This window comes from Corylus avellana, chromosome 10, assembly GCF_965113065.1.
Source record: "Corylus avellana chromosome 10, dhCorAvel1.hap1.2, whole genome shotgun sequence".
In the NCBI taxonomy this organism is placed as follows: Eukaryota; Viridiplantae; Streptophyta; class Magnoliopsida; order Fagales; family Betulaceae; genus Corylus; species Corylus avellana.
Genome location: NC_142499.1, coordinates 4,849,070 through 4,907,371, shown reverse-complemented (window position 1 = coordinate 4,907,371; position 58,302 = coordinate 4,849,070). Strand labels below are relative to the sequence as shown.

The 58,302-nt window shown below is 34.9% G+C and overlaps 6 protein-coding genes across 9 annotated transcripts; 3 read left to right on the top strand and 3 right to left on the bottom strand.

Moving 5' to 3' along the window:
• Window positions 1-13,089: 13,089 nt before the first annotated feature.
• TGA10 (bZIP transcription factor family protein) lies at window positions 13,090-18,418 on the top strand. 3 transcript variants are annotated; one of them, XM_059607065.2, is made up of 11 exons: window positions 13,090-13,495; window positions 13,644-13,741; window positions 14,188-14,264; window positions 14,357-14,464; window positions 14,583-14,651; window positions 14,774-14,833; window positions 14,919-14,996; window positions 15,082-15,154; window positions 15,279-15,550; window positions 16,032-16,271; window positions 18,120-18,418. In XM_059607065.2, the coding sequence occupies exons 1-11, from the start codon at window positions 13,314-13,316 to the stop codon at window positions 18,267-18,269; spliced, it is 1,407 nt and encodes a 468-aa protein (XP_059463048.2). In that variant the 5' UTR covers window positions 13,090-13,313; the 3' UTR covers window positions 18,270-18,418. The 3 variants fall into 3 exon arrangements, with proteins under 3 accessions (XP_059463048.2, XP_059463047.2, XP_088367027.1); XM_059607064.2 differs by having other exon boundaries at window positions 13,641-13,741; XM_088510901.1 differs by having other exon boundaries at window positions 13,490-13,549.
• Window positions 18,419-21,591: 3,173 nt separating this feature from the next.
• LOC132192095 (large ribosomal subunit protein eL6) lies at window positions 21,592-23,668 on the top strand. The gene is made up of 4 exons (XM_059607306.2): window positions 21,592-21,929; window positions 22,028-22,134; window positions 22,835-23,016; window positions 23,284-23,668. The coding sequence occupies exons 1-4, from the start codon at window positions 21,670-21,672 to the stop codon at window positions 23,437-23,439; spliced, it is 705 nt and encodes a 234-aa protein (XP_059463289.2). The 5' UTR covers window positions 21,592-21,669; the 3' UTR covers window positions 23,440-23,668.
• A 281-nt stretch (window positions 23,669-23,949) lies between these two features.
• Window positions 23,950-27,646, bottom strand: FTIP1 (C2 calcium/lipid-binding plant phosphoribosyltransferase family protein). The gene is made up of 2 exons (XM_059572447.2): window positions 26,975-27,646; window positions 23,950-26,697 (listed from the first exon to the last, which is right to left on the bottom strand). Exon 2 carries the CDS (start codon window positions 26,475-26,477, stop codon window positions 24,087-24,089), a length of 2,391 nt encoding a protein of 796 aa, XP_059428430.2. The 5' UTR covers window positions 26,478-26,697; window positions 26,975-27,646; the 3' UTR covers window positions 23,950-24,086.
• A 5,948-nt stretch (window positions 27,647-33,594) lies between these two features.
• LOC132162514 (polygalacturonase inhibitor) lies at window positions 33,595-35,016 on the top strand. Its single transcript, XM_059572746.2, has one exon. It carries the CDS (start codon window positions 33,775-33,777, stop codon window positions 34,852-34,854), a length of 1,080 nt encoding a protein of 359 aa, XP_059428729.2. The 5' UTR covers window positions 33,595-33,774; the 3' UTR covers window positions 34,855-35,016.
• A 718-nt stretch (window positions 35,017-35,734) lies between these two features.
• On the bottom strand, window positions 35,735-41,138 carry LOC132161709 (alpha/beta hydrolase family protein). 2 transcript variants are annotated; one of them, XM_059571885.2, is made up of 5 exons: window positions 39,320-41,138; window positions 37,825-37,909; window positions 37,542-37,711; window positions 37,127-37,305; window positions 35,735-36,160 (listed from the first exon to the last, which is right to left on the bottom strand). In XM_059571885.2, the coding sequence occupies exons 1-5, from the start codon at window positions 39,693-39,695 to the stop codon at window positions 35,984-35,986; spliced, it is 987 nt and encodes a 328-aa protein (XP_059427868.2). In that variant the 5' UTR covers window positions 39,696-41,138; the 3' UTR covers window positions 35,735-35,983. The 2 variants fall into 2 exon arrangements, with proteins under 2 accessions (XP_059427868.2, XP_059427867.2); XM_059571884.2 differs by having other exon boundaries at window positions 37,031-37,305; window positions 39,320-40,860.
• A 7,332-nt stretch (window positions 41,139-48,470) lies between these two features.
• Window positions 48,471-51,048, bottom strand: LOC132162051 (uncharacterized). Its single transcript, XM_059572299.2, has 2 exons — window positions 49,880-51,048; window positions 48,471-49,090 (listed from the first exon to the last, which is right to left on the bottom strand). Exons 1-2 carry the CDS (start codon window positions 50,944-50,946, stop codon window positions 49,081-49,083), a joined length of 1,077 nt encoding a protein of 358 aa, XP_059428282.2. The 5' UTR covers window positions 50,947-51,048; the 3' UTR covers window positions 48,471-49,080.
• Between the last annotated feature and the right edge of the window lie 7,254 nt (window positions 51,049-58,302).

Here is a 58,302-nt window from a genome sequence, read left to right as displayed (position 1 = left end):
TCTCGAAGTCTGATAAGGACTATCAAGAGTAGTTGTTGAGTTGAATTTGTCTTTTATTTCTATTGTTATTGTAATCTTTTATTTCAAGAGTTAATAAAATCACCCCAGCCATTATTTTTCACACATGGAGTCAACCTACATCACCAAATTTTATGAAAATAATAATAATTAGTAACGGTTAAAAAACAGACACAAAAGAGAAAACTATATATGAGCAATTTGATTATGTAGCTTTATATAATTCAAACACTTTGAACGGAATTTTGAATTTCGTAACATTCTTTTATATAATTCGAATATGAATCTCAATTGAGAATGGGCCGTTGAAGCCGTGTTGGGCTCCCAGTTTTGGTGAATTGAAGGGTCCAGTGGTCATGTATTGGACCATCCAAGAAAGATATTGGTGCCCATCATGATCTGGTCCAGATATGGCAAATAAAGAAAACCCAGAAAACCCATAAATTATTTTTTTTTATAGAATTCTCTTATTGACAATGTGATGTCGTATTTATCAAAGGGATAGAACCATATGTCACACGTGTCTTAACAAAATAACTTTCACACCTTCCCTCCCATAAGGAAAATTTTGCAATATTTGTTTTTTTTTTTTTATAAGAAAAACAAATTTCCCTGCAATTTACCTCATAAGTGTGTTCATACATCTATGATCTATCCCTTTATCATCTCTTCCAAACGCTTAAGAGCATTTCTAGAAATAGAGACTATTTTAGCTGCTCAAGATACATATAATTTTTATTATTTTTTTCAATTTTAACTATTAGTTGTTCAATATAAATTCTAATAGACTATTTTTTCAAATTCTGTATTTTGTTTAAATATTATTTTTGAATGTATTTTTTATTGTGAAAGTTGATGGAGAGGGAAAGAGAAGCGGGAGAAGATAATAAAAAAAAATACGTTCACTATAGCAAAATGAATGAAGAATACTCTATTTTAAAGTATCTGCTGGAAAAGTAAAATGACTCGTAATAATTATATTTTATGACTCATATAAAGAGTTTGTTGGATATATGATATAATAAAGTAAAATCAGAACTTTGTCCTATTTTTATTTCTTTGTCCTCTTCTTATGGCAGTCAATACTTTATTATTTGGTAGGACGAGAAGGTGGAATAGGTTTGAACACATGCATCATGGTTTATACACAGAAGATGAATTGATTTGTTGCACTAAATATAGTAGAATTCAGACAGTAGAATGACTAAGAATTCCATACAAGTGTGAAACATTGGAATTTTATCAGTAAATTTTGTTCAAGTCATGATTTGTGAGGAAGAGGACTTGTGTCTGTTGAATGCTGTGCCAAAGCCAAGTCAAAGGAGGCCCAACTTATCAAAACCCCTTGGCTCATTGTGTACCTGCTGCCTCTTAGCTTATCCAAATATTTAAAAGCCTTATACTTCGCTGCATTTCGTGATATATAATTCTTTGTTTTACTTTCATTTATCATTTTTAAGATGCTTTTGAAGATTTAAGTCACCGATTTATAGAATCGTAGAAGTATTTTTTTAGTACATCTTGTTCATAATATAAAAAAATTAAAAAAAAAAAAATATATATATATATATATATATATATATATATATATATATATATATATATATTTCAAACAAAAAAAACCCCACTAAAACCCATTAAAAAACGTGAAGAATTTGAATAGGAAAAAAAAAAAAAAAACGTGCCAAGAATTTTAGAGACTTGAACCGAAATCGCATTCCACAAAGTGAAAGGGATTAATGGGTAAAAGAGAACCTTACATTTGATATGGCATACCGTGGGGAAATTGCAATTTGCAGTTGATGATCTTTGAACAGAACAGGTTCAAAAGTAATTAAAGAGAACTATTTGGACACGATTTGTATAGTGGAAATCTAGAAGGGAGCTCTAATTAAAAGGCCAAGCCAAGGGCAGCCGTCTAGATCGGGGCCAGGAGGCCGGTGGGCGGCGGGTTATCTGAATTTAGTGCCCAGAGGAAAAAAAGACACGGGCGGTGGCGGTCAAGCTTCAAACAGAAAAAGAAAGCCCCATTCAATTCATTGCGCGCGGTTGACGGCAGAAACAGAAACAGCAGGAAAACAGCTCCCCCAACCGGATTACGATTTACTATATATTGGGAAACTGGAAAAGAGGGCTCATGGGTCCCGCTTGGAAATTTGGACCCTGTTGATAAGGGTGGAATTATTAAGGCCCATATTGGCCCCCATCCGATTCAATTGAAAGATTGCAAAAGAAATGCCAAATATAGCAAATTCTGCTCTCTCTTTTTCTCCACGATTAATATCCAACTAAAAAAAATACACATTTCCCTCTCTCTTGAGGTTCATCGCCTAACTTTTCCCCATCTCATGACTTTCCATCCTTTGATCATTCTCTTCAAGTAAGGCCCATTATCTTATTCCCTAAGCTCTAAAGGTGCTATTTCGTTTAGTATAACAAGATTTGCCTTTTTGTAGTAAGAAAGATAAACAAGGTAACATAGGTCTTAGAATTATTCTAAGGGCTTATCATTTTTAACATGACTTACAAATTCGATACGAACTCAACATAAAATTAGTGGGTTTAGATTTTTGAACTGTTTAATCAACTGGGTCAAGTTAATGTTAACCTATATAGTTTTATAATCATGCATTAATGCGATTTGAATTCGACACAATATTTAGGGTTGACAATTTTTAATATGACTCGTGAATTTGACATAAACCCAATATGAAATTAGTAAGTTAAAGTTGAGAAGTTTGACCTGTTTAATTAAGTGGGTCGAGTTGGAGTTTACTTATATAGTCTTATATCCTAATTCAAATTCATAAGAAGTCTAGAGGATTGCATAATAATGAGTACAGGATTTCCACAATATTAATAATAGTTGTGATTGATGGCTTAATTCACTCTATAATCAAGTTAATATAATAAAAACGTAGCCTTATAGAGCACTTCTTAGTGGTGGACATAGACCATTAAGGACAAACCATCCCAAATTCTTTTGTCTCTCTTTACTTCTGCTTTGTTCCTTTTTTTTTTAATATATATTTTTACTTGGTATTGGAGCCAAGTCAACCCATATTGATAATAGTTGCCTTGTGATAATTAGTTCACCTACAACACCATAAATAGGATCTCTTGTAACACACTATAATCAAGTTAGTACAATAAACATGTAGCCATATAGGGCATGCACTTTTTAATCTCTAAAGTCGTACTACCCCCAACTTAATTTGTCTTAATTTTTTTTTTGTTTATTTTCATTGTAACGTATAACAGTTTATTAAATAATATTACTCCCACTCTCATACGGTGATTGTGGGATAGTTATCCCAGTAAGAAAATTCACTAACTTATTGGGAGCAAGAATCATCAACATGCCCTGGGGCCTCTCTACTTAAACAAACAAATTAATATGTTAATTATGAATTAACTAGATATAGAGTGTCATTAAGTTATATGTGATTCTTTGAAGACTAGTGTGAGTATCAATAATTATATAGAAAGACTAGGAAGTGGCTGTCCTCTGTTGGCGGAGTTCTCATTATTTCATATGTCAACTTTATGCAAACCTGAGAAACGTGCTTTAAGAAATAAGATTTTGTTGCAAATTCCACCAACAATCTGACCGGTGTGGGAGAGTGGTAACACCTTTTGGTGCAATGCATGATGTCTTCCTCGTTGCCTTACCCTCAACTTAATCAGAACAGTCTTCAAGCCTGCAAGAAGATTCATATAATTAACATAGATAAACAGAAATTAATAATGATTGCTTAGTTGACCAACTGCTCAATTCAAAAGTCAACCAAAAAATTAACAAGACTAATAATAGAAAACATCATTCAAGAAGGTCGATTCATTGAATCGGATCAAATTGGTGCTCAATCACTATCATTATAAGTAGAAGAGTATTATAAGGTGTGATTAAAACTATTGATAATTTGTTTCTTCTTCTTCTTCTTCAAAGTCTTTAGTATAAAGAAAATAAAAACTAGAAAGAAAAAAAAAAAAAAAAAAAGAAGAAAATTCCCAATATATATCTTCTGTGGATGATCATGGGTTTGAACAAGGCAACCAGCAACGTTAAAGTTAGATTTCCAAATTCATAATTGACTACCCTGGTGGACTTCTTAAATTTTGTAGATAATTTTCCCGAGAAAATTAAACGAAATGCAGCCACACCTTAAAATAGGCTATAATATTAAGTAGTTGGAGGTCGGTACCCAATAACTACATATAGATTCAATATGCAGATAAAATATTACTCAATGATATCTATTAAATATGCTAAATCTAATTAAACAGGAACTTGAACAATATATTATTATATGATAATAAAAAAAATAATTCCATAACTTAATCAAACGTACACACACATATATATATATGTCACAATGTCAACTTTGGAGATCGTATTGAAAGATAAAGGGATACATTAAAAAAAAAAAAAAAAAAAAAAAAAAAAAAAAAAAGGCTTAAAATGGAGAGTCAATGGCATACGTGTAATGTCAAATGATGTTTTAAATCATGGCACACAAATTACAAGCTTACACGGTGAGCAAATTACGGTTTTATTGTTTCATTTGGAATTAATGTCGTTTTCAGGTTGGAAATGTCGACTCAGCCAATCGGAGTTGGTGGAAAACCTAGCTACTTGAATGGCCTTGAGCAGACCTATTAATAATCTAATTATAAAATTAGTTTACTTTGTGCTAATGTGATCTGATATACCTAATCCAAATTATTTGTTTTTTCATACATATAAAATGTCTCATTGAAATTTAAGTGGAAGGGCTGAAGCTGAATTTGGAAAAATTTTAAACGGTATAATAAATAAAAAGGTGAAGCTGCTTGCACATCCTTTTTTTGTTAGAATATATATGATCATTTTCTGTTAATGCCAAAAATTAATCAATGATTACACATACATAGTTCTCGATCTGAGATTTCTACAAGACAACTGAATGTCCGAATAGCGCTGCGAAATGGGGAGGGGGCTGTGACGCCACCTCCGATACATAAGTCAGTAAAAATATGGGTTGAGAATGAAAGAGATAGATGGAGATTATGGCATGAGTGTATACCCAGGTCTAACCTCCTACTGACCTTATTGGCTAAGTACCGTTTTGATAGCGTGAATGCTTTTATTAGGCAATTACCAATTTACCATCAATTAGCTATTGATTTGGCCTTTGATCGCGCGAGAGATTATGGTCCCCCTTCTTTTAGTGAGTTGTATGTCTTTTCTAAGTAGGTGCACTTGTTGCTTTCTATAGAGAATAGTTGCTTAATATGAAATTTCCCTCAGGAACGTGTGCTTCACACAAGGTTGGGTTTTGGTGGACTAGCTGGTCCTTTGGGGTTGTGTTTAGTCTGGTTGTCCACTGGGTTGGTGAGAGTGTAGGCTTTCACAACAATTTCCATTTCACTTTAAATTTGAGATAATCATATCATGATTAAGACTTTATTTTATTGCATTTAACGATATATACATGATGACAAATGGTGGAAATATATGTTGTCACGTTATTTAACAATGTTACGCTTCATTTATTTGTAACTTCAAAGTAATTACCATATTTGCATTTTAGTTTTTCATACTCTCAAGGTTCTAATTAAATCAATCGATTTGTTTATGAATAGCTCGAACTCGACTCTAATAAGCTCGACTCTCCTTCTCTTACTCTCTCTACATGTTTAATTTAAGTGACTCGACCAAAAACTTCCACTGAAACAGATGAAAATATTAAAATTGTGTCAACATGCTTCAAGTTTGTGGAAACAAAGAATTAATTAATGTACATCACGCAAGTGTTTATCTATGCGTCAAGTGTTGGTTATGATATGAAATGTGAGAGTAGACGAAAGTGACCCGAGTAGGGTTCAGATTGAAAAGGGGAGGGGGGTTGGATCTTGCTAGTAAATTAGTAATTACATATAGTGACTTAAGGATAAGTTTGTCAACTTTGTTGACATTTACTATATAGGTTTTGGATAACCAAAAAGGCCGTGGAAATGGTCCAACCCCTAAACAGAAATTTAATATATATACTTCTACAAAAATAAATAAAAATAAAAATTTAGTTTGTGTTTTTTTTCTTCCCTTGCTATATTAATAATTAAACCAGAAAACTTCTTTGATAATGAGATCCATATAAGCAACCATGCTACTAATGATGATCAAATAATAATGGTTGGCCAACTAATACTTTATATAAATATATAGGCCTATTTGAATACGTATACAAACACGGGCATATATGTCGTTAGGTACACACTAGGGCATGAGTTTGAATCCCACAATATTAAAAATCTTTATGTCTGATTAGTGTAAATCATTTTGGTTTTTGGTGGGGTTGTGCCAAGCTATAGCCCAGTTGGACTTGAGAGAGCACATGCGGTTTTCACCATCTAGACTCCTCTTATGCGGTTCAAAGTGGGTAGGTACTACTATGATCACGACCAAGTAGAATAGTTACAATTGATTTCCCTCACCTGCCTTTTTAAATTTGAAAAAAGAAAATGTGTATGTGGTTGACATATATTTGCCTCATAGAAAAAGACAAATCAAAACTTCTATCATCTATTTGCCTAGGACCATATGATATTATGTCTTTTTGGGTTGAAATTGCACTCTGAATTATTTTAAAGCTATTGGTTATTGTACTTTTCTTAAAAAATTTAAATTTCAGTTGCATTTGTTAGTCTAAATTAAATTAAGATCATTTTCTTCTATTGTTCCCTCGATTCCGTATTCAATTTTGCTTATTTATTGAAGTGGTGTAGGTTCACGCCTAATCCACCATCAATATCTCAACAATATTGATTTTCTTAAAAAGGAAAAAAAATTCATTGAACGAAACTTAATTGTTTAGTGATATACCATATATACTTAGGTAATTAAGGATCTGTTTGAAATTGCGGTTTTAATAAGTGTGATTTTAAAAATAGCATTTTTAAAAATAACGTTTTTGAAATCGCTATTTTTTAAAATTGTAAAGGCGTTTGGTAAAACATGTTAAAAAATACTTTTTTATTAGATATTTGTTATGTGAATTCGTGATTTTGGTTTAAATTTGCACTTTTTCAAATAAGCACACCTTAACCAGCTTATTGAAATCGCAGATTTTTTTCTTATTTTAAATTATGTGCTTTTTAAATCGCAAAGTCAAACACCTAACGTTTTGCGATATCTTTTAAAAACACAGATTATTCTTGAGAAATCACAATCCCAAACGCACCCAAAATCCATTTAAGGGGTACTTGAATTTGATGTCATCTATCAATTAGGTCTATCATCCAACTTTTCTTCCAAATTTTAATAGTAGATCATTTGACCTATTATACATGCCATGTTAATTAAGCTATGTTAAATTTCAATTATATTTTTAAAAGTTATATACACCCAAAAAACAAAAAGAAAACAAAAAATACATGCCAAAAAATTAAAAACAGGAGTTGGGGTGATTTGACCGCTCCAAAAGAAGTCGTAGGAGTGTTGGATACTCCTTTAGCCACCATGCATAGCCTATTTTGAAGGTAGTCGAACTTTCTCAAAATAAAGAAGTGGTCTAACCACCCCTAAAAGGCCGTCAATCAATCTTCATTTAGATTTTACATGGCTTAATTGACATGATATACACACTTAATCTTTATGTATATTGGCTTGACGTGTAAAATAAGCCACCTACCAATTATTTGTCGTTAAAATTTGGATAGGAAGTTGAACAGTGGACCCAGCCGTAGACGTCATCAAATTCAAACTCAAGTCCTTTTTTTTTTTTTAAAAAAAAAAAAAGGCCCTGATTTTGGCAAAAGGCCCATCGTGTTGCTTTTGTGGCTGATGATGATCTTTGTCTAACATTGATCTCTATTTTCACCCTCCACCCCCAAAAGAAGATAAATTAATAAATACACAAATAATAAAATAACGCATGCAATGCAATTGCATGAATGGTGTTTTTTCCTCTCATCGCAAGTACGTACGTAACTCCCTTCATCCCCCACACATGCCTTGCAATGGCCATGGCAGAGACAAATTCCTTTAAGAGTGACCAAACTAATCCAACGTGGCAATATGCTCTTGCTCAAAATTATTTTGATTATGCCGTTTGTAGACTCTCATATGACTATCATACAACTATTATGATGTGATAGTAAAAATAAACATTTGGATATGTACTGCCACGTCATTATAATTGTATGATAGTTATACGAGAATCTACTCAGTATCATTTATCCTCCTGCTTAATAGTGTTTAAGAAATTCTTATATTTAACTTTAGAAATGGATCGATCTTTTAAGCCATATGTTTAGCATTTGATTTTCATTTCATTTAAATTAGTATGGGCTTTCCCTGTCATTAATCTTTTATTTTATTTTATTTTTTTGGATTTTCAAAATCAATTGTAATACCTATATATATGCTCATTAATTCGTTAGAATTAGCCAAAAGCCAGATCTCCACCAATTGGTTCAAGGCCCTAATATATATATACTTGTTTAAGATTCCAGATTTACCCCCAAGATTTTCAAATTTGGTACGCTTACCACCCATTAGACTATGATGTGGGCTTTGACGACATCTAATATATATCTCCCTTTTAGGTTTGCTGTACTTTAATTAAGTTAAATAAACAAAAAGTGAAATAAATAAATAAAGGGTTGCAAGTTTTCCTCCAAAGTATTTAAAGGCTCGACGATGATGAAGGGCCAAGAAGTACAAGTGTTAGATAAATGTCATAATTATTTGCTTGAGTGTATAAAATATATGATGAAAAACTCGCCATAGTGATTATGAACCTCATGACCAATAATAATTAGTCTTGAATGGGAAGTTTTTTCAACTTCTACATCAAAGTTACGTAAGACATTTTATTCAAAGAAAACTTATGAAAATCATTATTCTCACTGCCTAAAAATTATGGAAGGTTCAATAAAATTGTTTATTTTCAGTATAAAACCATGAAAAAACCCGCCATATTGAATACGAACCTCATGACCAATAAATACACTTCGAATTGAAACTTGAAAGTTATTCAACTTCGCATCAAACAAAATAGTTTTGACTACTAAATTTTACAGATTTATTGGTGTATATACCGCCACATAATGAACATATTACCACATTATTTAAAATTTTTAAATGATATGGCACAATATACATACATTATCTAATGCAACAATATAAAATAGAAAATGTGTCAAATAATTTATACAACCATCTGGGTTCTTGGAACAAAAGCCAAGAAAATTGGTCACCAATTAGGGCACTATATTAATCAATGCAACAAGCCCTCGCTGGAGTGAGAACCATAGTAGCAAAGAGGCACTGTAAGAGGCCAGATTAAAGCCACCAGCAGGAGGCGCCAACTAGGTGTACGAAAGACACCACAAAAAAAGTCTCATCAACTATAACAAACCAAATAAGCATAGAAAGATTGAAACCCACCAAAAAAAAAATAAAATGGAAAAACAATAAAATAAACTCAAAAAACGATGATGGGGAGGCAAAAGAAAAGCAGAAGCAAAGCACAGAACAATGTAAGAACCACACGTGTGGTAAGCGTGAGATCCACTCGCGTGCGCATAGGGACTAGACGACAAGGCGTGATGGTCATGTGGTGGCTAGGAAGGCAACCTCCCCATTTGACTTAAATCATAAGTAATGAGATTGAAAAGGAAAGAAGAATTAAATTCAAGGAAAACTAGGCATAAACCAATTATCTTTTCATCCTTCTATAATACTAAAACCTAATGTTACCTAAGTTAATTGCCTTTATACCTATTAATAATGCATCAAATACATACTCAAAAAATAAATAAATAATTTCTTTTTATGGCCAATAATAATTAAATTTCACTCTTTATATATGAAGCATTGGGAGGTGCTATGTGGTTTTTTTTTTTTTTTTTTTTTTCTTTTCTTTTCTTTTATATCACTTTCTTTGCAGTTAGCAGACAGTCCTTATTTTGGGAGTGGTTGAAAACCCGGGAGTAAAAAATCGCGGGAAAGGTGGGGGCCGGTCTCGGTGGGCCCCACTCTGACCAGACTTTTGAGGTCCCAGCCTCTCAGCCGTCTGATTCATTTTCACTTTAGCCCGATCATTTGGGTCCCACACCTCAACACCCAAAACCAAAACAGAACACTGCCATGACACGTGTTCAATGGTCAACGGTCCTACATGCAAGCCATGGTGACAGCTGCCTCTGGTAATTATTACTCAGCTATATGTGAAAACAAAGGGTCAGCATATGACAATACTACCCCTGACGATTCTGTAACGTACGGCTGTTGAAACTTGCAAGCCCAAATGCTTTCGCTTCCGGAAAGGAGTGCTTATTTAGAGCATTTTCTTCTGGTTATTTATAGTCCTTTTTTTTTTTTTTTTGGCATTAGTTTTCCTTTCGAATTCTCAGAAGTTATAATCATTTTATTACTATGGTATTGCTTTATGAGTTATATATATATATATATATTTCTTCCTTGCTATATGATTTAATATATTTCCAAATTCCATGAATTTTTAGATTGTATATGCAAACATATATAGTTTAAGATTCTATTTTCTTTATTAATTTTATTTTTAGTTTATCATTTGTGTGTGTTGAAAAGGAAGATCTACTCTCTTTTTTTTGGAGCTCAATAGTCGATCAATACTTGAACTCGAAACAAATTATACACTCAGAACAATCCGTACGTACACTGTAAAATCTGAGGGATATTACTCAAAATTTAAGTATTTAAATTGCAACTTTCGTTTGAGAAATTGATATTTAAAATTAATATGTTTTAAAGTTTTTCTGTAAAATTTGTTTGTAAGCCGAACACTCCCCCTATACACAATGAAGCATTAGACTCTTCTTTAAACTAAAGGATGATCATGAGGATTCAGATTCGTTCTATGTGAGGGAATATACATGAGGTGAGTGGGAGAAAATTATCTTATTTTAGAGCTTATTAATTTTAAATGGTGAGTGCTAGGCTTACAATCAAATTTTACAAAAAAACTTTTACAAACTAATGTAGCACAACATGATTAGGTTTTTTAAAATTTGAACTTATCTTATATCCAATCATGTTGTGCTACATCAATTTGTAAAAGTTTTTATGTAAAATTTGTTTGTAAGCCATGCATTTCTCTTATGCATATATATGAGCCCTCAATACCCACCCCCACAAATATGCGGTAAAATATATTTAATTAATTAGTGTTAATTAATCTCATGTGTTGGCTGGAAATTTATTCAATATGAAAATTTTTAAGAGGATTTTTATATATAATACACACACACACACACACACACATATATATATATATATATATATATATATATATATATATATATATATATATATAGTGAGTGACACTGAGCAAGTGGTTATTCATTGGTTAAAGCTGATATTTGCCCCTAGCTTTCCTTACAAGGTTAAAAATGGAGGTGGTGGTATTTCCTCAAAGATTTGGCTCTTCTAGCATCGGATGTATTTTTGTTACCTTCACAGTACTCATTATTACCATTTTGGGGCATAAGAAGAATCATCACAATTGTGAATTGTATCTTGATTTTACTTTATATATATGAGTCTTTCATGATCTTCCAACATTCTATGATGATTTAATTTCACAAAATAGAAATGTTGGACCGTCTTCAACTCTTTTATAATTTGTTGACACATGTTACCACATGATTGAAAAGCATTATTGTTATTAACGTGCGATGAATAATAAAAGAGAGAGTAAGAGAAAATTGAGACACTGATTTACATTATTCGGCAATGTGCCTACGTCTATAGGAGAGTACGATTATATTTTATTATTAATAATTTAGGGTTACAACATAATATACTTATAGGAAAACTCTAATTGTATTAACGTATTTTAGAAAAACCCAAAATACCATGTACTGTACAACCTATTTATCCCCACATACATCCAACTACTTAGCCAACCATACTAGTATTCAAGTATATACTAATTACTCTTTATACCTAATAAAATATAAGTCACTTGATCCAACAATTATTATTTATTTTATTTTATTTTTGTGATTGACTCTGCTTCATTTATATAGAGACACTGTAAAAGAAATGTAGGTGTATATTCTTCTGAACAGATATGGAGGACTCCTGCCATATCCTGTTAATTAGTTTGGGAGTGGTAGTTTTTCGGTGTTAGGTAATTGTCTTAAATGTCTATCACAAAATTGATGAACTCTTCATGCAAGAAATAATAATAATAATAATAATAAAATTTCACTTGAACCCTATAAAACTTTGATCATTTTTGTCATTACTTCCTTAAAGTTTAAAAGTTTTTAATTTAGTGCATTGAATTTTTAATTTTTTGCAATGTCATCTTTTTGTTACATTTTTCCGTTAAATCATGTTAAAATTTACAAAATATTAATATTTTTTTTATAAAAAAATTGCAAAGATTTTGATGGGTTTATTTTTGCATATTTCGTTAAATCTTAATAAACGTATGAATCTTTACAATTTTTTTTAAAAAAAATGAAAGTATTTTGGTAATTTTGATACTTCTCCACTAAAAATAAAAAATTGACACACTAAATTGAAAATTTTTGAACTTTATAAATGATGTAGAAGTGAAGCAACCTTAACAAGGACCGAAAGAAAAAAGAAAATGAAGAAGAAAAAACGGCTAAGTGATTATGATCTTTGATCATGACAAGAGCCGCCTCACCCGCTACGTGTAAGTTTGCATGAAAATGTCAATAGTAAACTCAAAAACCACTAAGGGGTTTTCCGTCATTTCAGATGCTTAGAATAAGAGGGTTGGACAAGGAAAAGCCTTCGGCGGTTTCCATATACCACCCAAGATGGTTTCCCTCAATTAAAAAAAAAAAAACAAAACAAAACAAAAAAAAAAAAAGGCTGTTTCACACAGGTCTTCTGTAGTTTCTATCAAAAGAGAGAGAGAGAGAGAGAAAGTTGAACAGGATATCTTATTCTCAAGAACCGCTTTATCTGAAAATTTGGTTTCAGAAAGTCGTCTGCTTCTGAGGGAGAGAGAGATAAAGGGGCAGAACTAGGGAAAGCTAATCAAAGTTGTTTGTTTGGATTCAATTCAATTCTTTCTTTCTTTTCCTCTCTCCCTCCCTCTCTCTCTCTCTCTCTCCATCTTCCCAGCAAGAAGCTCCCTCCATTAATCATAACCGACTCTCTCTTTCTCTCTCAAATGTTTGGAGGAAAACCTGGAGGCGGTTTTTCCATTGATGGGGTTTTCAACAACTCTTGAAGTAGGAGAAAGGAAGAGCAAAAATCCAAGCTTTTAGAGGCTGCAGCTTTCATGGCTTCTAATATTAAGGGCACCAGCCAGCCAACCCGAGTACAACAACAACAACAACAGCATCATAATCATCATCATCATCAACAGCAGCAGCAGCATCAAATACAAGATAATCATCATCATCAGATTCCTTATGCAATGATGCAATCATCTTCATCGTCCTCCATTCCTGGAAACTTCATGTAATTTTTACCATCTTAATTCATTTCTGTCATCGCACCGCCTATGTAGACCAGGTCCTGCTTAGTGCACATGTCTTTTTTAACTCTTTGATTTTTTTTTTTTTAATTTACCTTTTTTTTTTTTCGTGTTAATTTTTGGTGTCAGCAGAAGCAAAGATACTGGAGCTTATGATTTGGGAGAACTAGATCAAGCCCTTTTTCTCTACCTCGATGGACAAGACCCCTCCACTGTCCAAGACCAAAGGCGTGAGCTTTCTCTCTCTTCCCCGTCAAATTATTTTGTGTTTTCTGGTGGGGAGATTCTTTTAGGTAAAAGCTGTTTGGGTCACAGGAAAAGCATGTCCAGAGATTGAAATCTCCTCTGGAGTACTTTCTTTGACCGAATCCTTGCAGAAAGAAACATGGAAGAAATATTTTCATTTTTCAAGGAAAATCTCTCTCTCTCTCCTCCCTCTGCTTGTCTGTGTTTCTTGTCGTATGGAGCTTGGACCATGACTTGTAACCAACCCACTGATCATGTATTCCTTGCAAATCCCACATGTACTGAAAAAGGCGTACGAATTGTGGGTTTGGTTTTTTCTTCCCTCCTTTTCTGTTTGGACCGCAGAAAGCCACAAATGCATGACGATCCCCAAACACTTGCTCCTCCCTCTGAAGATAATTAATTGTTGTCAGAAAACTTGTTTATGCAGAGAATCAAGGAATGAGGCCTCCAACTCTCAACATTTTTCCCTCTCAGCCTATGCACGTAGACCCATCATCAACAAAAGTATATTAATTTCTGCTTACTTTTTACTACTTATTGACGTTGATTAACCAATTTTTTCTTTTTAAAAAATGGGTTTGTTTTGTATTTGGTAGGCTTCTCCAGCAACTAGTGGTTCCAAGAGACCATCAGAGCCGTCTATGGAGTTGGCCAACGCACGCAACGATGTTCCCTCGGGGCCTGAACCCGCCAAATCGATCAAGGTATAATAATAATAATAATAAGTAAATTAAACCAAAAATAAATATAATTGACAACTGAGATTCTCTCAACTGTATGTCTTTGTTTTTTAAATGCTGTTTCTTTTTAATGTTGTGGCAGCGTGAAGGAAACCGCAAGGGTCCAACATCAAGCTCAGAGCAGGAGGGTCCCAAAACACCAGATCCTAAGGTTTCGATCTTTGCTTCCTTAATCTGATTCATTCTAGTAATTTATTTATTAATTCCAAGTACTCTAGTTTTGTTTCTCCGACAAACGTGAACGTGTGTTATATGATTATCTTTGCTAAGCAGACACTCAGAAGACTTGCTCAAAATCGAGAGGCAGCCAGGAAAAGCAGGCTCAGAAAAAAGGTAATAAATCCGCATAATTAAATATATAACTTCATCTCCATTTCATTGCTAAAAGTGTTCTAAACCAATTTCTGTTGCATAACAGGCATATGTTCAGCAGTTGGAAACAAGTAGAATTAAGCTTACGCAGCTGGAACAAGAGCTACAAAGAGCTAGATCTCAAGTAAGTATTTTTAATTAATTAATGCCAAATCATATATTATATACCATGTAATACTCATAAAGAATTTGGTTTGATTTTCTTTTAGGGCATATTTTTTGGTGGAAATCTTATAGGAGGAGACCAGGGACTTCCGGTTCCCGTGAGCAACATTAGCACAGGTTCATCCAACAAACAAAAATCATTTTGGCTTTTGATTTTACTTTTTCTTTTAGTTGACCACTTTAAAGTTGTTCATTTTGTTCTAATTAATGGTTGAACCGGTTTTTTTCTTTTTTGTCTTAGATGCTGCTGTCTTCGACATAGAGTATGCGAGATGGCTCGAGGAACATCATCGAATCACGTGCGAGCTCCGAGCCGCGGTGCAAGAGCATTTGCCAGAGAACGAACTACGGCTCTTTGTCGACAACTTCTTAGCCCACTTTGACGAGGCAATGAACCTCAAAAGCTTGGTCGCCAAGAGTGATGTGTTCCATATTGTTTCCGGCATGTGGAAGACTCCGGCCGAACGATGCTTCATGTGGATTGGAGGATTCCGGCCATCTGAGCTCATCAAGGTACCCCACGTGTTCAAAATAATAGTACTAACAACTTCTTTCTCTCTCAGCTCCCTCAAGTTTCTTCATATTCGCAAAATTTGTGTAGAAAAACTCCCTAAGCATGAATTATTAGGTACACTGAAAAGGGAATGGTTTTTTTACGATAAATGAAATATCCAACTTGTCGGTGGCAGTTGCAATGAAGATATCGAATAATGACTAAAAACAATTAATGACGAAAGGTGTTGTGACAGTTTCTATTATCGGGTCGTGTTAGATGTCATTTCAATAAAGCGATTTATGTTATTACAATTTCTGGATCGAGACAGAAATAGAAAGAGAGCTGTCCGGCTCTCTCCTCTTCACTATTTCTTTCTCATTCATGGAAACAAAGGTCCCGAAGCCATGCTCATCCCTCCCTTTGGTTTCTAGTAAATAAATAAAAAAAGACTCCCATGTTAAAATATGTTGATTTTGCTGTGTTTTGATTGTGTGCTAGATTTTGTTGAACCAAATTGAGCCATTAACGGAGCAGCAAATAGTGGGTATATGTACGTTACAACAATCTACACAGGAGGCTGAAGAGGCTCTCTCCCAAGGGCTCGAAGCTCTCAACCATTCTCTTATAGATACTATAACCGCCGATTCATTGAGCTGTCCTCCTAACATGGCTAACTACATGGGGCAGATGGCCATCGCGATGAACAAGTTGTCCACCGTTGAAGGCTTTGTTAGACAGGTTCGTACGTACGTTTATCATCATTAATAATTCCTAGTTGATATATATATATATTCTCTTTCTTGATGTTGATGAGGGTTGATTGGAAATCAAATCTATCAAAATTGCTACTAATATGACTCACATTTTCGTGTAAATAGCTGAACAATTCAAAATTTATTTATACGGACCAAATTGTTTACAATTCGGCTAGCTAATTGCTTATCCTATAGGGTTTAATAAGTGTCTAACTCATTGTGGTCCCCCACTATGATCTTCTGACAAAACGTGGGGACATATGAGGAACAAGAATCTGTTCCTTGTTTGGCTGGAAAACCTACCCCCAACATATGAACTACTCCATGTCTCACTCCCATGAGGTGGCTGGTGGTTACAATACGGAATCTAAAAAGACATCTACCTCTCGTGAAAATGTTTTGGCAATTAACTTTCTTGAAAGGGACTTTAGAGCATTTTACCCTCATCATCTCACTAGATCCAATATATCTCCTTCAATAGATCGTGCGCTCTAGAAAGCACATGATCCAAAAACTTCTATTATTATTACCTAATTCAAACCAACCCATCTCTCTAATACTTTCTTTGTGTTTTTACACATGTTTTCTTTCAAATATGCTCTCTGAATTCTGACACTTGGAACAGAAGATAGGATTCTTTTTGAGCGGCACCCAGAAAACTAAAGACACACCAACATGTTTGAGGAAACATGGCTTTGTCATTGTATTCATAAAAGCTACTCGCACTTAAGACTAGTCACAAATCCATTAGCTAGAAGGAGTGTCACTACGTGGTGATGGTTTACAACCATTAACTACACGTGGCATTTCTGGATAAAACCTGGCCCCAGCTCATATATATATATATATATATATATATACATATATGTATCTGAAACAGATCTGGGCAGCCCCATCTCTGAGTGATGTAATGGTCGTAACCGTTTGACTTAACGGCACCACGTAGACCCTTCACCCATAACTCCTTTTGACTAATGACCATTCTTGTGATTGTGAATATATATGCTTTCATAGAAGTAATTAACACCAATACCACATTGTTTTGTGATATTATTATTAGGGCCCACAAGCTTAGAATTAATGCACCCACAACCTTTTGAAAATTAAGGCCCTAGTTAGGAAAAAAATGACATGAGATTGGATCAATTACTTGGTTGTTTGCCAGAAATCAACATATATATTAGAAGGTGGAGGGTTTAAGCTTAAGCATGGTCTTGACCAATCAAACCCTAGGAAGTGATGGTAAATTCGTCATCGCAATGATTATTAGCAAATCAACCACCTAGGCTGGACCTATTTTTAGTCGTAGGTTGACCACTTAATATATGCTACGAGTTGACTTACAGTGCTAATTTTTACCCTTTTCCTGTCCAGCTGCCTTGTCATCATCATTATTGTTACCATTTCATGAAAATTAATTTGACCTGCTCACAATCAATAAATATCCTTCCTAATTAATTAAGCTGCATGCATTACGTCATTAATTACCCAAAAAAAATTAAAAAAAACAAGTGTATATATATATATATATATATATATATATATTCACCAACTAGATTTCCATGTCCACATTTGATCATGTTTTCAATATTTTTATTCTTTAGCGAATTTGACAAGCAAACTGCTCGTGGGGTAAAGTCAAATTCGTGTCTCAGTAAAACACTCTATAAATTTATTGTTGAATAAATTAACAAAATAATAGTCGTTAAACTCTTTATTATTTTCTTATAGTCAAGTTTAGATAGAAGACTTTTTTTTTCCTGTTTTGATTATGCTATTGATCTATGCAATTAATATTTATTAACAAATAAATAAATAAATAAACTTACAGGCAGATAATCTGAGGCACCAGACGATTCACCGGCTGCATCAGATCCTGACAACCCGGCAAGCGGCAAGGTGTTTTCTGGCAATTTCAGAGTACTTCCATCGGCTCCGAGCTCTGAGCTCTCTGTGGCTAGCACGCCCTCGACAGGAATGATAAAAGAACCCTAGAAGACCCCCACCCACATCTTTAAATCTCTTTCCCTTGATATACTATTAATGTACTTCTTTGAAATCCATTTTCTCATCATTTCTATAGAGATGTATAGAACTATAGATAGACAAATTTAAATCTGAAGCAGTAGAATTCTCTCTCTCTCTCTCTTTCTCTCTCTCTCTCTCTCTTGCTGATCTCTTTCTTCTTGGGTAACGAATTTTGGAGAAGAAATGGTGTCCACAGTCCGCAGCCATTATTGACTGAAAACTAGAGGAGCGGAGGAAGAAGAAAAAGAGAAGAAGAGGGCTTGATTTGGTGTTTACTTATGATAAAAGTTGGTTAGAGTAAGACAAGGAATTGTTTAGCTTTAGACGAAAACTGAAGCTGGGTGTTGACGGATTAAACTGAAACGTCCCATTTGGTCTCGGGATTGCTGCAGCCCTGCATGCATTCTCAATAGGCTTTCATCTTGGGCTTTACCCTCGGCCCATTTGTTTAACCCCTCAGATAATGGCCCTTGCTAGTTGAGTTGTCCAAAAACTAAGCAGTTTGTGGTCAACAAAAAACCTAAAAAAAAGATTCTCTAGAAAAGTCTTTTTTTTTTTTTTAATAAAAAAAATGACCCGAGATATCGCCAATATATTTGTCAAGACAAATGCCAGAGAGCCAAAGAGAATTGTTCAAAAAAAATTTCAAATTGACGTGAAAGAATTTTAAAATAAAAATTCAAGGGGTCAACTAGAATTCTGTCTCGTTAGTTTAGAAAAAATTCTTAACAATTCTTTTAAGCTCTCTAGCACTTCTTCGCATCAAAACACTTTTTTAAACAAAAATAAAAATAAATAAGCCTTTGAAACACACATTAACAAATGGAGAAGTGGTAGAGAGCCAAATAAATGAACTCAGAAAAAAATTTAAACTAACGTGGCAAGAGTTTTTAAATTAAAAAAATATAATTTTTTCTCCATTGTCTATCACTTACAATCTGCCATGTCAGTTTAAAAAATTTTCTGAGTTCATTTGTTTGATTTCCTACCACTTTCCTTTAATGTGATATAAAGGTGAAATGAACTTATGCTTTGAGTTATTTTGTTAATATTTTAATTTGTGAACATAAAAGAGACAAAAACAAATTCGTTAAAAAAAAAAATTACTGCATCTTTATGGAATTGAGTTTTATTGCGGAAGAATCAAAATCACTAAAAACAAGGTTTTGACGGCAGTAGAATTTTGTTTTGGTGTTGTAAAAAAAAAAAAAACAAAAAAAAAGTTACATAAGATTTTTTTGTAATTTTTCAACTATTCAAATTTAATAATTTTTTTTGATAAAAGAGAAAGATAGTAAAATAAAATCTGAATTATTAAAAAATTAAAAGAGATCTCCTGTAACCTTTTGAGTGTTAGATGAGTTAAAAAGCAATATGAACATGAGCTTGGACCGGATCTTGTTGACACTAACCCCTTTATTATGGTCAAGACCCAAGCTCAATGACTATATACGTGCGGCTTTTGAAAATGGGTACACAGCTCCACATCGAGTTGTTTGCCCTATGACAAAGGCTAGCTAATAGCCTAATTAGACTCAAAGATCATTATCACCAAGCAATTATTTGTTGGTCCTATAAATTCAATCTCTAAAAAGTATTATACATCTCTTTTAACACGTGAAAATATATTTTATTTTTTATTAATGCTATTTAAAAGATATATAAGAAACACATGGTAAAAAAAAAATTTAAAAAAAAAACGCGTGTTTTTTACATGTTAAATGATACATTTCACTTTTAGAGATTAAATTTGAAAAACTTTTTTACACCCCAAGTTGTAAAAATTTTATTTCCAATATATATATTGTTAGGTTAAAAATCTATTACGTGCAAACCCAACTGCTCTTCACCTACAAAACCAAAAAGAGTCGTCAATAAGGTTTCGATCATTTGATGTCTAAGTCATTATTTTGAGTATGGGAAAGAAAGAGAATGGAGAAGAGAGAGAGGGCTCTCCTTTAGAGGGAGGTCACGCTATTTTCTTTTTCTTCTCTTTTTTTTTAAAAAAATCAAAGCGAGAAAAAGGAAAAAAGGGAAATTTGATAGACATACGTGAGGGGAGAAAGAGGAGATATATAAGGTCTCTCTTGGGACCTTTTTTTGGGCTACAACATAAATAGGCCCTATTTTGGGCTTTTCTCATGCCTTGGTAGCATCAAATAACATCTATTTACTAATATAATCAAGCCAATTTGGGTATTAAAAAAGTTCAAACTTTATTTATTTTATTTTATTTCGAATGTGAGTTGTGTTCGGACTCGTCACTTAACTTTATCATTAAGCTTAATTTATTTATTTATTGAACAAGTTTCAACTTTTTCATGAGTGGCATGGCCGTTAAATTCATTTTAATTATTAATTAGCTATAGTTAAGACTATATCATTTAATTTAAGGGTTAAATACCTCAAATTCCTCTAGGGTTTACTAATTTTATTTTTTTTTCCCTGAGGTTTCATTTTTATCACAGTACTCTCCTGGGGTTTGATAAAGGACCAATTTAGTCCATTCGTTAGTTGACCGTTAAGACTAACACGTGGACCAATCGAATGTTGACACGTGACACCTATTTAATTTTTTTTTTTTAAAAAAAAAAAATGGAAAAAACTGGGGGTGGCCGAGCCACCCCTTGGCCATTTGGAGGTGGCTCGGCCACCCCCTGAGCACCAGGGGGTGGCTCGGCCGGTGGTTGGGGGTGGTTTCGGCCACCCCCAAATGGCCAAGGGGGTGGCTGAGCCACCCCCAGTTTTTTCCTTCTTTTTTTTTTTAATACATTTTTTTTATTAAAAAAAAAATTAAATAAGTGCCACATGTCAACATCCGATTGGTCTACGTGTCAGTTTTAACGGTCAACTAACAGATGAACTAAATTGGTCCTTTATCAAACTCCAAGAGGGTCCTGTGATAAAAATGAAACCTTAGGAAGGAAAAAATAAAGTTAGTAATCCCTATGGGGGTTTAAGGTATTTAACCCTTAATTTAATTAAATACACTAGTTTTTATTTAAGCATTTATAAAAATTATCTTTCGCAATTCTTCTACATGCGAGGATATGTTATATCTTATTAAATGAACTATTTATATTATAAATACTGTTTGACCTTATAACAAATAAATATTTATGGTATAAAAATAAACTTATACCTGGGAAAAAACATTAAAAAAATTCAGTTATTTTTTCAACATAAATAAATAAAAATAAAAAAGGAAAGAGGAAAAATGGAGGAGGAACGTAGGAAATTATTATTATTATTATTATTATTATATGGTGGCTAGGGCTTATCCCCCCTTCTTCTCTTTGCGCCTTCGTTTTCTATTCCCTTGTGAAGAGCATAAGCCCTAGCTTCCAAGTCCAATGGCGCCGAAGGTGGGAGGCGGGAGAATGAGCCGCAACCCAGATCTCGTTCGCGGTGTCGGTAAGTACTCCCGATCCAAGATGTACCACAAGCGTGGCCTCTGGGCTATAAAGGCCAAGAACGGAGGCGTCTTCCCCCGCCATGACCCCCAGCCGGCGGCTGCCAACCCGGTACCTGAGAAGTCGCCCAAGTTCTATCCAGCTGACGACGTAAAGAAGCCGCTCGTCAACAAGCGCAAGCCCAAGCCCACCAAGCTCAGGTTCGGCTTTTCTGCTACTCATGCTCTCCGTTGTTTCCCGTAGAATATTAAAAAACATTTCTTTTTTACTGTTGTTTTTTGTTTTGGGAATGTGTTAGGACGAGTATTACTCCAGGGACGGTGTTGATATTGTTGACTGGGAGGTTCATGGGGAAGAGAGTAGTTTTTCTCAAACAACTTTCATCTGGGTTGCTTCTCGTTACTGGTAAGTTTATTTTACTGTTGTTGATTTTTTGAACTTATTCGAATTGTTGTTGCTGTTTTAATGGTTTTTGGGTGGAATAGAAGCAATGTAGGGGATATTACTTGACTCTTGTACTTTTGTTATGTTATTTTTTGTCAAAGAACAAGAAAAGGAAAAAAAAAAAAACTGCATAGTTGTGATTTGTTTCCATGCTCCACGACCCAATCTATAGGAATAATAGATGCTTTGGTTTATAGTGTGTGATGCCATAGCATGTTATTGGGCTTGTCATTAATATTAAAATTGAGCTCAATAATTGTGGAAATGTCTAATCTACCAGCTGAACTACACGAAATATAAGTGAACTTTTCATTCGACACTGTTACCCTTTATATTTGAAGTTATAAGGAGGAACACACAGGAAATGGTTTGCACAAATCTTTGTGTAGTTTTCTGTTAACCGTGATAATCTCTTTCTCTGAAAAAACAATTTTCAGTTGCCCCAAACACGGTAAAATGAAAAGTATTTAGTTTTGGGAAATATACAAATGGAGCCCGAGTGTGGTTTATTTTCTAAGAAATATGTAGTTTCATTAGTTTTCTGTTGTTTCCTATGCATGTTCTGTTTTTGTGGCACGCTTCTCTCCCTTTAGGTGAAAAACTTAAAAACTGAGAAGAAATAAGCTTTCTATGCAATCTTGCTGAATTTATGCTATAACAGGGCCATTCAAGATCAATGGTGTTCCCTTAAGACGAGTGAACCAATCTTATGTTATTGCAACTGCCACCAAGGTTGACGTTTCTGGGGTCAATTTAGAAAAGTTTGATGATGATTACTTCGCAAAGGAAGCAGACAAGAAGAATAAGAAAGGAGAGGGAGAGTTCTTTGAGGCTGAGAAAGAGGTTTGTTAAAGCCTTTTGTTTTTGATATTATCATGCTACTTGTTCTTCTATTCATGCTATTTGTTCTTTTTCTATGATAAATATAGCCATCCCCTGATGACCTGATGCATTTGCTCCAGTTGGTCTGTTTGTTCTGCATGCATATGATCGTTAATAATGGAAAAAAGAAGAAGATACTTTTAAGGATAGGAGAAGTGTCATGCCATGTGATTTATGCTTTCTCGAATAATTTTAATTACTAATTGGGTTTTCCTTAACAAATTGAAGGAAAAGAAGGTACTCCCGCAAGAGAAGAAAGTTGGTCAAAAGCTTGTTGATACCCTATTGATAAATGCCATTGAGGGAGTCCCAGACTTGCAGAGCTATCTGGCTTCAAGATTTTCTCTCAAGTCAGGCATGAAGCCTCATGAGCTAGTGTTTTAGGGGAAGTATCTCAGTTCTTGTCATGAGAATTGTCTATTCTCGAGTTTTTTTTTTTTTTTTGGACTATTCTGGAGTTTGTCGAGTATATTATAAGTTGCCATATTTTCAAATTTTATAGCAGAACCAAAATTTTGTATTGACAAATTTTGCCTTATGTGAGAATTTCATTTTGCCAATTCGATTGTCTTCTAATACCAATAATCAATATATTGCCCTGCTTCTTTTGCTACTTCTGCTATACATAATACAATGATATGATTGCTCTGTTGTTTATGAGTTTTGGGTTCTTGGGGATTTTTCTCCTGCTCTGTATCCAGTCGGACATGGATCATGTTGAACCTGTTACGTCCTTGAAAACTGTTTGGTTTGCTGTCCGTTGTTTGTGAGTTTCTGGGTTTGCCTGTGTTGCAGTATTAGTGGTTGTTTTACTTGTAAATATTAAAGGACTAAGGAAAGAAATCAACAAAACTTTATTAACCAAATGGTAATTTTCTAGACATTCGAGTCCCAAACAACGCAGGAATTTAAAAACTGAAAATACAAGCCGTGTTGATTCCAATGGAAAAAAAAAAAACAAAGAAACAGCAAAGAAACAGAATAATATGATTGGATAGTGGAATGTCATGCTTGTGTTATCTCCTTTCATCTCAAAGCATGCTATCAGCGCGAGATGGCAGTCTTCTGAAGAAATTGCTGGGCACTGAGGGTAGCTTGCTTCGGAATTTGGGATGCCTTAGCCAAAACATGCCTGCAAGGAAAGCAATTATCCTAAAGGGTGTCACGTAGAGAACCACAGCAGCATTAAGGCAGAAAATAAGGAAGAGACTGGTTGCTCTTGGGTCTCTCCAGCTGAGCAGAGCCTGAAATCTCTCTCCCTGTGTTGCAATATCTCCCACCACTGTCTGAATTCTTCCGGCTACACTTCTAAGCCGGTCATACCTCATACGCACGACATCTTGAGCCTTAGTTGTAGGAAAGGTGTCAAACTCTTCATCCATCTCGTCTTGGTGAACTGCTTCCGCCCATGAAAGTTTAGTATCCATGTGAGGAGGATGCCTTGACCGGAACCGGAAATTCCATATCCCGATGAGAAACATGTATAGGAAGGCTGTTGGAAGGATCAATTCTGGGTAGCAGATCAATATGGAAAACAGGACATGAACTAGTACTGAAGTAACCGGGTTCTTCCAATGACAAACCTCACCAAGCCACCTGCTCATAGAGATTACACCTGAAAACAGTGATACAATTCTGAAGAAGTTAGCTTTGCTTCTTCTCATGCTCCACATGTGGGAATCCACATCCAGCATATACTCGACAACCTCTTTCCTCAATGGTGGCTCGGCTCGGCCTAGCCTTACTGCTACAATGTTCATCGCCTGATACCTCAAACTATCTAACTGGTTTACAGTGAAGGGTTGTAGATAATGCATTTTTGGAAGCAATGGGTGTCCGTAGAGGTAAATTATATGTGCTAAAGAGAGACAAGTGAATCGAACTGCTAATTGGAGTTCACCCATCTTTTTCAATCCAGAAGATTGCAGAACTAGAAGTGGATAAGAGTTTGTATAAATTCGATCCATTTCTAGGGTCGATAGCCGGATTCTTACCTTCCCGATTCTCGAGTCGTTTCGAGCTCCGCTGCCGGCACCTGGTTTCTCATGTCCACCCAAATGGCAGTTGTCAAAAACTCCCAAGGTGATCACAGTGCAAGGATCATAGACCTCCCATGTATATTGCTCATTCCATTTCGGGCTGAGGCTGTCGATGATTGTTCTGGTTCGCACCCACTTCTGCCCATACTTGGCTACACAATAAGCGTCTGTGGTTCCCCTGCCGTCCTTCGTCTTCATTGGGAGAAGCCCTTGAGCACTCAAAATTCCCACTTCAAGAATGCCAATTGGATTCTTCCATAGCTGCCGAGCAGTGGGCCGTACATCGCTTACATACATTGTAGATTCATCCAGTACATGGTAAGCACCTTCAAGAGATACTCTGAGGTGAACCCTGCTTGAAAACTTATGCTCGTGCCTCTTGTCTCCCTCCAAAGCACCGAAGCCAAATTTTTCAAGGTTGAACCAGCGGGAATGAACTGGCCTGTGATCCAACCGCCTCTCAAAAATGTTGAGGGGCAGAAATATCTTTCCCATTATTTCATCTTTTGCAGAGGTTACTTTATTTTCAACTGTAAGCTCCAGCTGCTCCTCGAAAGGTTCGGCGGCTACAAAGATTAAATCTTCGTTCCAGAGCGGGTTGGTGGTTCGCGTTGGGCATAGCTTTGTTTTCAGCATTTGATTTCCAACACGAGCCTTCACAAAAGCTTGCGGCGGTTGGCTTCTGTCATCTGGCTCAACATCCTGAGCTTCAATCACATTAACTCTGAGATACCAGAGTTTTGGTGAAACATAAACCTTGGATCGGATACTGAAAACTCCCTCCCCATGAACTGAAGCTGCATCTGAATGCCAGGCCTCCGGGAAAGCTTCATCTGCTTGTGTTCCCATCCAAACAGCAAGCATAATCTCTCCTTTCACCTTGGCTTTCCCCTGCCGGTCCTCTAGTCTATACCACTGAGGTGCCAAAGGGCTGTCTGGGGGAACCCTTGTTGGAACTTCATTCATGTCGAAGTTCACCTTCCCTAAAATATCATCTCTTCCGACCATCTCTCTTTCTCTGACAATAACTTCAAGATTTGATGACTGAATCTTGTCTTTTGAGAAGGCGAAAACCTGTCTCCATTCAGGGTTTGTTTTCTTCTCGAAGTGCTGAGTTTTTCCCTTATAATTCCCCATCTTCACTTCAACATATGGGTCACAGTTTCCCGTTACAGGGTTGGTGGGAAGATCTTTGGCTTTCTCAACTCGAACATATAGGTAAAACATCTGTTGGACTAGATCATAAGTGCTCGTAGCCCTTTCGCTGCTAATCCAACCTCCTCCACCGCGTAGTCCTCCATGTGGCCACCGCTCCCCTAGCTGGGGTTTCATGTCCTTCAGTTTATAGTCCTCTTGGGGCTTAGGAACAGCTGGTGAACTCATTGCTGCAAGGTTGATGAGTGCTCCTCTTTAGTCTCCGCCCTGAAACTCCCTTTTTCCTGCAAAATCAGCTTTTGAAGTGTAATTGCTCCTCTTATGATCTTCTTCTTGTCTTTTTAGCAGGAGTGTCACAGCTGGTTGGCCGCTTCCGGTACCCTCGAATTTCCAGCTATATGAATTGTGCTAGTTCAGATATGTTTCACTGCTCTAGTAGCTGTGATACCTGAAGTAGAAATATGAACATGAATACATGATATCAATAGCAGTCATTGAAAGATATATAGTTGCAGAAAATAGAATAGAGATATTTGTTCAAACTCTTCTTTGAGAGACTCTAAAGTTTCTCTGAGCTTTGACATATTATAAAAAAACACTCTTTACTATCTGTAATCGTCAATGATCTTCATATCCTTTATTGACTTCTATATATATATATATACTCAGAGCCATGAGTTCTTATTTCCCAGAAAAAGTAACATGAAGAAAATGACTTTTCTCACCATAATCATGATTTCACTGGTGATTTTGAGGCGCTTCAAATATCCTTGTGAGGCCAAGAAATGAGAACAATCATCTATCCCGGCTGTAGAAGTTGGCTCTGAAAACCACAGAACCAGAGACTTTTCCTGCTGGCTTAAAAGACAGAAAAGAATCCTAATGTTTATAAAAGGACAAGAGAACATAATGATGAAGGTATGGATTGAAAGTCATTGGTGTATGCAGAGCAAGGGAGAATGATAGCAAAAGCTTTTGCTTTGTTTAAACGCAAATTAATTAAGATTGGGACCATTAATAGCAGCCAGTCTCAGAGGGTGGAAAAGGCAATGGGATAGTTGTCCGAAAATTCCATGTTTGTAAAAGATCATTGACACTCCACTAGGGAAGGACAAAGGTTGTCTTTTTAGATTTAATATCAGAGTCACGTAGTGCACAAACACTTTGTTAGATTCTTTCCACTTTGATTACTTTGATAAATGGTCAAACAGCAACGAACGTCTCCTCACATTGCCCCTCCCTCTATCCTCCTATCTTTAATTTCTGCAGATTCCGGCATCCAAGACCCGTGTGTGTTCGAACTGCATTGCTTAGGCTATGTGACAACTTTGTTCTTTTTGCAGGAAAGTTCAGGAAAGCAAGAGAAACAGAGATAAAGAAATTCATAGGGTGCTAAAGTGGTCGTGTGACAGCTTACAGGAAAGCAAAAGCAAAACAGAAAGCTTAAGGGTAGTAGGTGACCTTGCACATAAAGATGCCTTCGAACGTTATTCTCTTTCTTTATTCCCCATTCAAAATGATTTTCTACTCTAAACATTACTTTCTTCCTGAACAGATTTTTTTGAATAAACTTCTTCAGGGACTCAGTACGAGATTTGGTTAAACGGGTCAAATTCTTTCGTAATGGTTTAAAGTATTTACAACAGTCTCAACAAACGTACTAGGCAAAATAGCTAAAAACTCATAGTTTTTCAATACAAAACTGAAATTCTTTACGCCATGCGTTTCACCCTTTGTTTTTTTTTTTTTTTATTTCACCAACAATTTTTCTTCCACTATTTCCTCCCAACATGAACATCCTCAGCAGGAGTGCTTCAATGAAAATTGAGGCTCAAGGCAAAAAACAGTTAAAATGGGGGTATTTTTAATTTTAATATAATAATATAATATTTTTATATTAAATAAGAAATATTAAAAAAAAATCATTTTTGAATAATTTTATGTATTTAAGTTTTGTTAATATATTATTTTGAATAAATGATGACTAATCCATTTTATATTTCTTATGACATAGTTGATAGTAAATATGATTTTATTAACTTTGGGTTTGGACGTCTGGGTCGGTACGCCAGCCTGTATCTAAACCTATTGGGCCTGTGATTACGTGTTATTGGGTAGGACAAATAGTCATGAAGGGTTGGGCTTAGACAAGTGCCCAATTAGGACAAATAGAACAGGTGGAGTAATTACGAAGCCACTAGGCCCACTATCTAGTTGCTTATTTTTATTTTAAAATTGCATAATACTGTTGATGTGGCATTGATATTAGGTCCTGATGTGAATTTTGATGTGTTAAATGAGACACACCTGATGGATGGATAGATATGATTATTTATTTATTTATCATTGTCAAAGTCATTGACGGCCAGTATTATATATTTGGAATATGTGTAAATTTAATAAACAATTGTCTAGACAGTTGAATGTGGAAGCAAGCCAACCTTGAGATTGGTTGGTGATAACACCAGATGCGTGGTCTAATAGTATCTAATTAATTGTTATTTGTTATTTGTCTAATTAACTGTGGCTTAAAGTTGTTTGGGAGATGTGAAACTTATCAAGACGGCACCTTAAACTTGAATTTAATCAAAATTATATAACAAGTTTTGAACGGTCCACTCACTTACCGGAACCGATCCACGTATGAAAGATGTTGATACACTTTAAACATCGATAGAGAAGATGGTCTTTACAAACAAACGGAAATAGAGTTGATTGTGTACGTGACATCACTCAAACATATCTAAATGATCACTAATTATATCCCTTTCCCGGCACGCTTAATGAATCTATGGGAAGAAACTTGGGGAAGGTCCATGTGGTGGTGGAGGTACCCGCAAATGGGAGGGAAGCACGGTGAAGGGGTATATGCCCCTCTTTGAAAGCCTTCATTTTTTACTTCAATCATGCACCTTTTCTTACCTTTTTAATCCCCCAGTCATTCCCTTTTATAGCTTTCCTCATTATTAAAAGATGTTTGGCACTCGATCTTGCCGTGGGCTCAAGATCCTCAATAACGCCAAATGCGTTTTCTATGGAGAAATGCTGGAGTGCATTCTGTTGATCATCCAGTTACCATTGTGAGTCTAAGCATCTTAATGTTTTCAAAAATAAAAAATGGGAAAAATATAAAAAAAGCTTCCAAAACTACTAGCCGTTTTCGATTTAGCCCCCTAATGTTTCAAAAGTGATAAAGTAGCCCTCCAAACTACTAAATTATTACATTTTGGCCACTCCGTTAGTCAAAACCGTTAGTTTGGACGAAAACTGCAAAACGAAGTCGTTTTAATGGGGGCTATTTTATCACTTTCTGAACATTTGTGGACTAAAATAAAAACGGCTGATAGTTTGGGGGGCTTTTTTATATTTTTTCTAAAAAAAATGTTTTTCATAAAAGGGCATTGTAGTAACTCGAATGAATGATTGTGAAAGGAATAATAAATAAATAAAAAAAAAAAATTGTAGTTCTTGAAATCACTGAAATGTCACAACAATCTCTCAAATAATATCAAATGTAGTTATCATCTACATAACCATACATAATTAATGTTACTGGACCATTCACAGCAGAGATGAAAGGCATGTGCTCGAATTAAAAACATCTTCATTTCAGTTTGGAATTGTTTGGCAAAGAAAAAAGATTCAACCAGGACAATAAAACATTTTCGCCTGCTAACTAATTAATAACTACATTCTTCAAACTGCCGAAAGGGCAAACCTCATACTTATTTCCAAGTGAATAATATATTCAACCAGTAACTTACATTTGAGGGACATGAGCAAAATCTGTTGCAAGAACATGTAAATCAATGTGCCAAAGAAAATTAAGATTTTAATTATTGTTTCCCTGTTTAGTTTTATTTTTTATTTTTTTTAAGGAATAATACCCAGGTTTAGTTTTCACTTTATGCTTAAAATTATACTTCATCGAGGAAATTTCCAGTTGGATAACGGTAACCCCTGCCCCCAAGGGGAAAAAAATAGAGAAAGCAAACCAAAACCAGAAGTGAAAGAATGGAATTTTTGCAAGGAGAAAACTTAAACAAAAACTCTAAATTCCGACCGATTGATTGCCAATCCAGCCAATCCAAAAGCCTATCTCATGAAACAAAGGGATGCAAATCATTTACCTCGTTACCTATTGAAGCTGAGTTTTCTACTGCACATAAACCTAAATCAAACACACGTTTTGGATTCTCTTTTGAAATACATTATTAAAGTAGGAATTTCAATCAGCTTAAAGGCATTCCAATCAATCTAAACATTACTTTCTTCTTCCTGAACAGATTTTTTTAATAAACTTCTTCAAAAACTAGGTACAAGATTTGGTTAAACGGGTCAAATTCTCTTGTAATGGTTTAAAGCATTCACAATCATTTCAACAAACTTATTAGACGAAATAGCTAAAACTCGCGTTTCTTAGTACAAAGGAAAAAAAACCCTAGAATCCTATATTGAATTTCCTGTGCTGTTTCACCCTTTGCCAAACAACCCTTCTGCCCTCGTTTGTTTTCAACATTTGTGTGCTTGTTTTTCTTCTTTTACCGACAATTTTTCTTTCACTATTTCCTCCCAACATGAACATTCTCAAGTGTCCATATCCCTTAAGAGTCTCCGTAGGGGTGCTTCAATGAAAAATTGAGGCTTAAGGCAACAAAAAAAAAGTTAAAATGGGGGTATTTTTAAATAATAATATAATATTTTTATGTTAAATATGAAATATTAAAAAAATAATTTAAAAATTATTCTTGAATAATTTTATGTATTTAAGTTTTATTAATATATATATATATATTTTTGAAACATATCATACTCATTCATTGATAAAAGTTGCGAGCATAAAACTCTTACAAACAGAACAAAAAGCTCTGAAGTAAATAATAGCTGAAGCTAAAAATACAATCATCAACGACAGACCAAATCAACCAAAACACAGCATCCACTAACCTATGATTAAATATCAAGTTGAAAACTCAGATCTACATCAAACAGACACCATCTAATGTATAGGTAGCGCTTATTCCTCGGCCTTGAAAGCAAAACCCCAAGCCAATACTTATTCCTCGGCCTTGAGAGCAAAACCCCCAAGCCGATACTTATTCCTCGGCCTTGAGAGCAAAACCCACAAGCCGATACTGATCATCCTCCTCTACTCGAAAGTCTGGATAAATTTCACATCCACAATCCAAAGGTTTGGACCAGTAATATCGAGTAGCAACCGGGCGTAACAAAGCAGGAGGAGAAAGCCTTATTACAAGCATAAATAAAACCATATAAGGAAATAAAGGGAACAATAAAACTAATACAGGAAAATAAATTACAACAAATAAAATTAAATACAGGGGAAAATACAAAACAGAAAAACAACAAAACAGGAAAATAAATGCGAAAAACACTCAAAGCGGGTCATGGCAGCCGGAGGAGGCCGATCGCGAGCTGGTCGGAAACCGCCGCGAAAGGTGGCACAAAAAGCTTGGCGTGGGAGGTGCGCGTGAAAAGACCCAACAACGAGCGGTGAGCAGCAAAGCAAGCGCGGAGGAGATCGGCGGCACACACAAACAAATAGGGAGATGGAGAGTTTGAGTGAAAACCCCCGATCCAAAGTTTTATTAATATATTATTTTGAATAAATAATGACTAATCCATTTTATATTTCTTATGGCATAGTTGATAGTAAATATTATTTTATTAATTTTGGGTTTGGATGTCTGGGTCGGTACGCCAGCCTATATCTAAACCTATTGGGCCTGTGATTACGTGTTATGGGTAGGACGAATAGTCATGAAAGGTTGGGTTTAACAAAATATAATTCCCCAGCAATAGAACAGGTGGAGTAATTACGAAGTCACTAGGCCCACCACCTAGTTGTTTTTTTTTTCTTTTAAATGCCTAATAATGTTGATGTGGCATTGATATTAGGTTTTGATGTGGATTTCGATCTGTTAAATGAGACACACGTGATGGATGGATAAATATGATTACTTTTTTATTTTCGAAGTCATTGGCAGCCAATATTATATATTTGGAATGATAGAGTTTTCTTTCAAATTGGGTTGGAAAAACTTTTTCTAACTCAGTTTACAAAAAATGACGTGTTATTTGAACATGTGAGATGCACATATTTTTTAATATTAGGGACAAAGTTGGAATAAAAATTATTAAAAACTTATGTGTATCTCACATGTTATTAAAAAAATAAACACATGTCATTTTTATAGACTAGGTTTAAGAAAGTTTTGCCCAATTTGAAAAAAAACTCTATCCTATTTGGAATATGTGTAAATTTGATAAACAATTGTCTAAAGTTGAATGTGGAAGCGGAAGCAAGTCAACCTTAAGATCGGTTGGTGATAACTTCGGATGCGTGGTCTAATTTTTATCTAATTAACTGTTATTTGTTATTTGTCTAATTAATTGTGGCTTAAAGTTGTTTTGGGAGATGTGAAACTTATAAAGACCGTACTCTAAACATAAATTTAATCAAAATTATATAACAAGTTTTGAACGGTCTACCCACTTGCTGAAACAATTCACGTGTGAAAGATGTTGATACGCTTCAAACATTGATAGGGAAGACGATATTCACAAACAAACAGAAATAGAGTTGATTGAGTACGTGGCATCACTCAAACATATCTAAATGATCATTGATTATATCCCTTTCCCGGCACGCTTAATGAATCTATGGGAAGAAACTTGGGGAAGGTACACGTGGTGGAGGTACCCGCAAATGTGGTGGAGGTACCCGCAAAGAGGGGTATATGCCCCTCTTTGAAAGCCTTCATTTTTTACTTCAATCATGCATGCACCTTTCCTTACCTTTTTAATCCCCCAGTCATTCCCTTTCATAGCTTTCCTCATTATTAAAAGATATTTGGCACTCAATCTTGCTCTTGGGCTCAGGATCCTCAATTACGCCTAATGCGTTTTCTATGGACAATCTCCACACTCTGTTCCTGTTTGAGATTTTGTTTTACAGCATTTAAGGATGCATTAGATTTGACATCATATTCAACATTTAGCTCCAGTTTTGTAACCATCCAAAGTTGCCTTCTCATTTGATTGGGATGAAGTTGGCAGATCATGTTAGGCGGCCGAGTAATTTTAAAAATCATTCTTTTGTTATTTTTGTATAATTTAAAAAATGAGATGATTTTTAATCATTTGTTATTTTTGTATAATTTTAAAAATGATTTTTAATTAAAGTTTCATAACGATCCAAGTTTAAAAATAATTTTAAGAGTCACGTTATTATTAGAGAGACCCAAAAATGATAAAAAAAAAAAAAAAAAAAAAAAAAAAAAAAAAAAAATCTTGTAGCATACAATTTACGGCTGCCGTTAGCAAAGCAAGTGGCGAAGTCGCATGCACCTTCGGCGGCGATGAATTACTTAAGACGTACGCGAGATATTTGACATGTTTAATGATCAGCTAGTGAGCTAAAAGGCTGTAAAATGTGGCCCAGATCTACCAATGTTTGACTAGTTTGAATGATCACCCTTGCCATACATTGTGCTTTGAACTCATGAGCTTTCGTCAGTCGGTGCATCATCGATCCCTCCTTAAAACCATATATAAATATTCTCACACTATCTCCATCAATTTTCACACCAAATACGGAAACATGGGCATCCCTCTTATCTCCCTCCTCTGCCTTTTCACCCTTCTATTCTCCTCAGCCCACTCCGAGCTCTGCAACCCGACAGACAAGAAAGTCCTGCTCCGAATCAAGGCAGCCCTCAACAACCCTTATCTACTCGCCTCATGGAACCCAACCACCGACTGCTGCAAATGGTACTGCGTCAAATGCGATTCCACCACCCACCGCATCAACTCCCTCACCATCTTCTCCGGCGAAATCTCCGGCCAAATCCCCGCTGAGGTCGGCGACCTCCCTTACCTAAAAACTCTCGAGTTCCACAAGCTCTCCAACCTCACTGGCCCCATCCAGCCCGCCATTGCCAAGCTCAAAAGCCTCAGTTTCCTGAGGCTCAGCTGGACCAACCTCTCCGGCCCAGTCCCTGACTTCCTCAGCAAGCTCAAGAATCTCACCTTCTTCGATCTATCCTTCAACGACCTCTCCGGCTATATCCCATCCTCACTCTCTCTGCTTCCCAACCTCGATGCACTTCATTTGGACCGCAACAAACTCACCGGACCAATCCCAGAATCCTTCGGGAAATTTACCAAAGTACCGGACTTGTACCTCTCCCACAACCAACTATCTGGGGAAATCCCAGCCTCGTTCGCCAACATGGACTTCAACGTCATAGATCTGTCGCGCAACAAGCTCGAAGGCGACGCATCCGTGGTTTTCGGCTCCAACAAGACCACGCAGATTGTGGATCTGTCGAGGAACTTGCTCCAGTTCGACCTGTCCAAGGTGAAGTTCCCCAAGAGCTTGACGTCGTTGGATCTTAACCACAACAACATCACGGGAAGCATTCCGGTGGAGATGACCAAACTGAATTTGCAGTTCTTGAATGTGAGTTATAATAGGCTGTGTGGTCAGATTCCGGTGGGGGGTAAGCTGCAGAGCTTCGACAACTCTTCCTATTTTCACAACCGCTGCTTGTGCGGCTCGCCGCTCCCAAGCTGCAAGTGATGAAGATAAACTCGTGGGGGCAATTCGATTTGCCCGGAAACAGGAGTTAGTAATAGTACTCCTGCAATGCTCTCAGCGTTTGTGTTTTTGTCCAATAATGCCGTTTTAATTACGAAAAACCCAATAATCAAGGCAGTAATAAACAAGGCTGCTCCTTGTCCATGACGTTTACATAAATGACATTCCGTTTTGTCTTTACAAGGGCAAAACGGCGGTAGAAGAAAATCACAGTTTGGACGACATGTCGTTATTCTACATATAGGACAATCGGGCCACTCGGCCTTTCTCGAAGAGTGAAATTTGCTGCCACGAAAGAATCAATGTACTTGTAATTGTATACCAACTTGCATCGAGTACTAAGAAGTGAATCTGATTGACTCCGGGACAACTAAAGCTGCCAAGGAGACATCTTTTGGGAACAAATTTACTCTCTCTCTCTCACACACATTTTTCAGATTCGAAAGATATATAAGAAAACCAGCAAGCATCAATGCCCATTAAAGGTGATAAGAAGTAATTGATGATTCATGCAAACTGAATATTTCATCCATCAAAGAAAAACCAGAGCAAGTGAGAATTGATGCCCATTAAAGGTGATAGGATCATTAAGATGTGATTGATGATGCTCACGTAAACTGAATATTTCATCCATCAAACACCCCATCCAGCATCTAAAGTAGAACCATCACAAGTAGGAATTAAGATTCTCTTCAGAATATCAAGTTAATTATATTATAATAGTATTTTTGTCTTTTCAAAAAATAAAAAGACAAAAATACTCCTTAAATATAACTAGCTAAATATTCTCCAGTTCATTTGAAATGGAGAAAATTCTGTTCCTCACAAGTAGGCACTTCCCCAAACCAATATTCAATAGAACTTTCATGAGCAATTTCACCATTTTGTATTAATGTGAATTGTCAAATGCATTTTCCCTAAAACAAGTTAAATTTATCAAACGATAGTACACGGGGAAATAGAAGGTAATTCACAAACACCCTCACTCTCTTCCTATCATTTGGAGGGTGTTGACAAGTATCAGCTGTGCTCCAATTTTTCGGGTTTATTGCGGTGAAGAAGGTTATCAAGAGAATAAATGTAAGTCTCTTCTTCACATGTGATGCCACTGTCACGATTGAGGCTCTTTCCATTCTAATCTGTTAAGCCCATCAACAATCGCCCTGCGGAACTCGCCGTTGTGGAGAAGAAAGGATGAGACATGTCCACCAGTGACCCATCTCACTTCTGAACCTGGCCAAGCGTTTTGAAGCTGCAGCACAGAGTGCTTTGGGATATACCCATCATCCTGTAGCATGATTGCAATTTAAGAACATGGGTACTATGGCTAATTTTAGCAAAGAAGTACTTCAAAAGTACAATGAGTAATAAATATAGTTAAAATACTGACGAATGATAAACTAAACGAAATGATATTTCAACAATTCATCAATTTCGTAAAGAGATTTGTGCTTTTTAGGCGACTATTGAGAAATAGCCCATGGCTCTTAATGCAGCTGAGCTTCTCATATTCTTTAAAAGCTGCAGCCATGCCCAGCTAAACCTAACTAGGTGCCCAAACACAACGTGAAGTGGATTGGCAAAGCTAAAAAATAAGCATTTTGATTGTCAACCTCACAGAACAAAGAAAACATAACACAGATGCATAAGTCTCATTGTTATGAAGCACATCAAGATAAATATACCTGACAAACCAATCTAAATTTTACAATGAGAAATAAATGAATAATGCTTACACAACTTACCAACGGAACATTAAATTAGATAGACAGATTAATTCGCCACTAAATTTCAGATGGTATAAACTCTATAACAAATGAAGCTAAAAGCTTTTTCTAAGGATTGTACTGAGAATCAATACATGGGTGGGAAAGAGAGAGAGAAAGAGAGAGAGAGAGAGGAAGGTGAGCTTCAAAAAATTCTTGAATTCTACATAATAACATTCTGCTTTTTCATTAATTCTTCTTTCACCTTGATAGCATAAATAATCAGCATATTATCAAAAGCGGAAACTGACAACTCCTCGTCGACCATAATTAGGGGAAAAGCCAACAAAGATATGTTCATCATAAGTAGGGATAGAAAAGATAATGATAGAGTCCTCCTAAATTTTCTTAAAATATACATTCATTAGGTGATACTGATATCTGGTACTTACAGTGGCAGCAACAAATATTACAGCATTGGGATTTTTGGGAATAGGAAAACGTGTGACATCTGTGAGAGACAATACATTTCGCATCCGTTCTCTCACCTCCTCGAGAGTCATTGCAGCCTTCTCTGCTGCAAGATCCTCTCTCAGTGCCTCCCAGGCAGTGGCATGCTTTAATATTCCCTCACAGAATGCCACAACAGCAGAGTGTGGTGAGAGAAAAGGAAGGGTTGCAACAGGTGTAGGATGAAGTGATCCAACCATTGCAGCATGTACTCCTCCTGGATTCCAAGAAACCATCAAAGTTTGAGGGCAAAAGAGATACTTATGTTATGCGTGTGAGATTCAACTTGCCCCAGCACTCTCTGACTTTTTCACGATTAACAAACATTTTTATTTAAAGCACTAAATTAAATCCAGGTGTGAAATGACAAATCTAATCAACAGAAGATAGAACCTCAAAGCTATATCAGATCCTGTTAACACATCTAGCAAAGGATTTCAGTTTGAGTCTTACCCATACTGAGTCCACAAATACCCATCTTGCCAAACCCTGCCTCAGAGTCTAACCAATGTAAGAGACTGCGGGCCTCTTCAATGGTTGCTCTTCCTAACAAAAGCAAATCACTAACGCACAAAAGTTTTGAACCATACTGCAGCATAGGGCGTCTTTGACCATAGAAAGGGCTGTAATTACATATTTTCTTTGAATCAAAAGCTGACAATTTACATCAAGTAATATAAAGAGAAGAACTTCTTTCAGTTTGTGGATAAGCCGACTATGCAGAATTGGATTTTACCTCTCAAGCACCATGGTTGCAATGTTTTCCTTCAACAATGGTCCACCAAGGCGCAATCTTCGCTCAAAGGTATGGTCCCCAGTTCCTGCAAAAAGAAGCTATAAGTATTACTCCAGATAGCTACGTACCAAATGTCAAATGCACCACTAGAACGTTTCATCAATTGTGAATCTAGCAATTTGTAATAGAATTTTGAGGTTTGGCAGGAAACTGGGAAACAAAGAACATTCTTCACTGTCTTAAAGTAATACAAGATATTCAGAAGTTATTCTGGAAAATATCACCTAAAAAGGAAGGAAACACTCTGAATGAATGATTGTGAAAGGAAGAATAATAAAAAATTAAAAAAAAAAATTGTAGTTCTTGAAATCACTGAAATGTCACAACAATCTCTCAAATAATATCAAATGTAGTTATCATCTACATAACCATACATAATTAATGTTACTGGACCATTCACAGTAGAGATGAAAGGCATGTGCTCGAATTAAAAACATTTTCATTTCAGTTTGGAATTGTTTGGCAAAGAAAAAAGATTCAACCAGGACATAAAACATTTTCACCAGCTAATAACTACATTCTTCAAACTGCCGAAAGGGCAAACCTCATAAAAGTGAATAATATATTCAACCAGTAACTTACATTTGAGGGACATGAGCAAAATCTGATGCAACAACATGTAAATCAATGTGCCAAAGAAAATGAAGATTTTAATTATTGTTTCCCTGTTTAGTTTTATTTTTTATTTTTTTAATGAATAATACCCAGGTTTAGTTATCACTTTATGCTTAAAATTATACTTCATCGAGGAAATTTCCAGTTGGATAACCCCTGCCGCCAAGGGGAAAAAAATAGAGAAAGCAAACCAAAACCAAAAGTGAAAGAATGGAATTTTTGAAAGGAGAAAAATTAAACAAAAACTCTAAATTCCGACCGATTGATTGCCAATCCAGCCAATCCAAAAGCCTATCTCATGAAACAAAGGGATGCAAATCATTTACCTCGTTACCTATTGAAGCTGAGTTTTGTACTGCACATAAACCTAAATCAAACACACGTTTTGGATTCTCTTTTGAAATACATAATTAAAGTAGGAATTTCAATCAGCTTAAAGACAATCCAATCAATCTAAACCGGCTCCCGATGATAAAGGGTAACAATTTTACCAAGTTAATTGCCAAAACTATACTTGGTTGAGGCAAAAGATCAAACAGAAAACAAATAGCCTGATGAATTCTCTAGAAAAGCAATGTAAAATCAAAGACCGAACTAAACTCGACCGTTAAGAGAAACAATTAAACAATTAACGACATTACAACTATTAAGATCTTTGTGGCAAATAAGCAAAACATAAAACAAACACTTCATTAAACATCTCTACCGATTCTGTAAGGCTAAGCTTAAGCTCGATATCCTAGCATAAGAATGACAATGAAATATATCCAAAATCCCAGTTCTCAACTCGCGCAGAATCAAAAGATTTAAACCAAGTTACCTGCAAGATGAACCACGCATGCCATCTTCTGCGGCGGCACAAATTTCGGAGCAAGGAAAGCAACCCTTGCATTGTGGCTCTCAGGAGGCAATGCATTTATTAACTGCTCATCACAAGGAGTCCTAAATACCCCTTCTCTCAAGCAAGCATCCTTGGTCTCCCAAACCGTGCTCCAAATGGGTTTCACCAAAGTGGGAGGCCAATTCTGTCCCTCCACTTCTGGGAACAGCTGCTTGATTAGTCTCTCCAGCAATTCAAGCTTTGTCCCACCCCATCCTCTGGAAAAGAATAGTGGGCTTATCTTTGTTCTGTGCATAAATGCACCATATACATGGTCCAACACATAATGGAGCGTTCCAAGATTTACAGTGACCATTCAGAGAGAACCCCACAAACTCTCGCACAAACCAAAGAATCACAGAAAAATTATAAATTTTCACTTTTTGAGAAACCCAGAAGATATTATTCGCCAATTGCAAGTTTTGGGTTAAATCTCCTTCTAAAGCAAAGAACTTGGTAAACAATCAACAACTCAGTATTCAGAGTTCCATGGAAAAATCAGTTCTTGAAAAAAATCTCAGCAATTATTAGATCCAGTCGACCAAGTCTTTCGTAAAAAATTGAGAAACCCATATGAAAGGAAACAAAAAGAACAAAAAAAAAAACCTATTGAGATCCGATTAATCACAGAAAGAATGAGTTAGTGCTAAGCAGAAAGCCAAGAACATTTATCAATCATAAGCCATCAAGCACTAAGAAAAAAAAATATAAATTAGAGAAGAAAGATACTGAAAGAGATAAACCCATAAAAAATACAGAGAGAGAGAGAGAGAGAGCGAAAATGAAAGAGAGAGAAGGAGAGCTCTACCAAATAAAATACAAAGAAAACAATGGGCGGGGCGAAGGATGCTTGCCAGTGACACGGTGGATTGGGGCCCACGTGCCACCTCAGTAGATGATATCCGGTTTTCTATTCGATTGTAGCGGCCAGTAACGTCAGAGGAGATAACCATTCAAATTATTCAATTCAATTATTCAAGTTTTTTTTGGCATGTTTACCAACCTGTTCATAATTGATTTGTGATAATTTTTCTTTTGGTCGGACTGATTTGCCCCCCTTGATAGCTTTTCTTTATCAAACTTAGCTACTTACGGTTATTCTTTATTATAATATTTTCTCTCAATTTCATAGAAAAGCTATCAAAGGGTTGCTTTATAATATGATTGAATGTGATATATTTTGACTTAAGTTTATCAAAATATATCAAATTTTTTACTATGTTTGCATCAAATTCACGAATTATATTAAAAAATGTCGGCTCTATTTATTGTGACGTATAGGAGGTTTATCAAGCAATAGACAAGGTCGTAGTAATTAAGGTAAGAAAAAGTGAAACCGGCTGTTGGTAATGGAACAACGGGCAAAAGTCATGTTTTACAAATAGTAATATTTCAACTCATTTGTTAATGTCTTTGAGATGGTATTTATGTTTGGGTTGTTTGTTAATATTTTTGTTTTAAAAACCAAAAAGATGAATGAAAAAGACATTTAAAAAATGACAAATTACTAAAACAAAACATTTGAAAAAACGAATTCAACAACAAAATGAGGAGGTTGGTTTAGCTCCAATTACAACAATGAATTGTAGGTTTGAAAGTCTCAGAAACTGCAAACCTTTTCAATTACTAGCAATGTTGGGAAAAGTCAGAGGGGAGTTGAGAGTATACATGCCAACCTTGGAGCATATTCTCTCTACTATTTAGCCAGGTTGCCCATCTACTCTTCTTTGGTATAGTGCCTTATTGTTTTAGCTTTTAATACTCAGAAAAAGAAAAAAAAAATTAGAAACTCTAAAGATGATTTCTCTAATCAGTTAACAAAATATTGAGATATCTTTCCGAGATTATCATGATGAATATGAGGCAAGAATTCATCTTTTTCCCCTCTATTCTCCAGGTTGGTATTTTCTTCTGTAGTAATGTTTGTAGGTAGATTTTTGTTCTCTTTGCGTCCTTTCAAATGTTATGTGTCTTTTAATATTATCATTAAATTTGAGATGATCATTATTAAATTTTGATCTATTATAGATTTTAAAAGTCATTTCACATTTGAGACTGATAAAAAATGTATAGAGTTTCTATATAAGTGTAAACCCAAAGAAATTATTGCAGTATTTTCAGATTTAGCTCATATGAAAATTTGCATTTTGATATTAAAAGATTATTGGGAAATAAGCTATAATACAAAATGGGTGGGTTGCTGGTGAACTCCTTAGCGTGGTTAACTTACAATTTAATCAAGTAATTAGTAGAAAAAAAAAAAGAATTAAATAATTATCATTTCGTGTAATAAACGTAGAAACTAATTAATGAACAAATAAGGTGGCCTATCCCGCATCACCTTACGTTGTGACAATTCGCAAGTATTTGATAATCTTGTCTGTAATAATATCACTCGCTGTCATATGAACGGATGCAACTCTCAAAGGCAAGCACAACTATAGTACCTTCATCTATATAGTACAATTAATTTGTCCCATAGGTAGAAACAAAAAACCATACTTGTCTGTAATAATATCACTCTGTCGTTGTACATGCCTTTGGATCATTTGTCCTTAATGAGATAATTGAGGGAAGTGACTTGAGCCTGTAAATTGAATGAAAATATAACGTTTTTCAGAAAGATTGTAAATTTAGGGGATTATGGGTGCAAGAAACATTTAATTGGGTGGTATATTAACTGTCATTGCAGCTCTTGATCGGGAGATGAATCACTTTAACTCACTTTTAACCTTCTTGTATTCCATTAGAGTAAGACAAGATGGTGGATAAAGATTGCGATATCGTAAAAATAATCCGTTTTAAAAAACTCTCAATTCTGGTTCTCTCTCTCTAACAACCATGTTTTTTTCCTACAACATGTACCAACGTTGTTTTTACTTTGGTTTTTTTTTTTTTTCCTCACTTTTTGCAGCACATTGATGTAATTAATCACTCTTTCTTCCCATCACATTTGTAATGATTCTTCTCATTTAATCTTCAATTGGAAGCACCCCACCTTCTCAAGAATATCTACATCGATATCCCTCAGTCTATCATTCCTTGTGTTGCACACATCTATCTTAACATCTAACAATTGATTGGTTAATTAGTCTATATATATCAAATAACTTCTGTTGATAGATGGCCTTAATTAAAAAATAAGCTAGTAATAGGAAACGCACACTACAAGAAACCTGACTTTTAGGATTGTAATCTAATAGTGACAACATTCAGAATGAAATGATCAAGAGTGTGAAAACGTTAATTAAGCATATTTTGCTAACAATTTCTGAAATAGAGTTGAAAATAACTTAAATTAAATAAGGACGCAAGGTTAAATCCATATTTATATATAGGATATATGCTATGCATTACAGACGATATCCACATACAAATTATCCACTTCCAAGTCAGAAAAAAGCCAAGGTCAGAATCTAATATTATATACGCTATCCATTGTTCCTACAAATTACAAAATATCCACTTCTAAGTCAGAAAAAATAGTGTGTGCCACAATTGTGGTAGTGAATAAATATGCCATCAATGTTGACAACATAGGATTTTGATGGAATATTTATTCAAATCAAAGGAAAGCTAACGTTTGATTAAGAAATTAAAAAACAAAACCAAAAAACCAAAAAAAAAAAAACAAAAACAAAAGGAAGAAAGAAACTTACCTGTGCTATAATGGGAGAAGGTGTTGAGGTAGGAAGGTTTCAAAGAGAACGTGATTGGTTGAATGATGGTTGGGAAGCCTTTAGCAAGAAATGTGCGAGTCATGACTCCAATACCTCTTGCTGAAAAGCTGCCAAACCATGGATTCAACCAATGACTGCTTCTGCTGCCATCCTGCCATAGTCCGAACCTAGTCGGAGTACTATCTGCGCCCGCGCCTTGTTCTATGGGTTTGGGAGGAGGGATTAGATCAATGGGGGTAAGAATTTGTTCTTTTCAAATTATTATACCACCGAAGTTGAGCTACAGAGCGATTTCAAACTGAAATTGGTTTCTTGTGCGACTGTGTCGATAATTCAGATTGAAAGGTAGAAATGAGAATGAAAAAATTACAGAGCTGCAGAAAAAGTAAAAGTGGTCTGTTGATGAGATGTAGCAATGCCCATGCTTCTCCTTTATGTGCGAAAGAGCTATCATCAAATGCAACCCATGGACATGTGACTCTGGGAATACGTACACACAATGTCCGATGCTGGATACACTGCAAAACAAGATCTTTGTCTTTTATCTCAGCAAAATCTTTTACGGCAGGAATAGAAAATATTTAGTTTTAATGTGTGAAAAGAAGTAAGAAACGATTAATGTAATATGATAGTGAAATAAAATTTTATTTTTTTTAAAAAAGAAAGAGACAGAAAGAAAAAATATTTTCAATTTCTCTTTGCAGTTCACTAGTTCAGACTTGCACAAGCTTTGTCTTTTCCTTATCTTGTTTTTCAGCCCATGCAGCGTTCTCCAGGTCTTCACGCCTCTGCTGCAAGTTCCAATAAATTGGATTTTGTTTCCTTGCAACTCCTTTAACTGGTTCACGTTTTCCTGCCTTTCCTCTTCCCCTACTGGCCTGGCCGACAGCTCTTTCCAAGGCTTTTCAGATTTTTCTTCAGAATCAAACAAAAGATATATATCACCCCTATTAATCAATGGATAAGATGGAAATTTACACACAAGCTATATCACCCCGATTACTCAATGGACAAGCGGGAGATTTACTGTGTACTTGGTTTGCCTCGTAAATCATGCTCCCAATTTCTCATTTTTACTGTGTACTCAATGGCGTCCTCACCTCATGCCTCGGGTCCTCAGCCTCAGGAGCTGAGATTTTTGTTTTTGAAATCTGAACCATCAGATTCAATTCGGACCGTCAGATTTTTCCTTTGATTAAATATTGACCGTTGGATTCTATAGCCTATCCATCGTAGCCGTTGATTACGGGAATGAGGGATATAGCTGTAACGCACCACGTTGAAGGTAAAATTATATGGTGTGTCACATAGGCCTAGGATCACTTTCGTTGATATAATCGAACGGCGTAAAATAAACAAGATTTTATTAAACGGTCAAGATATCACTTGGTATATAATTTTTAAAAAAAAACCTTTATGATCTGATGTTGTTTCTTGTATCACGTGATTTTAGTCATTGATTTTCCCTTTCACACGTCCCCTCGCACACTGCCCAAAATCTGAGACCAAGCTTACACGTAATTGTTGCCTTCCCAGTTCCCAATCCCTTTTGATGAGTTTTGTTTCTTTCTTTCTGATGAGTTAAACTGACTGAAAAGAGAAAATTCAATCAAACACGTAAAGCAGAAGATAGACATCAACCAGCTTGAATCCAAAATAGATTTTGTTTTCCCTTTTAAATAAATGAAAATAATTCATTGTAAACAAGAGAGATTGGTGAGACGTGGACATGTCAATAGAAGTGTCAGCCATATTTGATGTTGTGTTTAAATTTGAATGTCCAGTCTTCTCAATTCTCACATGCAGCCTTTTATTTTCTGAAGGTTAAAACAATTTTACAGACGAGGTATGCTACACTGCATTCTACCCACCATTACTCACCATCTCTTCGCTTGCATTTGAAATCTCAACAACGGGCTTTGTTTTGATTTTTCTGCAGCTCTGATTTTTTTCTTTCTCAACTTCAGTTTGAAATCTCAACAACAGATTTTTTGCAGCAACTTCATTTTGAAATCTCAGCTTTGGTAGTATAATAATGGAGATGAACAAATTTCTTACCCCCCATTCATCCAATCCCTTCAAAACCCATAGAACCAGGCTCAAAGTTTGGACTATGGCGAGATTTCAAAACATTCCTTTTGCTGAAAAGTTGCCAAACTGTTCGGTAAGCCGAACGCCTCCTCCTTGTGACCTTCCTCCGCGCTACCTTCTCGCATTACATTATACGTAAGTTTTCTTTCTTTCTTTTGTTTGTTGTTTTTTTAATTTCTTAAGCAAACACTAGCTTTTCTTTCTGTCACTCTCAAATCCAAATCCTACACCAGTATCCGAGCCCCATTCAAATATCTCACTTTCAAATATATCACAGTTTAATATATCTTTGTATATCACAGTTTAATATATCTTTGTTAACTAACCACTTTAGACTGATATTCTACTCAACATTTCATCTTACAAAATTAAAATAAAATTATTCAATTTGAAATCCTTCGATTAATTAGAAGCACGTATATGGTTCTAATTAAGTTGGATTATCTGACTCTCATGTGGACAGTAATCTAATGGCAATCTATGTAAAATAGGGGGTCTTGCAATTAGAATTGAGTATTGTTTTTCAGTAATTCTTACGATGTATTATTTGATCTCTTCCATTCCTCACACATTCATTCACATAGGCATTTGACATATTTCATGCTATTTTATATTTTTAGGATTTGTAGCCACAACCTTCTTTTGTGGAGGCATTGTAGATGTGGTTCTTCAGGAGTTTCAGTTATTTTGCTTCTGTCTGTTCTCTTATCTTATGAGCAATTTTTAGATTTTCTCTTTTGCTAATTAGCTTTCTACAAAGGGAACAAGTACCATTTGAGTTAAACTTGCTGATTATTAAACTTGTATTACAACAGTGTTTGTAAACCATATCACAATTTATGTTGGTTATTAATTTGATGCCTTGAGAAACAAATATTTGTGTAAAGTACTGTTAGGTTCTTTCCTCACAGCATTTCTTGGGTCTTATTTTCTGGTGGTTTCATTGTCATTCTTGTGCTGATCTCTTATCTGGTCAAAACTAGTGGTAGGACTGAGAGCTCAATCAAATCCATAGCATTTAATTTTTGGGTTGTGCAGGATTATATTTCTAGCTTATTAGCATATTGGCGTGCTAAAATGCCATGAGTTAGGTAGTATGGTTATCTGAATAATGTAGGACACAAGCTCTGGTTTCAAATCTGATGTTAACTTATTTTAGGGTTTATGACATGCTACGGCTAGCATTTTGGTGGAAACTTGGGGTTTTTAGGGTTGTGGTTTTGTAGTGAAAAGAATTTGAGGCAAAACAAAGGGGAAAGCGAAGTCTACGCTGATGCTCCTGGCTTGTGAACAGTAATCCGAGAAGGTTAATTAGGAGCTATTTGATGGATAGGTGATTTGGGGTTCTTTGGGATTGGACGCTAATTAAGGAACTAATGTATGAAATTCAGATTCAATATCGGTTGGAATCTGAAACAAAATTGTTGAAAACTGATAAGAAAAAAAAAAAAAAAAAAAAAAAAACCCATTAAAATGCTTATTCATTGGCATCTAATGCCTAACCCTAATGGACTTGGACTCTTTGCATTTTAACTACTAAAGCCCCAAAACCAAATAACTATGAAAACCACAAATAAAACCCAAGACAAAATCTAATGCACTCATATTACCCCTAAATTCTGAAAATTATAAAAACATACAAACTCTTAAAATTGAATAAAACTGGAAGGGGAAACTAGACTTACCTCTTCAAATTATCACTCGTTTGCATAGTCCTCCACATGCAACTACTCCAAAAAGTTGCAACGAACCTTACCAATCTCTGCCAACCCTATCATTTAAATTTTTTCATTAAATTAAATGCTTAAAGCATCACGGGTATACCCCTATTACATTTATTAAAATACAACTATGCTCTTGGATTATAATATGCAATATAAACCAAGGAATGAGTCTCCCTGTCCCTTATTGTTTTTGCTTCTATCTTGCATCATTTCCACTCATTTGAATTTCTATCTCTTTAAACTTTTCTTTTTTGATATTTCAATTACTTATAAATAAATAAAAGTTCTCTAATTGTGTGGTCTTCTTTTGTTCCAACTTTAACTTCATTGCAAATGGTAGCCAATGCCGGTTTCCACAATTCTAATTCATGGCCTAATGACACCTTATCTTTAACTAAATTCAGCTGAGTACTCAATATGCATGTATAGGTGGCAAGAAATTTTGTAAATCTTTCAAAGAAACATCAGTGCATTTTTGTCTTTGTTTTAAACTACAATTCTAAACTACAATGGGAATTTTAAACTACAATTCTTTGCCTTTGTTTTGAAATTTCTATTAATCAAGCTATTTGGGAACCTTGTTTTTTCAACTTACAAATTAATAGAGGCTTCCTTCAATTTTTTTTTAAAGATCTCAAAACCTTTATGAATGTTTCCTACACAATAGCCGTATCAATAGCTTCTTTAACATCTTCAAAATGCACATGAGATTCATCTTACACCCACACACGAGGCATCTTACTTTAAATTCAAATCACTTAAAAAAAAAAAAAAAAAAAATCGAATAACACATTCACTTTTAATTATTCCATGTACACTTGAAAATTAATTCCTTCTTCTTATCATCTCATTAATTTATAGGCTTGACAACAATTATAGCAATAAATCCTCATCACCCATGTCAGTCATCATCATCATTGCAATCGAAAGGATTTTATGCAGAGAAATTCCACTCATAAGAAAAGTCCGAAAGTTTTTTTAACAAAGTTGTAATTTTTAAAGCATAATAAATATTAGGTTGGATGTCCATTATATATATATTAAGTGGGGGAGGGGTGGCCAGCCAGCCACCCCTTCAATTTTTGTTTTTGGTTTTTTTTTTTTTTTTTAAAAAAAAAAAAATTAATTAATTAATTATTTTTTTCTCTTTTTTTTTTCTTTCATTAAATGGATATTCAAATAGAGAGAGAGAACCAAAAAAAAAAACAAAAAGGAAATTAAAGTACACGAGCACCCTTGATGAGGAAAGAAAAAACAAAAAGTAAAAGTTTCAAAATACAAATTGTATATAAATGGAAGCCAATGATCCTGTGTGTTTTGATTTTCCTGTATTTCTTAAGCATTTAAATAAGAATAAAACTAAACTTTTTATAGGAGTTGAGTTTTATTTTTATATTTTTTCCTCCACCTTCCGAACCTTGTTATTGGAGAGTATCACGATCAATGCTAAAAACTTGGATTACAGAAATCACGTTACAATAGTCACATAATTTGTCTTGCATTTAAATCCCACTAAACTATTCAAAAATTCATAGGGAAAAAAAAAAAAAAAAAATCACACATTTCATGCTACTCCTTTCTAATTTTTATGCGAATTAGAAAAAGGTCTCATGTGAGTTTTCCGTCCGATTTTTTGACGTCTATTAGTGTCTCATTAGCATATTTGCCAAATCACCATTAAAATAATATAAATATATTTAATAATTTTATTAAAAAAGAAAATCTTAATAACAATAATAATAAAATCTATTTTGTTTGGAAGGCAACTCGGTGGGTTGGGTTTTGGGAAGGAGGGATTCAACGTAGGAAGTCATGGCATATTTTCCTTTCGGTATAACAGGATGGTGGTTGATCTATTTCTTATATATTTGCTATATCTCAAGATCAAAGCCAAATCAAAATCATAGAGTAAGACTGGCTTTGTAATCGGAGGGGACGTTGGTGGCACATACTCCCGAGGTGTGATAATATTCATCACAAAAGTATCAATATTTTTTGCATAGATGATATGATTTCAGGGTACTCATCAAATTAAAGAAAAAAAAAACATATTCCTTTCAGTTGAGAGCATCGGATAATGTCATGATATAAGTGGTTGCATATATACCTAATCTAGACAATAGTGGTCAATTAAGAGAAAGCTGCAACCTAGTATCATAATTCTCTTTGCTGTTTGCACTTTCCTCCTTGCTTGGCTTCTCTAAATCTACTTACCCCTGCAAGCATAAGCATAACACCAATTAGCACTTACACAAAAGACTAACAGCAGTGTCATTCTTATCATGTGCACGTCAAAGAATTGAAGCTCCCCCTAGTGCAATATTGTTAAAGCATGGTTAAGGGTACAAATTGATGGCAGCAACACAGGTCCTATCATCATGCTCAAGAACTACATTCAGAGAATCATAGGTTAACTTATAATTTGATAAATGGTGGCATCTTAGTATCTTGCATACTCTTACACACATTTCTACTAAAATTTCCCGTTGCAGAATTTACAAATCAAGCACATTCGGCATCCGATTAAGCTGGTAAGGTGTGCAACACCCCATAATGAGGCAAACTCAACTCCTGCAAGACAAAATCTATCGTCTAGCTACATGCTCTGTTTGACACAGGTTTCTACCTATCACTTCATTAATGTAATTATTGGCTTCATGCACACCTAATGATTTATAGAGATATCAAATGAGGCCACGCGTCTTTCATCCTTTTTGCTATTATATATGTATATCAAATCAACCCTCACACTTAGAAGAAAAACAATGATATGGTACAGATGATTAGAAAATAGCATCATAATAAATTTCATGAGCAAGTAATCATCAATAATAATAAATCTTCTCTTCTAGGTGATCTCCTGTTCTAAAATTGAGAAATTCAACACTTCAAAAAAAAAAAAAAAAAAAAGAAGCTGTTTATATAAGTTATGATGTGTTTCACAAGGTTACCACTAGAACATGCGCGCAGAAAAAGGTAAGAGAGAAATTTAGCTTGAAACTTACAGTAAACAGCACTCCCTTATGGTAGTTGGATCATCCGTCTTAAATTGATGCGACCAAACAACTGAGACGCCCAATCTCTTCTCCTCGGGTATACGAGTTACATCGACAATCTTGCACTGAATATAATAATTATTCTCTTCATATAGAGGGCATTGTAAAATGCAGAACCTGTGATTCTCTAAATGGACGAATACAGGAACAAAGGGATCACCATGAGGAAGTACGATACCATTCAGTTCCCCGAGGAGCCACATATCCAAGTCTAAATCATAGCAAAGCAAATCCAAGTCCTCTGTAATCCAGTATAAAAAACTGCCTGCGGCTCGTGCCATTCCTCCCCAACCTATAGGACAATTGCGATGTATCTTGCGCCGTGCGGGCTCAAGCATCTTCCAATATCCATGCCCGACATCATAAACAAAGAAAACAGCAAACTTATTATCATAAGAGCAGCCCGGAGCCAGTGACTCTGGTGTTTGTGAAGCAACAAGAATCCTGTTGGGATTCTCAAGAGCTGCAGAAATTATAAAATATGACATTTGATATGGAGGATCAGGCAAGACTACCCACTTGTTAGTGACGGGGTCAAAAACCTCGGCATAGCAGCCGTTAGATCTCGGATCAGAGCCCAAAACATACAGTTTAGAACCTAAGGCCAATTTGTGAGGTAGGCTTCTGCGAGTGTTCATCGATGGAGCACGGATCCAACGTTCATCCGTCATGGGATCCAGCTTAAATACATCATCATCAGGACCAAAACGGTAAATAGTGGAACCTAGGGCCCCGAAGGTAGAACACCACGAATGCTCTCCTTCCCAAAATGGTTTGATCGTCCGTTCCTCACCGATGAACATACCGTCCGCATCAACCCCAACGGGAATGACATACCACCTCCCAAACAGCACCACTTTATGATGGATTGGCATATAGATAGCGATTTCGTAAGTAAAATTTCTAGCAATTGATGACCCAGATGGTGAAGGATCACCAATTGATGAGGGAGTACTCCGGCATGACCACCAACGGAATAGCCACGAAAGGCCCGGAATCGGAATCGGCATCGGCATATATCACAGTGACAGAATATTTGTGATGAGGCTAGGGAGGGCGGGTAGACATATATGGGCGGCCTGAGACGAAGAGGAGATTTGCGGTTTTAGGGTTTGGGGAATTGCCAAACCCTAAAATCAAATTTGGATGATCCTCCATGCACGTTATTGGTTTGACCTCTTTTGGAAATAATCCTTATTTTCTTTTCGTTTATTTATTCATGGGTGCAAATATTCCTTATTTATTGTTTGTAAGTAAATGCACGTTTCTTTCTTTCTTTCTTTTTTGAATTGAGTCAAATTTCATTAAAGAGCATAAACTTGCTCAGCAAGAATAATATATATATAGTTTTTTTGAATCAAAGGTGGTGTAATCTCATTAAATCAACGGGTGAGAGCATGACGCTCCATCAAAACAAGTCTTTTAATACAATCCGGTGTCTCATAAAACCACCGTTTATTCACGAAACTTGTCGTTGCCTCTTTGGATAAAACATGTGCTATACGGTTTCCTGTACGCCGAACAAGCGTCAGCTTCCATTGTCGTAGACCTGCAAGCTCCCGTTTAATATCTGCTACGAGAAGGCCCATTCTGCTCCAGTCCTCTACCGCCGAATGAACTGCAGTAATCACTACAGCAAGAATAATATTGGTTACACATTATGGGAATAGTCCTTATTTATTGTTTGTAATTAAGTCGATCTTGATCCTCTAATCTCAAGCTATTCATCACCTTAGTTTGCAATTGATATCTTCTTTTCCTATAATTACAGTACCTATACAAGGGCTTCTTTTTTTTTTTTTTTTTTTTTCCTTCTTCTTCTTCTTTTGCATGTCCATCAAACAAAGTAAGCAGAAGATCGAGTTCCATATGTCATTGACCTGCACACAAGCTGCTTTTTTTCCTTCTTTATAATTTCATATTTATGCAAGTATATTTACAAAGTATCCAAATAAGCATATTACAACTTGTTCCAGCTCTTTGATTTTCTAGTGAGAAGCATATCACTTTGATTAAAAAAAATAAAAAGCATATTACAAATTGTTTACAAAAGAAGTCAAATTAAAAACGTGCATTTACTGTACTGTTGATCACGATGAGATGCAAATGCTGATGATGGATAAAAATGATTATGAGGGTTAGAAATTGAATGAAAATATAATGTTTTTCAGAGAGCTTGTAAATTTAGGGGATTGCATTTCATTCGGTTATTTGATGTTAAATCTTACAATAAGGTACGGTTCTTGTAATATACCAATATAGGCTATACCTGTCCTACCATGCCTTTTGCTTTCTACAATTTTATTCTGATTTCTCATTTAGATGCTGCATGTTAATTTGGCATTAGGGTCACTCTTTCACAAAAATCAATTAATATTGTTTGCTTCTTAATTTCACTTTTCATGTTTTTTATATTTTATATAAATTTAAATACTATTATTGCTTTCATTGTTTTGTTGTTGTTCTATTACCAATTTTCTTTTTCTTTTTTCTACCAGAGTGGAAGAAAAGATGAGATAATTACCATCGTATTTCAACTGTAGGTAGAGACCAGCTCCACCAATAATAAGTAGAAACATGTTCCCTACAGTGATATTATGCTAGATTTGAATACTATTGCATACAGTTATTGCTCCCAGTAAATGTTGCCTTGAATATAATATTGGCAGATGCAATTGATTGATGATTGTTAAATAGAAGGTCCAGAAAGTTTGATTTGTTCCCGCAATTCAATTAAGCCTTGATGGTGCGTTTAGGATTACGATTTTGCAAGAATAATTTATCTAATTATGAGTAATTTCAGAAGTTTCTCTTGTGTCCATCTTAAGTCCCTCTAAGAATAATGTAGCTATTAAAATCACTATTTGATCAAAATCAATAATGATCAATCAAAAGCTCACTGGTAATTTTAATAACCGCATTACTCGTCTAATTATACAAACTAATTATTGGGGTTGGCTATATGGATCACTGGTTCTCTTTCTAACCATCATGTTTTTCCCTATAACTTGTACCAACGTTGTTTTTACTTTCTTTTTTTCCCTCACTTTTCTTCCCATCACATTTTCAGCTGCAACCCCCACTTTTGGTTGATGGTATATTGGTATTTAACATGTTGATGTGAAAACACACTCTTCGTCAAAATGCACGATGTGAACAGATCAGCCAGCTGTAAATGCCTGATTTAAGTTTGATTTTAATATTTTTATCACTACAACTAATTGTTAATACGATTTTAAGATTAAAGAAAATGGGACATTTGAATTTTGACCAGAGAATCACAAAATCATGAATTATTGGTTTGATGAAATTTTGATAAGCGTTTTAGTTTCGAAAAGAGTTCTAGAAAATGTAGAAGAATTGATGTAGTAACACTACAAAAAACCAATTTTTTTATGACAGGAGATTTCTGACGTGTTCTAGTGTCCGACACGTCAGAAAAATTTTCTGACGGGTCTGTTCTGACGCATGTCGATCCTCAGAAACATAGATGTCAGGAAAAAATATTTTCTGACGTGTGAGTGGATACCACGTCAGAAAATTCTGACGTTTTATCCACCGACGTATTTCAACTTTATAAACAAGGCAAATTTGCAGAGGTGGATCCAAGATGTTCATTAAGGGTGAGTATTTTTTTTTTTAATGAATAAAATAATAAAATAAATTTAAAATATTAAAAAAATAATTAAATATAAAAAACAGTTTTTTGTCTCATTTTTATGCTTTGCAAGTTGTATGCTGTATTTTTTTTTCTCTTGCATGCATGTTAGTAATATAAATATTAAAACAATTAATAAGAATGAAATCCTTTGCTTTGGAAAGTTAATAATCAAAACAGAGCTTCTTCCTAAAACTTTCATGGCATCAGAGCATATTGGCTAACGCCTTTGCCTTTGTTTTTAGACTTGATTTCTCTTCCCTTGGTGGCAGCACCGCCAAAAGCTCACACTGGCAGTGCTCTGAGAAGGCTCTATAAGAGTTATTCTCACTCTTCCAGACCTTTTATCAAACACCTCACATTCAATTATGTTTCTCCACTATTTTACACCCAACACCTCAAATAGAGGTTCCTCCAAACATCTCTAAAATCACTCTCCTCCTCTCAAAAAAAAAAAAAAAATTAGAGTTGAGGGTAGGCATATGCATACCCTCAAACTCCCCAGATCCGCCTTTGCAAATTTGGAGGGTATTTATTAAGAGTAATACTATAAATTCCTCTTGTGTTATTTTTGTATCCCTAAAAAAATGACGTACTTCTTAAAATTACCATTAAATTTGTTATTGATTATTATTGGATTTGAATGAAATAATAATTTTAAAAGCCACATCATTTTAAAGTGACATAAGAGTGACACCCTCCTACCCTCAAAAACTAATCACATCATTTTTCAAAAAAACAAAATCAAAACATTTTCATTTTGTAAATCTCATCATTTATTTTTTACTACTATTCAAATAAAAAAATTACTATAAATTTATTTTCTTACTTTTTAATACTACTTTTTACTTTTTTATACCAATTATTACTCACATTTTTTTCACCAAAATATGAACAAAATATATAAACAGTATCTAGGAGTAGAATGGTGTTTTTACCAAACAACCCTTTGAAATAAATTATACACTATGGGCCGCGGTGCTGCCACCGTGAAGATCGTCAGAATCAACCATTGCAATTTGCAAGGCCACCAAATGATGATTTCTACGTAGTTGTCAATGGTGGGCACCGTATATCATCACACAATGCCGGTTTTTTCTTTTAATAAAAAAAATATATATATATATATATATATATATATATATATATATATATATATTTTGTTTTGTTTTTAGAGTTATTTTGAAATTTTGGAAAGAATTTTGTTTTGAAAAGTTTGTTAGTGATGAGTGTCAAATCTCAAACGATATGTTTTGTCCTGAGAAAAGGGCAATAGGGGCATTATAAAAGGACATGATTTCAAGAATTTTGGATTTTGGTCTTGCAGTATTAAAGAGCAATAGTACATAGCCTGCTGATAGGGTTGTTCCAACTTGAAATTTTGGTACTCCTTCAACCCTAATTTTTCTGAAAATATCTAATATAATCCTCTATATTTCAAATAAGCTTAATAATATTTAGTTAATTATAGTTGAGAGATGTTTTTGTCTTTTCATTTTTTGAGGCATAAAAATACTCTTCCACTATAACTAACTGAATATTTATCCAATACATTTAAAATTGAGAGGATCCTAATTCCTCTCCTCTACTCTCTCATCTCACCGACGTATGTTATTTTGTCTAAAGGGCTTTGTCTTTCATTTCGTAGCATTCAGAACCTTTCAAGTCAAGTTTAGTCTTTGTAAAAAGTCTTGTTAGGGTTTGAATTTAGTTCAAAAAAATTAAGATAAATTTAATTCTTTAATTGATATTCTAAGAGATTTCACAATATTCTTTGTTTTCTTCTTGTTGATGATGATGCATTTGCAGAGCAATGAGTTCTTGAACTCGGAAAATGACAAATCTTATTATGATATATGTTTGCAATTTTTTATGTGATCGAAGACTTTGAAGTTAATTGTGAGGTAATGTTAGAAGTAAGACTTTTGTTTATTTGTCCCTTTAAATCTGTGATCAAGAGAGGAATAAAAGTCTTACTTCTAACGTTATTCAATTAAATGCTTATAGGGCCTTGTTAACTGGTAACATTTAACGGTGAGGATTGTTGTACAGTATGTGTTTGCGACGTGCAATTAATCTGAGTAAAGTTCTCCTACGTTATGAAAAAAAAAACATTTAACTAGAGTATTGTTATGCTCTTTTTTGACTAGCAGCATCATGTATTTAACATTTGCTTTTTTAGCATATAGGTTCCCCTTCTAATGTTTTGGTATTTTATAGTTTCGCTTCCTCTATCGGTTTCAGCAAATGTTTAGCTAAAAAAATCATATTTTGTTATTTTACTTACTCACTTTTTCTAAAGAACTTACATTCAACTTAACATTTTAGTTATTCATCTTTTTCATTCCATTTAAAATCTATTTTCCCTATTCTAAAAGAGGACTAAAAATCTTATTAACTCTATACATTGTTAAGCTACAATGCTTCGCAAATTTGTTAACTAGCCAAATATTTAGTAAAGTGGCTAGCTAGACAGAGAGCCTCTTCTATATATATAATTTTTTTTTTAAAAAAAAAAAAAGTCATAGGGAGTTTTTTCTAATAACATAATTAAATTATATCGAGCCACCTCCAAACCGGCCAGATGCGGATGGCCGGGCCAAATTATATCTAGCCACCCCCCAAATGGCCAAGGGGGTGGTTACGGCCACTTCCAAAATTTTCAATTTTTAATTTTTTTTAAAAAAAAAACATAATTTTTAATTCTTTTTTAAAAAATCAACAAATTAATTATATGACACATTACACAATTTGATTAGTGCTGACATGGTGTTCCGTTAAGTTTTAGACGAAATTTTAATAGATGTACTATTTTCGTCTTTATGAAAACCATAGGCACCTCATGTGATAAAAATAAAAATCTAAAAGGCAAAAAATAAAGAGTTCAAACCCTAAAAAATTTTTAGTATTTAACCCTTCTTTTAATATGTAGATAGTTGCATAATACAATAGAATGAACAATAAAACATTCAAGAAATGGTCTAGTATCTTACTCAAAGAAGAGAATGTCTTGACTTAAACTTGTTTATTTAAGCTACTTAGCCTCAGATAACATCTAGGAAAAAGTTTACATACTCCCTCAAACTACTACCAAATTGATAATGTTCTCTATAAACTTTCAATTATGACAATGTCATCTCTAAACTATAAAAAAAAAATGACAATGTTTCCCAATGACAAAACTACCCTTAATAAAATAAAAATAAAAAATACTAAAACTTCTAAAAAAATTAAAACTAAAAAAAGAAAATCATTTTTATAAGAAAAAAATTAAAAAATTTCGATTTTTTTTTTGTTATAAAAAATGATTTCTTTTTTTTGTTTTATAACTTTTTTCAAAAAAATTAACAATTTTCGTTTAAAAACGTAATTTTTTTAAAAATCATATATATATATATATATATATAGGAATATTTTTATCTTATTATAAAATATATATAGACATTTTTATTTTTTTATTAATCTTAAAAAAAATATTGATAATATTTTAATAATTTAAAGAGATATTATTGGATGGTAATTTAAGCTGTACCCTAATTTTTTTAAACATCGATGATATAACAATTTAAAATGTTGTTTCTTGTATCGCGTGATTTTAAGCAATTTGACTTTCCCTTACAGACGTCCCTTCACCCACTGCCCAAAATCTGAGAGCCATGCTTACACGTATATTCAAATTTTTGTCTTGTTCAATCAAACACGATACGATATGAGATATCACCCAGCTTGAATCCAAAAACTGAGAGAATACTACGCCAAGTTACCAAAAAACACTCATCTCCTCCTCATGAACATTGGGATCATGCCATCCAATCCCCGCTACACGTTCCTTCACTCAGCTAGGCACTTACCAAAATCTGATTCTTCACCATACGCTCCTCGTGGACCATTGGATCATGAGAATGGCTGCTAAGTCGAACACTAATATATCCGTATATCTCTCGAACAGCCGAGCACTAATATATCTACACGCCCTCCCTCATCACAAATAATCTGTGATGCCAAATCCAATCCATCATAAAGTGGTGCTGCTTGGGAGGTGGCATGTGATTCCCATTGGGGTTGATGCGGACGTACGGTATGTTCATCACTGAGGAACGGCCGATCAAACCATTTAGGGAAGGAAATGAACGGTATGTTCATCAGGAGATCACCTAGAAGAGAAGATTTATTATTATTGATGATTACTCTCACGAAGTTTATTATGATGCTATTTTCTTATCATCTGTACCAGATCATTGTTTTTCTTCTAAGTGAGAGGGTTGATTTGATATAGGATATATAGCAAAAAGGATGAAAGACGCATGGCCTTATTTGATATCTATAAATCACATTAATGAAGTGATAGGTATAAACCTGTGTCAAACAGAGCATGTAGCTAGACGATAGATTTTGTCTTGTAGGGGTTGAGTTTGCCTCATTATGGGGTGTTGCACACCTTACCAGCTTAATCAGATGCCGAATGTGCTTGATTTGTAAATTCTGCAACGGGAAATTTTAGTAGAAATGCGAGTAAGAGCATGCAAGATAATAAGATGCTACCATTTATCAAACTATAAGTTAACCTATGATTCTCTGAAAGTAGTTCTTGAGCATGCATGATGATAGGAGCTGCTGTGTTGCTGCCATCAATTTGTACCCTTAACCATGCTTTAACAATGCACTAGGGGGAGCTTCAATTCTTTGACGTGCACATGATAAGAATGACACTGCT

Bases quoted from the DNA above. Each gene is read 5' to 3' on its own strand.
- TGA10 (XM_059607064.2), top strand. From the start codon at position 13,314: ATGGCTTCTAATATTAAGGGCACCAGCCAGCCAACCCGAGTACAACAA. The intron at 13,496-13,640 runs GTAATTTTTACC...TTTTGGTGTCAG, and splicing joins TCCATTCCTGGAAACTTCAT to CAGAAGCAAAGATACTGGAG. The intron at 14,834-14,918 runs GTAATAAATCCG...GTTGCATAACAG, and splicing joins AAAGCAGGCTCAGAAAAAAG to GCATATGTTCAGCAGTTGGA.
- LOC132192095 (XM_059607306.2), top strand. From the start codon at position 21,670: ATGGCGCCGAAGGTGGGAGGCGGGAGAATGAGCCGCAACCCAGATCTC. The intron at 21,930-22,027 runs GTTCGGCTTTTC...GGAATGTGTTAG, and splicing joins CCCAAGCCCACCAAGCTCAG to GACGAGTATTACTCCAGGGA. The intron at 22,135-22,834 runs GTAAGTTTATTT...ATGCTATAACAG, and splicing joins TGGGTTGCTTCTCGTTACTG to GGCCATTCAAGATCAATGGT.
- FTIP1 (XM_059572447.2), bottom strand. From the start codon at position 26,477: ATGAGTTCACCAGCTGTTCCTAAGCCCCAAGAGGACTATAAACTGAAG.
- LOC132162514 (XM_059572746.2), top strand. From the start codon at position 33,775: ATGAGCTTTCGTCAGTCGGTGCATCATCGATCCCTCCTTAAAACCATA.
- LOC132161709 (XM_059571884.2), bottom strand. From the start codon at position 39,695: ATGGTCACTGTAAATCTTGGAACGCTCCATTATGTGTTGGACCATGTA. The intron at 37,910-39,319 runs GTAACTTGGTTT...TTCTTTTTGCAG, and splicing joins ATGCGTGGTTCATCTTGCAG to GAACTGGGGACCATACCTTT. The intron at 36,161-37,030 runs GTAAGTACCAGA...ATCATGCTACAG, and splicing joins TAATATTTGTTGCTGCCACT to GATGATGGGTATATCCCAAA.
- LOC132162051 (XM_059572299.2), bottom strand. From the start codon at position 50,946: ATGCCGATGCCGATTCCGATTCCGGGCCTTTCGTGGCTATTCCGTTGG.